We start from the raw sequence: 70,509 nt of genomic DNA, 5'->3' as shown, positions 1-70,509 counted from the left end.
TAGAGTTTTAAGATGGAGCTCTGTCTTAAACCAGCTGCCTGCCCACACAGGCTTAGTATCCTCATCTCCAGAATAATCCATATTGTCATCCACGCCCTGAATTGCTCTCAGGTGTGTGGTGAGGTCCTCTATTGCCTTTCCTGTCTGGCCAGCCTCCCCGTACTGGGCACACTGCATGGGACTCCTGGCTGTGCAGCAAGTCCCCAGAGGCCCTCCCAGGACAGACATACTGAGCCCAGAGCTGAATTCTTCGAGGGAGAGGCGTCCCTTCTGCTCCACATCCACCCAGTCAAAGATCATCTCCAGCTCATCCTCGCCACTCAGGAAGCTGAACTTGGCCTCCTGCAAGGAAGAGGTAAATTGGGCGCTGTTCCCACTGGGGAAGACTCTGGGCCACCCTCAAGAAGAAGAGGTGTTTGGGGACGTCTGTTCGGCTCAGTCGGTTGAGCATCCAACCGACTTCGTCTCAGGTCATGATCTCACGGTCGGTGGGTTCGAGCCCCGAACTGGGCTCTGTGCTGACTGCTCAGAGTCTGGAGCCTGCTTCGGAGTCTGTGTCTCCCTCTCTCTCGGCCCCTCCCCACTCAGGCGTGCTCTCTCTCTCTCTCAAAAATGAATAAACATTAAAAAAAGTTTTTTTAATTAAAAAAAGAGGTGTTTGCCTTCAGCCACTCCTATCTCCCCTCTCCCCAACTTTGGAGTCCCAGCCCCAACCTGTCCCATGGCCTACCCTTGAGGCTCCAGGACCCCACCCAAGACAGCACCCCCCTCAGCACGGCCTTGACCTTCCTCCACACTTTTTCCCTTTCTCCATCCAACATCAAAACTTATCTGTTCTGAGTCTCACCCTTTAGGATCCTAATAAAGGAGAGTAGCTAATCCTCCCCAGAATGTGTTTATCAGTATCCAAAAGAATTATCTGGAATTTGAAAATAAGTCCGAAAGGTTGACGGCACGTTCTTTCAGCATTCCACAGGGGCAAAGGCCACCCAAGCATCTTCTAGACTATAGGAATGTACTTCATTTCCTCCCCCGGCACAGACTGGAGGTCCCAGACTAAATGAAGTCACACATTAACCTGTAGATTTTGTCCAGGAGAGATGTAAACAATTTTCATCTGCTGGAACAGATAACCTCAAAGATTCATGGCCTGTTGTACATTAACCAGCTTTTTAAAAATCGAACTCAGCCATCTCATTGTAACACTTCTTTGTTATTCAGCTTTTTAAATGCTCTTTCAACCATTCATAATATCTCTCATTAATTAATGAGCTAAATAGAGTCTTTGAGATGGCTTTATTTTATTTTTGCCCAAGGGTAATAATTTTATCTTTTTGAAAATTATATTTTAAGAGTTTGGGAGGTTTCATGGAGATGCCCCAGTAAACTCAGATGTCAGAACCAAGCAACCTACGGTACTGGAGAGGTGCCTTTCATGGTCTCTGTGAACCCAAGCACTTTCTCTCTTGGCTCTTGGAGGGAATCCCATGTGTGACAGAACTTTAGGTTTGCTGACTCTGTTTCTAAAAAAATTTTTAATGTTTATTTATTTATTTATTTATTTATTTATTTTGAGAGAGAGAGCACGAGAGGGGGATGAGCAGACAGGGAGGGAGACACAGAATCTGAAGCAGGCTCCAGGCTCCGAGCCATCAGCACGGAGCCTGATGCAGGGCTCAAACCCATGAACCGTGAGATTATGACCTGAGCCGAAGTCAGATGTTTAACCAACTGAGCCACCCAGGCGCCCCATTGCTGTTTCTTATGTTGTTGTTGTCTTTTTTTTTTTTTTCCTCGCTGATTTTGTGTTTTCATTTTTGGTGGCCGCCATGATGGGGAATTCAATTTTATGGACCGGCCATTGCTGATCTCTGTGGGACGCATGATACAGACCTAGTGTCTAGTGTCTATTGATTGAGAGGCAACAGAAAACCTGATTTGCTGATCTTTGGTGGTGGTGGTGATGGTGGTTTTTCTACGTGTGCTCCAAAGTGGCGAAGCATTTTGTACCCACTGGGAAGGAGAACAACTCTTTGAGATCTGGACAGGTGAGTTTCGTGTGCCTGTGTTTACTTTTGACCTGTGGCCTGTGAGTTGTGGATATGAAGCCACTGTGTCTGTGTATCTATGTGTCTACATGTCTGTAATTCAGAAATACCTTTAACTCTTCTGTGAGTATGAAATATTTTTCTGCATCTGGAGGGTATTAATGACTTAGAGTACTATGTCTCTTACAGGGGTTCTGTGTTGATTGGTTTATAGAGACAAATAAGTGTTTATATAAATCTAATTTCCCCCCAAATCACAGAAAATAAAGAAACTGAGCTTCTAATGCTTTAAATGTGCTAGATTAAAAAAAAATTTTTTTAATGTTTATTTTTGAGAGAGAGACAGAGCATGAGTGGGGGAGGGGCAGAGAGAGAGGGAGACACAGAATGTGAAGCAGGTTCCAGGCTCTGAGCTGTCACCACAGAGCCCGACACGGGGCTTGAAATCACCAACCTGAGATTATGACCTGAGTCAAAGTCGGATGCTCAACCAACTGAGCCAGTCAGGTGCCCCGTGCTAGATTTTTTTTTTTTTTAATCCGTCTTAAAAGAAATTGCTAGCTCAGAAAGCTTTTAAGGAACCAAGTTAATGTAATTAATGTGGATCTTTGGCTAAATTAAATTGGTTTAAAAATTTTGCTTATAAAATATAAATAATATCTGTGTTTTCTCTGCTTTATATTAAGTATCATACAATTATACTTTCTACTTTTTATAAGATCTGGATTTCTTTTTTGTTTTTGTTTTTTTTTTATTTATTTTTTTAACGTTTATTTATTTTTGAGACAGAGAGAGACAGAGCATGAATGGGGGAGGGTCAGAGAGAGGGAGACACAGAATCTGAAACAGGCTCCAGGCTCTGAGCTGTCAGCACAGAACCTGACGCGGGACTTGAACTCACGGACCTCAAGATCATGACCTGAGCCGAAGTCGGCCGCTTAACCGAATGAGCCACCCAGGCGCCCCTGGATTTCTTTTTTGTGAAGAAACTAGTTAATCTGAATTTTCCACACTTCTGATTTTGTCTCACTAATCAAATAATCCAACATAATCCTCACATAATGTTTAAGATTATAAAAATGTGGGGCGCCTGGGTGGCGCAGTCGGTTAAGCGTCCGACTTCAGCCAGGTCACGATCTCGCGGTCCGTGAGTTCGAGCCCCGCATCAGGCTCTGGGCTGATGGCTCAGAGCCTGGAGCCTGTTTCCGATTCTGTGTCTCCCTCTCTCTCTGCCCCTCCCCCGTTCATGCTCTGTCTCTCTCTGTCCCAAAAATAAATAAACGTTGGAAAAAAAAATTAAAAAAAAAAAAAAAAAAAAAAAAGATTATAAAAATGTAAATTTGGGTTCAACTAAATTGATTCATTACACAATTCCAAGATCCTTAGGTAACTTTAAAAACATGAATTAATATTAATTAATAAAGAATTTTAGGGGGTGCCTGAGTGGCTCAGTCTGTTAAGCATCCAACTCTTGATTTCAGCTCATGTCATGATCTCACAGATGGTGAGTTCGGGCTCAGTTCATTATTTCAAGCACTGCTTTGGGCTCTGCACTGACAATGCAGAGACTGCTTGGGATTCTCTCTCTTTCTTCCTCTCTCTCTGCCCCTCCCCCATCTCTTTCTCTCTCAAAGTAAATAAATAAACTTAAAAGAAAAGAAAAGAAAAGAAAAGAAAAGAAAAGAAAAGAAGGAATTTTTGGCTACCTGGACAGTTTCTGAGAAAAACTGAAACATTGGGGCACCTGGGTGACTCAGTCGGCTAAATGTCTTACTTTTGATTTTGGCTCAGGTCCTGATGCCACGGTCATGGGACTGAGCCCTATGTTGGGCTCTGTGCTGGGCGTGCAGCCTATTTAAGATTCTCTCCCCTCTCCCTCTTGCCCCTCCCCCCCCACTCTCTCTCTTTCTTTTTCTCTCAAAAAAAAAAAAAAGAGAGAGAAAGAAAAAGAAAAGATAAAACATTGCTAAGCATGATTTTAAGTTTATATCCTTTTACTTCTTATTTTTATGTGCAAGAGAGCAGCTAGACCTTTGAGTCATGTTAATGAGTCAATTCATTCCTGCCACTTTAAATAGTTGTGCAAGGCAAAGCAGAGATTCAAGTAGATATTTGTACACCCAAGTTCACAGTGGCACTATTCACAATAGCCCAAAGATGGAAACAACACAAGTGTCCATTGAGGGATGAACAGAAAGACAAAGTGTGGTCTATACATACAGTGGAATATTACTCAGCCTTAAAAAGGAAGGAAATTGTGACACATGCTATAGATAACATGAATGAACGTTAAAGACATCATGCTAAGTGAAAGAAGCCAGTCCCAAAAGGCAAATATTGTATTTTTCCAGTTATACAAGGGACCCAGAGTGGTCCAATTCATGGAGACAGAAAGTAGAATGGAGGCTTCTAGAGGATGGGGAGAAAGGAGAATGGGATTTAGTGTTTAATTGGGGCAGAGTTTCAGGGCGCCTAGGTGGCTCAGTCAGTTAAACGTGCAACTTTGACTTGGGTCATGATCTCACAGTTCATGGGTTCGAGCCCCACATCGGGCTCTGTGCTGACAGCTCAGACCCTGAAGCCTGCTTCGGAGTCTGTGTCTCCCTCTCTATCTGCCTCTTCCCCTTGCGCTCTGTCTGTCTGTCTCTCTCTCTCTCAAAAATAAATAAATATTAAAAAAAAAAAAAAGAAATCTTGCAATATTTGTTGCATGTAGATGAAAATCAAAACTGAGGGTATAAACTGTAACAAAATCTGACATCAAATATGGCTTGGGTTAGGAGGGTGAAGGTTAAATTTAAAAACAATATTTATTTATGTATTTATTTATTTATGGTTTGGGTTAAAAAAAGAGCATCATCAGAAGAACTACCAAATTAGAAGAGATGTTCAAGCTTTATGTAGGTAAAATGTCATTAATACACTATTTCAGAAATTTCATGCTTTATGGGAAGGCCCTGGAGATTTCTCAATGCCTTTGCAAGTGCTTATTTTCAGGGGGAGCACTGATCAAACCCTTATGAAATCATTATGTGCAGTATCCCAACAAAGAACTTTACTCTCTTCTACTCTGATAATATTAGTTACTGTAATAAATAATTACAGCTTTTCAGTCTCGTTACCAAATAAGTTTCTGCTTTCCTATTGTGTCCTGAAGTCTCCGGTAGAATCTGCAGGCCACAAAGGACTGACCCAAAGACTTGTGGGAAAGAACTGCACCAGGTTCTATGCTTCTGATACCTCTGTTTCTGTTGTTTCACTTGGGTACAAGGATTCTGAGCTGACATTAGCCGACCCTCAGACTGAACTGGTGGACTGACAATTTCTAGGACACTTGAGTCCAGAAGCAGCCAGCTCACCCAAGATCCAGCAGGACAAGAATTAATTACATAGAACGGAGTGAATTGTTCAACTGAGGTTAGACATTTTAATGTTTGTTTATTTTTGGGACAGAGAGAAACGGAGTGTAAGCAGGGGAGGGGCAGAGAGAGAGACATACACACAGAATCCAAAGCAGGCTCCAGGCTTTAAGCTGTCACCACAGAGCCCAACGTGGGGCTGGAACTCACGGGCCATGAGACCATGACCTGAGCCAAAGTTGGATGCTTAACTGACTGAGCCACCCAGGCTCCCCTGAAGTTAAACATTTTAAATGCTGTCTGAATCTCACTGACTGACCCCCTCCTGTATCAGAAACCAACAATTTTACTGAACCTCCTTAGTTTCCATGTTAACATAGTTATTTACACAGGTTCAATAAGAATCTATCCTCCTTTCTGTTGGGATATAGCTGGATGAATCAATTGTGTAACTGATGAGTCATGTAGGAGAATGATTCTCACTTAATCAGACATGACGAGTCCATTGTAAAGAACAGCCATGGAACCAATGTCTGCAAAACCCTTCCAGAAACCTGGCCTGGAGCCAGTTGATAAAGAAAACCACTTTCGGGCAGGAGAGGGACCTTAGTAAAATTGGGAACCCCAAGGAGAAAGGAAACCCTTTGCATTTATAGGGGCTGCAGGTAAAAGGTGGTGGAGAGAGAGTCTTGGGTTTAGTTTCCTGGCCTGAGGATAGAAAATAGGGTGGCCAGCTTGACCCAGTCTGCCCTAGACTTTCCCAGTGTTAACCCTGGAAGTCTCTCATCCCGGGTACCCCTCCAGTCCCAGGCAAACTGGGACAAACATTCACTCTACATAGAAGAGCCAATAACAGAAGTTTTAAATCTAAGGTCCTGCATGAAAATGTTTAGACAGAAGCTAAAATGGCTTAATGCCTTCGAAGTCTGGATTTGCAGAGCAAACTCAAGGATGCACATGTTTCACTTATGGAAACCTAATGAGAATTGGCTTTTTTATATCGAGAATAAGCTTGGGAGAGTATTTATCATCACAGAAAATCACCTGAATACTTGGAAACTTGGAAACAGGGCCGAAAGGTAGAGAGCATGTCGCTTCAAGCATTGTCTAGACTAGAGGAATGCACTCAGTCCATCTCATTGTTTATCTTTAATTAAAAGTCCCAGACGTGCTGAAGTTACTGGTTAACTTGTGGAGTTTTGCCCAGGAGAGATGAAAATAATTTTTGTCTAGTAGAACAGATAACCCCAAAGATTTACAGCCTGTGGGATATCAGCCATGTTAAAAATTGAACTCAGCAATCTTATCCTAACACTGTCCTGTCAGATTGCCTTTAAATACTGTATCCTAGCTTCTTACATACTTTTTGAGCCAGTCGTAACATCTTCCTGGCTCCTTCATTAATCAACAACAATAATTCATTAGATAAGAACTTTGATAAGTGTTGATTTTATATTTACTTGAAAGTCTATTTTTTACCTTTTTGAAAATTATATATACATATATATAATTTATGTATAGATTATATATATACGTATATATAATTTATGTATAGATTATATATACGTATATATATAATTTATGTATAGATTATATATACGTATATATATAATTTATGCATAGATTATATATATACGTATATATATAATTTATGTATAGATTATATACATGTATATATAATTTATGTATAAATTATATACATGTATATATAATTTATGTATAAATTATATATATATGTATATATATAATTTATGTATAAATTATATATATACATATATATAATTTGTGTATAAATTATATATGTGTGTATATATAATTTATGTATAAATTATATATGTGTGTATATATAATTTATGTATAAATTATATATGTGTGTATATATAATTTATGTATAAATTATATATATATTTTTTTTAACTGAATTATTCTAGGGAGTTGGCAGAGGCTCCCCTGAAAAAGTCTTATTAATTAATTAATAAGTCATCTCTGCACCCAACATGGGGCTTGAACTCACAACCCTCGAGATCCAGAATCACATGCTCTACCGACTGAGCCAGCCAGGCTCCCCTGAAAATTATATTTTAACGTCAGCCATTTGTACCTTGTGGCCCTGAGGCTAGAACACAAGAAAGGTCAGTTTTGATGGGGGAAGGACAGAGTCTGGAGCATGGAACAGTGTCCGGAGGAGACGGGCAGGCCCAGTGTGACTCCAGCAACCCACATGGGCCCCTTTGCAGAGAATGAGGAAAAACCAAAGAAGAATTGGTCAATGTTGGTCTAGGCCAGAGCCTCAGACTTGTTATTCGAACACACAACCATGGCCGATCTTATGTTTCATTGATGTTTACGGTCATCGACATGGTTTGACTTCCAGGACTCTGACTGCTCCCCCAGGATAAACTTCCCTGCTCAATGGGCCCGAAATTCTATCACTTGCAAGTTCCTTCTTTGGCTTGAAGTCCTTTCCTTTGTTAAAATGCAAATATTTCTGGAAGAGTGGCACACATAACGTCTTGTCAGTCATTTAGTTACACATTAATATAAACAAATTCCTCACTTTTTCTGAGAGCAATTTTTATTTATTTATTTACTTGCCTCAGAAAACATGTGTATTTGTCAATTAACCCAGAGAACATTTTGGGAGGCAAACCATAAAAGACTCTTAAATACAGGGGCACCTGGGTGGCTCAGTCGGTTAGGCGTCCAACTTCGGCTCGGGTCATGATCTTGCAGTCCATGAGTTCGAGCCCCACATCGGGCTCTGTGCTGACAGTTCAGAGCCTGGAGCCTGCTTCAGATTCTGTGTCTCCCTCTCTCTCTACCCCTCCCCTGCTCACACTCTGTCTCTCTCTCTCAAAAATAAATTAACATTAAAAAAAGAGAGAGAGAGATTCTCTTAAATACAGAGAAGGAACTGAGGGTTGCTGGAGGGGTGTTGGGTGGGGGAATGGGCTACATGGGTGATGGGCCTTAAGGACGGCACTTGTTGGGATGAGCACTGGGTGCTGTGTAAGTGACGAATCGCTAAATTCTACTCCTGAAACCAATACTACACTGTATGTTAACTAACTCGAATCTAAAAAAAAAAAAGGTAATAATTTGTGCCAGACACAAAAACATTAATGTTATCGTGTAACAAATGTGTTTTGCAGGCAACCAGCTCAAATGAAACCAACAAAACGGAGAACATTTCTTTGCATACAAACATAAATACCTGATATGTACATTGTGCTTTTTGCCCACTGGTCTTTATATTTTAATTAATTAATTAATTTTTAATGGAAGCATCGTTGACACACAATGTTATATTACTTTCAGGTGCAGAAAGAGAAGGAGAGAGAGAATCCCAAGCAGGCTCTGCACTGTCAGTGCAGAGCCCGATGTAGGGCTCGAACCCACAAACTGGGAGATCATCAGAACCTGAGCTGAAAGCAAGAGTTGGACGCTCAACCAACTGAGCCACCCAGATGCGCCTATGATACTCTTAACTGTATTCCCAATGCCGTATCTTTCATCCCCATGGCCTCCATAACTGGAAGCCTCTGTTCCCCACTTCCCATCAGTCTGTCCTTTTTTTTTTCAATGTTTGTTTATTTTGGGGAGACAGAGAGACAGACAGTGCCAGCTGGGGAGGGGCAGAGAGAGAGGGAGGCACAGAATCCGAAGCAGGCTCCAGGCTCTGAGCTGTCAGCACAGAGCCTGACACAGGTCTGGAACCCACAAACCGTGAGATCATGACCTGAGCCAAAGTCGGACACTTAACCAACTGAGCCACCCAGGTGTCCCTCGCCGGTCTTCTACTCACCTCCCCTCTGGCAACCAGTTTGTTCTATTTATGAGGCTATTTCTGCTTTTTGGTTGTTTGTTCGTTTCTTTTGATTTTAATTCTACATACAAGTGAAATCATAGATTATTTGTCCTTCTCTGACTTATTTCACTTACTACAAAACCTTCTAGGTCCATCCATGTGGTCACAAATGAGAAGATCATTTTGTATGACTGAGTAATATTCCTTTATATGTATATGCCACATCTTCCTTATCCATTCATCTGTCAATGGACACTTAGGTTGCTTCTATATCTTGGCTAATAATGCAGCAATGAACACAAGGGTGCATATATCTTTCTGAACTGGTGTTTCTGTTTTCTTTGGGCAAATACCCAGTGGTTGAATTATTGGATTGTAGGGGTTTTTCTATTTCAAAATACTTGAGGAACCCCCATCCTGTTTGCCACAGTGGCTGCACCAATTTACATTCCCACCAACAGTGCACGAGAGTTCCTCTTTGAAAGCAAATTTTGGATGAGAGAAAGGACAAAGAACAGGCATGCCCTGTCTTCCTGGGATGGAAAGTCTCAGACGGCTACAGAAAAGGGATTCAGGGGGCACCTGGGTGGCTTAGTCAGTTAAGCGTCTGACTTCGGCTTGGGTCATGATATTGTGGTTCATGGGTTCAAGCCCTGCATCGGGCTCTGTGCTGTCAGTGAGGAGCCCGCTTTGGATCCTCTCCACCCCCCTCAGAAATAAATAAACATTCTTTTTTTTTTTTTTTAATTAAAAAAAAAATTTTTTTTTTCAACGTTTATTTTTGGGACAGAGAGAGACAGAGCATGAACGGGGGAGGGGCAGAGAGAGAGGGAGACACAGAATCGGAAACAGGCTCCAGGCTCTGAGCCATCAGCCCAGAGCCCGACGCGGGGCTCGAACTCACGGACCGCGAGATCGTGACCTGGCTGAAGCCGGACGCTTAACCGACTGCGCCACCCAGGCGCCCCTAAATAAACATTCTTTAAAAGGAAAGAAAGAAAGGGGATTCAGAGGATGAGCTAGGGACTTGGACTCACCGCCAGGTCCTCGCGGGTGACAAAGCCCCTCTCCTTGGCACCACAGTCCTGGAAGAAGGCTTGCACTTCGGCAGCCGCCTGGGAGGACCAGGACTCTGGCTCTGGGGCCGCAGCAGCATCCAGGCTATCGGCTGCTTCTCTCATCTGCCGCCGGCGGCTGGAGCCCAGCTTGCGGCCTTTTCGGGAAACTCTCTGTTCACTCTCCATACTGCTTCGGCCTGGGGACAGAAGAATGGTGAGGGGGTACCGGGCTGCCGAACACAGTCACTCTGCTGAAAACCCTCTGGTGGCCTTTTCCTGGAGAAAAGACACCATGGCTGATGAAGCTGATTGGACCCCAGCTGGCCTCCCCAGCTTCATGCCCCATCCCCAACCTCGTGGCCTCCAGCATGAGGCCTTTGCCCTTTCTGTTCCTTCTGCCTGGAATGTTCTCCCCCCAGGCTATCTCCCCCAAACATCTTTCAGATGTTTGCTCCTGGAAAGTCTTCTCTAAGGCACCTGGGTGGCTCAGTCGGTTGGAAGTCTGACTCTTGATCTCAGCTCAGGTCTTGGTCTCAGAGTCATGGGTTCAAGCCTCACATTGGGTTCCTTGCTAGGCATGAAGCCTACTTTTAAAAAGAAAGAGGGGCGCCTGGGTGGCTCAGTCGGTTAAGCATCCGACTTCAGCTCAGGTCATGATCTCACAGTCCGTGAGTTCGAGCCCCGCGTCAGGCTCTGTGCTGACAGCTCAGAGCCTGGAGCCTGCTTCAGATTCTGTATCTCCCTCTCTGTCTGCCCCTCCCCTGCTCGCTCATGTGCTCTCTCTCTCTCTCTCTGTCAAAAATAAACATAAAAAAAAATAAAAGCGTTGTCCAATTCATTAATTGGGGACCTCCCCACTGTCGCTGAAGGTCTGAGGTCAGTCAGTGGATGAGGATTTTGTCTAGGTGAGACCCCAAGGACAGAAGAGAGGGAGGCTGGAGTCTGAAAGGGGTGTAGTCTGAGCCTGCCCTGGGCGGGGAATAAGTCTGGGGCACATGAAACTGTATGAGGTGGGAGGAGCTTGATGTGCAGAGGCACGCTGCTTTCTGCCGGGCATGGGACTTGGGCTAAGCTCTAAAGGAGGCAGGTGGGATTTAGAAGCCGTTAACAGCAATGTGCAAAGGAACTGAACAGCAGGAACAAGAAGGCCCCTCTGGGCTTTCTCTGCTGGGGTAAAAGGTCACAGGCTGAGTGGAGGGGTCAGGGGACTCTGTTTCAGGGATGGGGGGCTTATTCCAGGGGTCCGGAGCCACTGGTCCAGCCTCCCTTTGGGCGTGTTCCCTCGCACGGGTTGCATAGGACTTGAATGAAGCAATTCCCCAGGCTGTGGAGCACCCCCAGACTTTAAAGGAAGTAGAGTCTGTCCCTCAATCTCTCTCCACCCACCCACCCCAGTCTTTCTCTTTCTTCCTGTGTGTTTTGTGTCTCCATCTGTTTCTCTCCAGCATACTATCTTTGCCTCTCTCGGGGCCTTCCAAATCTGTTTCAGATGCAGTTTTAAGATCATAGATGAAAATCGCAGAGTCAGATCTGAGGCCCTTGCAAAAGCCAATTGTGCACGTCTCTTTCTAGCACAGTGGCCTGGGCTCAGCCACGGGGGGAGTACTTAAGCCATGTGAACCAGCAAATGCTACAAGTCAGGGCTCCCCACCCCACAGGACAGTTAGCAGTCTTCTCTGCCAAGACCACTTCCTTCTGCCCAGACCCTTCCCAAGATCTAGCATGCGCTTGAGTGACAAGCATTTACTGAGCACCGACTGAATGCCAGCGCAAGGTAGCAGTCTTGCCACGATGCAGTGTTCCATTCGGTGAATTAGGAAGAGGTGCCCCTCCTCCTGGCAGTCCATCCCACCCTCTTGAATCATAGACATGGAAAAGGAGGCCCAAGAGAGGAAGTGACTTCCAGTCACAGTGCTTTGGAGTCAGACAGACCTCTGCGTCTCCCAGTCCTGCCGCTTGCTAGCAGTGTGACCTAGGGCAAATCGCTTAACATTCCCATGTCTGTTTCCTTCTTTTTTTTCCCTCCCCCGCCGTGTCTGTTTCCTTATTGGAACAGGGGACTGCTGTCTACCCCACAGGGTTGCAGTGAGGATTAGATATGATAATGCAAGTTGAAACACCACCTCCCATTCCCTGGCACAGCCCTCCTCCCTTTCTGGCTTTTTTTTCCTCTTAGCACTTGTCACCTTCTCAGAATAGTCTTTTATTCACTTACTCTGTAAATTCTCCATCTCCTCTTACTGAAATGCAAGCCTCCCATGAGTTGAAAGCATGCTCTTTTGCTTACTGCTGTAACCTAATTACCCAGGGCCTCAAACAGTGCCTTGCATACAGTTGGCGCTCAGCAAATACTTGTTGACTACATAGCCCACAATGAAGCACTCACAGCTGTGCCCAGCACACAGTGACTGCTGGGTGAAGGCGGCATTGACAATAGTGGTGATGATGCAGATGGGGGCAGAATTCCATTTGAGCCTCATAAAAGCCGAGTACCGTACAGATACGATTTATTCCCACTTGACATGCGAGGAAACCGAGGGAGGGGCGCTCCGAGAAGCAAGAGACCTGCCCAAGCCGTGACGCCAGTAGTGGAACTGGCACAGGATCTACTGTGCTGGTTTGTGTGGGATGGGCTTCCCCCAAGGCCACTTCCTAGAAAGGTCCCTCCTTGGTGGGCCGAAGGGCCCCCTGGGGACCACGGATGCCTGACGCACATGCGTGAGACAAGGGCTTTGGAGCAGGGCCGAGTGGGCAGGCTTTGCCTGTAGGTGTGACACTTGGAAACTCAAGCTGCACGTGGACTTCCGTTGATGGAGATAACACACAGGAGGCAGCAAGATAAGACTCTCAGCGGGGAAGCTTCTAGAACCAAAGCCCTGGGGGAAGAGTTTATAACGATACGGGTGCCACATCACTGAGTCTGTCAGGCTCCCGCAAGTAAAGGAAACGAGAATCCTAAAACAAATTCCCTGTGGCCATATCCCAGGATATGGGATGCTCTTGACATCCCTTTCTGGGAGTTCCTGGTCAAACTGCGTCACCGCAGCCCATTTCCAACAGTTCCCTGGCATTTGGTAAGAAGGCAGCACCTTCTGGACACCTCACCGGCTGCCACTTGGCCACAGCCCCAGCACTCAGTCCTTTCCCCCCCCTGCCTGTCAGGAGGTCTCGGGATAGAAGCACAGCAGGTGCCCGACCACCAGCACCGCCTCAAAGTACGAACACCATCAGTCGCAGATGGCCAACTCTCCCTTCATGGTCTTGTAGCAACCCTAAATACAGTCCGCTCCCCCTTCGCGGCCAGGAACGACCCCTCAGAGATAGTGGGGTCACACGCACACACACTCCCTCCTCAGCCAGCTCCCACTCAGCCACCGCCGACCCCTCCCTCACGGGTCTCACAGGACATTCCTCACAGGTCTTTGGCGAGGACGAAGGTCCCTGGCCACTCGGAGTCACTCGGGTCAACACCCCTCAGAGTCAGCCAGCGGAGACACCCCTCCATCCTCTGCCACATCCCCACCGCCATTATCGCTACCTCACACCCGTGACAGTCAGAAGCCCCTCGCGACCAGGTACATGCACACACACCCTCAGCCCTACTCCCTTTCCCCACATTCCTCGCCCAAGCAATCATACAAACGTGAAAGCCAAACTTGAGAGCAAACGGGTCTCGCTCCCAGGCATCTATAGGAACCAGCTCTCCCCACTGGGGGACTGGGTTAGGGGAGCAGGCACCACGAGCTTTGGATCAGGGAGCAGAGAGCCACATAAGAAAAATGGGGCGGGGGCAGGCACCTGAGTGGCTCAGTCAGTTGGTTAAGTGTCCGGCTTCGGCTCAGGTCATGATCTCAGGGTCCATGGGTTCAAGCCCCGCATCGGGCTCTGTGCTGATAGCTCAGAGCCTGGAGCCTGCTTCCGATTCTGTGTCTCCCTCTCTCTCTGCCCCTCCCCTGCTCATGCTCCGTCTCTCTCTCAAAAATAAAGAAACATTAAAAAAAAAAAAAAAGTAAAAAGAGAAATGGGATAAGCGACAGCTATCCTAGGGCTTCCCCAATTCCATCATTCTCTCACCAAAAGGGCAAGGAACTGGTTCTGCTCTTCACCCCACTTCAATAACTGAAAATAATAGTGATAGTCACAGAACCCAAATGTCCAGGTTGGTGCGTCTGAGAGACCACTGAACGCCTTACTCTGGTCTACTCCCCCTCTCTCTTCCCCTCACTGACTTGTAGAGAAACCGAGGCTCTGAGAAGCCAGGTAACTTGCCCAAGGTCACACAGCCATCTAAGGTAGGCAATCTATCCCAGTCCCCTGCTCAAGGGCCCTCATTAGACCATGCAGAGAGTTCCCAACTCTCGAGAAAAGAGGGTTCAGATCTCTGCACCCTCGTCATAGGAGCCAGATGGGGACCACTGCTCCCTCTCCCCCCCACCACCCCTCCAAAAGAAAAGAAGCATTGCAATTCCAGTGGCTCCCACCTCTTAAAGGCTCCCAGTCGGGCACCCAGTGCTGGCCTCCTGGACCTGGTGACGAGGCAACCGCTGCCCCCCAGGAGCCCACGAGCTCTGGAACTGTTAACAGTCTTGTCTCTTGCTTAATCATCCTTTCCGTTCCCCAGCAAGCCAATCTCCTGTGTTATCTACAGGACTTCCTGTAGAAGCGAGTACTGGCTGTCCTTTCATAATCTGGCTTGATACTCCCCAAGCCCCTCTCTCTAGAAGCTTAGAACTGTAGACCGCTGGAACTAGAGGGGAGGTCCTTGTAAGCAGAGGCTCTGAAGGGTAAGGTGGGCTGTTCAGGGTCACCCAGCTCTCAGTGGCAAAGCCAGGACTCGGACCCAAGTCTCTGGTTGCCAGGGTGATGCTATGCCTTAGAGTGTTGACGGGGCACATTATGGCTAAAGCTGGTATACAGACTGCCCCGGGGTACCTGTACACCATGACTCAGTGTCTGCAAATACCGGGGGAGGCTTACATTCAAATCATCTTTTAGAGAATAGTCTAACTTAGCACCGAAATGTATTGTAGAACTACAACCATCAGAAGAGAGGGGTACTGGAGCATGAATATACAGGGATGGATCGATGGAACAGAATAGACAGGAATAGACTCAAATGCATATGGGAATTTCATGTATGTTACAAGTGGCATTTCAAATCAGTGGATAAAATCAGAGGTGCCGGGGCGGCTCAGCCAGTTGAGCGTCTGATTTTGGCTCAGGTGGTGATCTCACAGTTCCTGAGTTTGAGCCCTACATTGAGCTCACTGCTGTCAGCACAGAGCCTGCTTCAGATCGTCTGTCCCTGTCTCTCTCTCTCTGTCCCTCCCCCACTCACACACTGTCTCTCAAAAATAAATAAATATTTTTTTAAAAAGATTTTTAAAAAGATGGTTTACTCAAAAAACCATTCAGAGAATGGACTGGCTATCTTCAAAAAGCAAAGTTGGGGCTCTAAGATAATTCCAGATGGGGACACCTGGCTGGTTCAGTCGGTAGAGCATGCAACTCCTGATCTTGGGGTTCAGTTCAAGCCCCAAGTTGGGTGTAGAGATTGCTTAAAATTAAATAAAATCTAGGAGCGCCTGGGTGGCTAAGTTAAGCGTCTGACTCTTGATATCGACTCAAGTCATGATCTCACAGTTTGTGAGTTTGAGCCCTGCATTGGGCTTTGCATTGTCAGTCTTTCCCTCTCTCTGCCCCTCCCCTGCTTGTGCTCTCTCTCTCAAAATAAATAAATAAACGTTTAAAAATAAAGAAATAAATCCTTTAAAAAGAATAAAATAAAATAGTTCCAGATGGTATAAGTTCAAGCATTAAAAACCCATAAAATGATATGTTTGGGATAGGTTTCAAAGTAATGGAGGGGTGGAAGGATGGGTGGGGCACAGATGAACTAAGGCCCTGGCCCTGTTCTGATTACTGTTGAAGTTGTCGAGGGCACCACTGATTCATTCTATTCTCTCTACTCTTGTGTATGTTTCAACAGATGCTGTGAGAAATCATGGGATGGGTTTTTAAATAATCCTGGAGCAAGTAAGGCCATTCCAGGTTTATCACAAAGTGTTTGAAGCCATAAAAGATTGACACATATGATGAAATAGAAATTTTAGAATAAAAAATAAACGTCTGAATGGCGAAAAAAAAATTTAACCACTGACAAGTCAAAAAGCAAACAGACTGTGAAGAAATAGTCACATGTCACAGAAAATAAGCTCATTTCTTTCTTAGATCATGAGTTCCTATAGAGAAATTGGGACCATCAATAAATAGACAGTTCATGGGGGATAAAAAAATACCAATGGCTTTTCAACATGTGAAAAATATTTATTTTCACTTGTAACAAAAGAAATACAGGGGCGCCTGTGTGGCTGTCGGTTAAGCATCCGACTTCGGGTCGGGTCATGATCTCACAGTTCATGAGTTTAAGCTCCTAGTCAGGCTCTGTGCTGACAGCTCAGAGCCTGTAGCCTGCTTCGGATTTTGTGTCTCCCTCTCTGCACTTCCTCTCTCTCTCTCTCTCTCAAAAATAAGTAAACATTTTTAAAAATTAAAAAGTAAAATAAAATAAGCACAAAATAAAACTGCAACATAATATTAAGTTCTCCAATTGGCAAAGCAAAAAAAAAAAAAATTTGAGGGGCGCCTGGGTGGCTCAGTCTGTTGGGCATCCAACTTCACCACAGGTCATGATCTCAGTTCATGGGTTCGAGCCCCATGTCAGTTTGTACTGACGGCTCAGAGCGTGGAGCCTGCTTCGGATTCTTCTCCCTCTCTCTCTGCCCCTCCCCTGCTCATACTCTGTCTGTCTCCCTCAAAAATGAGTAAATATTTAAAAAAAAATTTTTTTTAATTGATAGCGTGCTGTGTTATAAAGGACGCAGGAAAACATTTTCACACGTTGTAAGGAAGAACTGAATGAATAAACTGACACAGCTTTCCTGAAAAGCCATGTGGTGATATCTGTCAACATTAAAAAGGAAAGAGCTTTTTACTCAGCAATTTCACTTCTAGTCATTTGTCCTATAGGTGATGCGCAAAATGACGATATAGAAAGATTTCACTACCACATCGTCTATAGCAGCAAAGGACTGGAAACAACCTAAATTTCCATCAACAGGGAACTGATTAAAGCTCAAATATGTCCATATAGGGCTTCTAGGCAGCTGTGAAGAAAGGATACAGGTGGTGTGAAGACCTTCAAAATATATTGTTGAATAAAACCAGCAAGGTGCAGAGTGGTGAGTCTAGTACGCTTTGCCTGAAGAACAAGTGTGTGGATGAAATGTGTGCCCTGTAAATACACATGCATTCCTATACGGTTGTAAATATGCCAAATATTTCTGATAGAATATACAAGAAACTGGTAGCAGTTGGGCTGGAGAAAAGTGTTGGGATGGAGAAGGAGGGAAATTTATGTTTCACTGGTTATTTTGTACCATCTTGATATGTTGCCCACTCAAAAATAAATTTAAGGGGTGCCCGGGTGGCTCAGTTGGTTAAGTGTCCTACTCTTGATTTTGGCTCAGGTCACGATCTCATAGTTGGTGGAATCGAGCCCCGTGTTGGGCTCTGCACTGATAACACGGAGCCTACTTGAGATTCTCTCTCTCCCTCTCTCTCAAAATAAGTAAATAAACATTAAAAAAAGAAAAGAAAAGAAAAAGAATAATTTGTACATCTTCAGAGAGAGAGTGATGTGGGAAATGTGGAAAAACGTTAAAATTTAGGAACTGTTGGGGCGCCTGGGTGGCGCAGTCGGTTAAGCGTCCGACTTCAGCCAGGTCACGATCTCGCAGTCCGTGAGTTCGAGCCCCGCGTTGGGCTCTGGGCTGATGGCTCAGAGCCTGGAGCCTGTTTCCGATTCTGTGTCTCCCTCTCTCTCTGTCCCTCCCCTGTTCATGCTCTGTCTCTCTCTGTCCCAAAAATAAATAAACGTTGAAAAAAAAAATTTAGGAACTGTGGGTGAAAAGTATTACTTTACTATTTTTGCAATTTTTCTGTGTCTGAAATTATTTCAAAACAAAAAGTTTTGAAATTTAATAAATGTAATTTCTAAATAAACTGATATTCTCACAATGAGCCATCCTTTTTACCCCATTTTTACAGCTGAGGAAATTGGTACCCAGAGAGTTTCTATAGCTTTATTGAACTAAATAAGGCATTCATTTTTTTAATTCAAAAATATTTATTGAGCATCTAATATGTGCCAGACACTGTCCTAGGCACTGAGGACACAAAACTGAAAGGAAAAAAAAAAAACATATGTAATAAGTGCTTACAAAGAAAAGTAAAGCAAAGTGAATGGTGGGAAGTGAATTTTAGATGGGGTGGCTGGGGGAGGCCTGGATGAAGAGGTGATGTTGTAATAGAGCTTACAAATAAGAAGATATGGAAAAAGAGTGTTCAGGAGAGGGAACAGTGAGTGCAAAGGCCCTGAGGCAGGAACATGCTTTGTGTACATGAGGAACAGTGATAGAGAGAAGGTAATAGAGGGAAGAATGGAGAAGACGAGGTCAGAAGGAACAGACAAGAGGACCTATAGGCCACATAAAGACCTGGGTTCTAACCGTAAGTGAGGTGGAAGCCATTTGGAGGTTTTAAAATGATCCCTCTGGCTGCCTTCATTGTGGATAATAGACTGTGCTACTTAAGGGCAGAAGCAGGGAGACCAGTGAGGAGGCTGTTAGGATAATTCACACAAGAAGTAACGATTTGGACCAGGAGGGCAGCCGTGGAGGTGATGGCAAGAGGATTCGGGATGTATTTTTTAAAATATTCTCTTAAGTTTATTTATTTATTTGAGAGAGAGAGAGAGCAAGCGGGGGAGGGGCAGAGAGAGAGAGAGAGACAGGGAGAATCCCAAGCAGGCTCTGCACTGTCAGTGTGGAGCCCCATGCACGGCTGAAACTCACAAACCGTGAGATCATGACCTGAGCTGAAACCAAGGGTTGGACGCTTAACAGACTGAAACACCCAGGCGCCCCTGATGTATTATTTTGAAAGTAGGGTTAACATCGTTTGCTGCTGGTAGTGCAACTGTAACAAATCCAAGACTTTTCAGCAGTGAGGGCTCTCTCCACTTCCCTGGGAACAGAGTGAGGTTCGATTTTTAAGACCCAGCCCCCAGGATGTCAAAGCATCCTCAGTTCATTTGCCCCCCATCCCCACGACCCACCTCCCAACCATGGAAATTAAAGGGGCACGGAGGAGGCAGGGGTGGTCCCAGTCCTCCCCGATGGAGCCGGAGTGGTCAGAGCTCAGCCTGGCTGCCCTCTGCTGCAGCCCCAGGGGAGAATCTGCCGTGAGCCAGCTGGCAGGAGGCCGGAGCCAAGTGCTCAGAAAAAAAAGTTAGATCCAGGCCTTTTTGGAAGCAGCGGAGTTAATTTTAAAATATGGTGTCGCTGGACTTAAAAACACTGAGCTCAGAAACTGAATTTTACAGAAACTGAATGAATGAACAAAGATCCCAGACAGTGAGACCGTTTTATCAATGGGAAAGTTTCACACTCACTCTTTTTCAATTCCCCGGAGATGCTTGCATTCACTTGACAGTTTAGGAAACCCTGAGGCAAAAGACTCTCTGTCCTGAGGTACAGTGTCCAACCTGGCTGCAGCTGCTGGCTCCAAGCTGTCTCTACATGGAGCTCAGGCCGGCTGGTGGGAAACCAGGGCCAGGGAGCTTGGTTCAAATTTGCATTTACATAGCACGCCTTGTGTATGACTGAGAAACCTGAGTTACTTCAGAGACAGAGTCGGGACCCGGGGGAGACAGGTGCCCGCAAGCCTCCTCAGCGTCTTCATGATGGTAGTGGCCCTGGGCGAGGCGCTTCCCCTTGCTCATTTATGGAACAAGCAAGCAATGTGACCTGGGTCATCAGCATGAATATCCTGGCTCCCCACCTCTTCCTAGAGGGGTGGCCTCAGGCAAGTGGCTTAAGGGCTTATTGCCTCAGTTTCTCATCTGTAAAACAGAGGTAATAATAGCACCCCGTTCATAGGTTTGTTGCAAGGATTAAATGCTATAAACCGCATAAAGCATTTAGAACCACGGCAGGCAGATGATCATCAATGCTGGCCGTTGTTATATTTGTGACTTAAAAGGAGACTGGGACACCAGGGTGGCTCAGTCGGTTGGGCGTCCGACTTTGGCTCAGGTCGTGATCTCACTGCCCCTGAGTTCCAGCCCCATGCTGGGCTCTGTGCTGACAGCTCGGATCCTGAAGCCTGCTTCTGATTCTGTCTGTCTCTCTCTCTCTCTGCTCCTCCCCTGCTCATGCTGTCTCTCTCTCTCTCTCTCTCTCAAATATAAAAAAAAAAAAAAAAAAAAAAAAAAAAAAAGGAGACTGAGTTAGAGAATCTCCGACTTCTCTATCCTGTCAATTAGCAGATGGCCATGTTCAAATGCCAGACTGATTGCCAAGTGATGAGGGCAGCCACCTGGGAGTGGGGTAGGCAGAGAACTGGGTGTGAGAGATGAACGCTGGGGTCAGGAAGGAAATTCAAGCCACAGTGAATAATTCATTCATTCAACGAATATTTATTGAGCACCTACTGTGTGCTGGGCACTCCTTCGGTGCTGACACATGGCAGCAAATGAAACAGGCAAAGACCTGCCCTCACGGAGCTCACATTTCTGTGGGCTGGTGGGAGAGGGTAAAGCCGCAGTGACTTTTGCCAGCATGTTTATCTGGGCACTAGGCTGGCTGAAGGGAAGTTACGGAAGCCAAAGCTGATGCCCCCCCCCCCCCCCCACCCCTGTCCCACAGGCCCACACCTCTGTTCGCCTGAAACATGGGTTCCTGGTGGTGATGCAGCTTCTCACTTCAAATGTTCCCATCCTTCCGGTTTCCTCCGGCATCATGGCAAGTTGTTCCACCCATGAGAGGAGGAACCCAAACTTGCCCCCCAGAAGGAAGCCCTCAATCAGCGACAGGCGTGGATACATTTAGCAGTTGGCAGAACGTGCACTGATTAGTTTCCTTATCTATGGAATAAGAGCCATTAATGGAAAGAAGGACTGAATGGAAGTCTCTTAAGTTATCCCCCTAGTCAAGACAGTGAATCGGAAGCAACGCCGCTTGCCAGGTGGCAGTGCAGAGATCGGTGCTCCTTTCAAAGGCCTGCAGGAAGCAAGGTGGTTCCCATCATATCCCCATTCCATCCACCCCATACTGCTCCTCTAATAACCAAACGAAGCATGGCAGTTGATGGTTATCCACGTCGTTGCCCTAATTGCAAGCATCATATCAGATAGGGTATCTTTGCTAGAATAGTCTACATAGCCTCTGACTGTAAGAAGCTAACAATATGGCCAGCGCATTCTCTCTGATCCGTTTCAGGAAAAGGGATAAGAAATGGGGTATATTCACGTTCTTTACAAGAATTCAGAGACCTGTCATGTTCTAAGTGGTCAAATGAACTGGGAAGTGCTGGGACGTTCCCTCTATAGGAAAAGGCAAGTATTGAGGACATGCTCCCCCTCAAAAGAGGCATAGCTTTAGCGAGCCAAGGTGGACTTCGGAGGCCATATACTAATGCTCTGGCCCTTGGGGCGCCTGGGTGGCTCAGTCGGTTAAGCGGCCAACTTCGGCTCAGGTCATGATCTCGCGGTCTGTGAGTTCGAGCCCCGCGTCGGGCTCTGTGCGGACAGCTCAGAGCCTGGAGCTTGTTTCAGATTCTGTCACCCTCTCTGACCCTCCCCTGTTCATGCTCTGTCTCTCCCTGTCTCAAAAATAAATAAAACGTTAAAAAAATTAAAAAAAAAAAACAAACTAATGCTCTGGCCCATTTACCAGATGGCATGGGGAGCTGCCACGTTTGAGTGGAGTCCAGAACCAAAGAGGGCTCTGTGACAGGTCCATGCTATAGGACAAGCACTTGGGACATACGACCTTGTGTGTCCCATGGTACTAGAAATATCAGTGGCAGATAAGTAGACAGTGTGAAGTCTCTGAAAAGTCCCAGTGGGAGAGCCCTACCTCAGACCCCTAGGGTTCTAGAGCAAAGCCATGTCCCATACAGCAGAGAATTATCCCGTATCTGAAAAGTGGTTTTTGGCTAAATTGCAGAATCAGGAGCAAATAAAGGTCATCGTTTTAAGCCACTAAGTCTTGGAGTGGTTAGCTATGAATAGATCATCAGAAACGTGCACATAAAGTACTTTGTTCTTTTTAACGTTGCATAATACTCCACTCTAGAAAGATACCACAATTTACACACCCATTCTTGTTGTGGACATTTGGGTTGTTCCCAGCTTGGGTCTGTCAAGAATAACCCTGCCATCGGGGCGCCTGGGTGGCGCAGTCGGTTAAGCGTCCGACTTCAGCCAGGTCACGATCTCGTGGTCCGTGAGTTCGAGCCCCGTGTCGGGCTCTGGGCTGATGGCTCAGAGCCTGGAGCCTGTTTCTGATACTGTGTCTCCCTCTCTCTCTGCCCCTCCCCCGTTCATGCTCTGTCTCTCTCTGTCCCAAAAATAAATAAACGTTGAAAAAAAAAATTAAAAAAAAAAAAAAAAAGAATAACGCTGCCAGGAACGTGCCTTCTGGTGGAAATACGTACTGATTTCTCGTGAGAACAAACAGGAAGGGGAGTCTCGAGTCATGGGGTGGGCCCGAGGGGAGCCATTTTTAGAAGGGATTGCCTGTTTTCTAAAGTAGTTGAAATATTTCATACTTCTGCCAGCCAGGTTTGCCTTCCGGTTGTTCCCGATCCTTGCCCTCGCTTGGCATTGTCTTTTTCACGTTAGTCATTCTGGTCGATGTACAGTGTTATCTCATTGTGGTTTTAATGTGCATTTCCACCATGAGTAATGAGGGGCAGTTCTCTGGTGGGTAACGTATCCCTTACTAAAAAAGACCACACAAGGAACCAAAATATTGACCGTGACGATCTTTGCAGAGGTGTGATGTTTACTGTGGTTGTTCTGTTGTCGTCTTTTTTTGGCTCATGGTCTGTTTGTTAAGCCTCTGCGTTTTTGTAACTTTAAATGCTTAATTGTTAAAATTGTGGAAACAACCGAAAGAACTTCTGCCTACTCATTCTTACAAATGACAAGGCGTATGGGCCACAATGGTAATATCACAAGTAAAATCACCAAGAAACATTTATTGAGCACCTGCTGTATACCCAGCACTGAGGAAGGGGCTATGAAGGGCACAGAGCAGTATAGGACTTGTTCCCTGCCCTTCAGAGGCTTACAGTCTAGGTGGAGACAGGAGGAGCCAGGAGAAAACAGTCCAGGCCAGCATGTTACAGGAACGTAAGATGTTTGGGGTCAGACCCACTAAGTGCTTCGATGCCTCCAGGGGCTCAATGCTCAGTGCTGGGAAAGACAATAACTCCCAACGCCCAGGGCCGCATTAGCCCACTTAGCATACCCTATCCACAGCCTCTACCTTACCATCTTAAAACATCTGACTCCTTGTTCAGCTGCTATCAAAGTGCAATGAAGTGGGGGAGGGTGGGGCAGTGGGGAAGGTCCTTGGAGGGGTTCCAGGGGCTGGTGTCACGCTCTTCCTCCTCGAAAACTCTGCTCCCCGAGACATACCCCTGACAGAGGGATCCCCGCTCGAGAAGGCCTGTCCAACCACCAGAACCTCTGCCCCAGAAGGTAAGAGGAGGAGGCGGCCACTGCTTGAGCTGCCTGAGGTAGAACTGGGGACCCCTACTTCTAGCATACCCCTTCCCTCCCAGGCCACTAAGCTGGGGGGACAGGCACCCCAGAGCTGCCACCTAGGGCCGAGAGGGTACTAGAGGGAAAGGGTATGGGGGAGGGGAGCGGAGCAGGGAGGGACTTGAAAGCCCAGCTGGAAAAGAGGGGCGTCTGGGGCTCCTAGGAAAGTGCAGGGGAGGCCAAACATTGAGACTGGCTTCCCTGTGGGTGGCAGAGGGGGTGAGAGGAGGTGGGGTGGTTTGCTACAGGACCCTACCTTCTCCCGGGCCTCACAGAGCAGGGCGGGGCATCAGGGGCCAGGAAAGTGCCACGTTCCCAGCCGTGTTCCAGGCTGTGCCCACTTCAAGGTCACACTGCCGGACCTCAGAGAAAGGGAGGGGCCTCCTCCAAAGTGTTGATGATGCCCCCACCCTGCTGGGCCCCCCCTTCAAAGTGCTATCTGTGTACTTCTCAAATGATAAAGAATCCGGGTTTGAGAATGCAGGAAAGGGGCAGAAATTTCATAACCCCCATGAGGTGGTGAGCTGAAGGAGCCAGGCCCCTCCAGGGAGCACCACCCAGAAGGTGAGGGTCACGCCAGCCCCACCTTACCTCTGGGAGAGCAGAAATGGGGAGCACAGGATGAAGACGTCTTAAATAATAGTTCGCATAATAAAAATACCTAGCGCTCTAATAAACCTATCATTCTGCTGTCTAATGGTTTTTTAAATAATTGGAAATGCCAAAGGCCGGGGGGGGGGGAGCGGGGGGAAGGGTGGTGGCAAGCAGGATATGTACATGAGGAGGAGTTTAAATTAAAACACAAATAATAATTAAGACGCACAAACTGAAGGACTAAAGGCAAAGGTGTAGAAGAGGCCTGTGGGGGCAGTGGGGGGGGGGGCGGGGGCGGGGCGGTGGGCCTCATTTGTAGGAGCTTGAGGCTTCCAGGGGGCAGATTAGGGCTTCCTCTTGGAGAAGATCAGCCGGCGTTTGGAGTGATAGAAATCTGGGAAGAGAGAACAGAAGTCAGCCAGGCCAGGAGGAAGAGGGCCCAACAGAGCCATCCATCCAAAACCCACAGCAAAGGGGGCAGGCCCTCCTCCCTAGGGCCAAAGGGACACATTGCCAAGTACAGGGTAAAACTCTGGCAACTCCCACTCCGTCTCCCACGGCACCGTTATACCAGGCATCCCACCACGCTTCCCAGACACGACTGATTATAACCAGACCAACATCCGTGGGCCTGCTCCAAGCCAAGCTGCCCACCACTACTGTGGTGGCCCTGTGTAGTTAAACGAACTAGAATCAAATAAAATGCAAAATTCGGTTCCTCAGTCACACCAGCCACATGTCAAATGCTCAATGGCTACATTGCGCCTAGTGGCACTGGACATTTGCATCACTGCACAGTTCTATTGAACCACACTGCTATAGGAATGCAATTAGAGAACCCATGAGAAGTGTTCTGCCCACGATGGGGCCATATACATGTGAGCCACTATCTTCAGTATTGTTAGTTCTGCACCAGCTGTAAATTTCCCGTGGGATTCTTGACTGCATCGCCCTGAACCTCGGTTTCCTCACATATAAAATGAAGTTGACCATTTGTGTAGTGCTCTGAGGACTCAATGGAAGTGTGTGTGTGTGTGTGTGTGTGTGTGTGTGATGGGGAAGGTGAGTTAGATCTGGATAGGGCAGCCGGGAAATTACTGTCATTAGTTTTCTCTCCACTGCAAATTCACTGTGGGACCATAGGCAAACCACCCTACCTCTCTGAGCCTTATTTCCACTCCTATAAAAGAGTGGCAACAATGTTATATGGAACAGGACTGCTTTAAGGACTAAATGAAACCTACCTTAGAAATTCACCTTAGCAAAGGGCCTGACATACAATAAATGTTCCCAGTAGATGTTAGTGAGTTGGTCATGGCTGTATACCTGCCATGGGACCTCAGGAAAGTTGCTCTGTCTCTCTGGGCTTGCTTTCCCTACGGCCTAATGAGCAAACTGGACCAGACAGGTCCCTTGCAGGACCAGACACGGTCCCTCCCACCACAGATTCTGAGAGTCTTGATTCCTTCTAGTGTCCTTCCCTGCGTCTATCCTCACCTGTCATGCTGGTCTGCCGCCGTTTTCGGCCCTGAGAGGTGCCAGGTGCACCCGGAGACGCCTCGGGCCGCTCAGGGGAGTGAGGCATGAGAGTGCAGGACAGGGACAGGTCCAGGTGGTCCTCCCGAGCTGTCCCCGGCAGCAGGGTAGACGAGGTGCTGGGCCGCTTGCCCCCTCCCAGGTCATCCCGGCCCCCCCGGGGCCCTGCAGGCAGGTAGAGCTTGGGCAGGCTCAGGCCCCACACACGCTCCCAGGCAAAGTCGCCCTCCAGCGGTGTCTCGGTGACAAAGTCGAAGTTCCATCGCTCCCGGGCCTCCTGCACGCAGCCTGCCATTAACGCGTCACAGTCTCGGCGCAGCTGCTCGCTGTCCACTGGGCCAAAGAGGCGGCGGCAGGCCTTGCTGCCATGTGGGATCTGGTGGGCATCCCTGGACGGCTCCGACATGGCACCTGCAGCCGAGACACAAGTAAGGCCCTGGTCACTCGGGAAATTGGTCGCTACCTTACCAGGCTGTGCTTGGCTCAGATGAAGTCTTCCTCCTAGAACATGGGGTCTCTCTGGCTCCTTCCAGCTGGTTTGCCACCATCGCCTTCCCACAGGCCGTCCCCAGTCCCCAACCAACAGCCACCGGGTGGGGGCAGAGCTGGGTTAACCTGGTACCCCAAGGTCACTGGAGGAGGGAGCAGCTGAAGGACAAACTTGTGTTGACAAAGACAAGTTTATTGCAATAGCAGGGATCAGAGTCCTGTTTACCGCCAGGCTTTATCAACTAAAATCAATTTGTTGTCCCCCCAAGGTGTCCCTCATGGGTGCGAATGCCCCAAGTACGTGTGAATTGCCAGAGTCCAGTAGTTTCCCAACCCCAGCCCTGGCCAAGAGGTCAGGTAGCAAATGAAAGGGCTGTGATCGTATAGCGGTTAGAACTCTGCATTGTGAAAGGACAGGCTGACAGCTTCTCCGGCCTCCTGAACCCCTTTACCCAGATGCCCATGTGGGATAACCCTGTTCTGAAACAAAAGTACCCTGGCCCCTGGGATAAAAAACACCTAGGATCCAGTCCTAGCTTTGTTGCCTGCTACCTAAGTTTTAAAGTCACTTAAAGGGGTGCCCGGGTGGCTCGGTCGGTTAGGTGTCTGACTCTCGGTTTCGGTTCAGGTCATGATCTTGCGGTTTTGTGAGTTTGAGCCCCACATCGGGCTCTGTGCTGGCAGTGAGGAGCCTGCTTTGGATGCTCTCTCTCCCTCTCTCTGCCCCTCCCCCACTCATGCTGTCTCTGTCTCTCTCAAAAATAAACTTTAAGTAAATAAATAAATAGTCACTGAAAAAAAAATTTTTTTAATTTAAAAATCGTAAAAAGGGGCACCTCGGTAGCTCAGTCTGTTAAGCATCCGACTTTAGCTCAGGTCATGACCTCGCAATTTGTGAACTCGAGCCTCGAGTCAGGCTCTGTGCTGACAGCTCAGAGCCTGGAACCTGCTTCGGATTCTGTATCTCCCTCTCTCTCTCTGCCCCTCCCCTGCACATGTTCTCTCTCTCTCTCTCTCTCTCTCTCTCTCTCTCTCTCTCAAAAATAAACAAACATTAACAAAAATTTTTTAATTAAACATTTTTTTTAATTGTAAAAATAAAATGTCACTTAATATCTCTGGGCCTCAGTTTTCTCATCTATAAAATGGAACTGTGGAAGCATCCTCAAGCAATAATAGGTCAGGGAGTCCCTTCAGGCAAGGCAGATGGAACAGAGTTGAGAGGCTGGCTCTTGTGGTTAAGAGTGTGGGCTCTGGAGCCAGACTGCCTGGGTTGGAATCTAGGCTCTGCTGGGTGACCCTAGACAAATGGCTTAACTTCTCTGGGCTCTATTTTTTTCTCATCTGTAAAATGGAGACAGTATTAGTGAATGTCTCAGAGGATAGATGTGAGGATTAACTGAGTTAATGTAGGTAACATGCTGGGAAAAGCACCTGGTAGACAGAAGTGCTTGGAAAACAGAAGTGTTATTATTTTGCTCTCTGTGTTCAGTTCTGGCTGAGCCTTCTCCACATCACTCCCGGGGCCACCACCTCCTTCAGACAGCAGCTGACAGGTGCTGTGTGCTGAGGGCCTTTCCCAAGGATGTCATCAAGCTGGAGGCCTGGGGGTGAGGAGGGGCTGGGCAGGGCAGGGCAGGACAATGATTGCTCCCAGGCTGAGCCACATCCTGCCAGGCACATCAGGTGATCTGGAGTCTAGACAGCCTGGAAGCCCCTGCCCCATGTTAGCTACATCCAAAGAACTCGTTTTGCAGGCAAGAAAAATTAGAGGTGGCCGGTCTACCCGGTTCCTCTCCTCCCACTTCAGAAGAGGGAAAACCAAGGTTGAGTTTGCTCATGACGAAGAGCTGGCACCCACCTGCCCTGCTCTGGCCTGACTCCAGGGCTGAGTGGCTGTGCAACCTTGGCAGGGACTGGGTTTTCCCGAGGACAAGTCCTGCTTTGCAGGCTCTGAGTGACCTCCTGGGGCAGGAAGACCTGGACCCCTGCCACACCTACCCCTCCCCACCCCACCTCTCAGAGCTGATGGGGAAGGAGAGGCACCAGGTGACCTCAGACCAAATTTAAAGACCAAGAGTTTGAAGAGATATGAGGCTTGCCCCCAAACCAGAAAACTGAAAAGGCCAAGAGCCACTGCCCCATAGAGGGGTTACCCAGTGCAGTACGTTTGCTCTCTCTCTCTCTCTCTCTCTCTCTCTTTTTAACAGAATAAGTAACAAAGGCTCAGAGAAATTAAGTAACTTGCCCAAGACCACACAACTCACAAGTGGCAGAGCCAGGATTTGAACCCAAGCCTGTTTGCCCTGCGTTCTGCGCTCTGGTGTTCATCCTTACTCTTCTAGTTTTGTATTATTAACTACAGTCCCAGCAGAATCATTTGGGGAACTTAAAAAAAAATTTTTTTTTTTAGGTTTGAGAAAGAAAGAGAGAGCACAAGTGAGGGAAGGGCAAAGAGAGAGGGAGACGCAGAATCCAGACACAGAATCCGAAGCAGGCTCCAGGCTTTGAGCTGTCAGCACAGACCGACGCGGGGCTGGAGCCCATCGACTGTGAGATCGTGACCTGACCCGAAGTTGGGCGCTTAACTGAGCCAACCAGGCACCCCACTTGGGGAGCTTTTTACAAATACAGATCCAGGGGCACCTGGGTGGCTCAGCCAGCTGAGCACTGCACTCTTGATTTTTGGCTCAGGTCATGATCTCACAGTCATGAGATGGATCCCCACTGGGGCCTCTGCGATGGGTATGGACCCTGCTTGAGATTCTCTCCCTCTGGCCCTCCCCCACTCACACTCTCTCTCAAGGAAAAAAAAAAAGAATAAAAAAAATACAGGGTTGTTTGGGTGGCTCGGTCAAAACAGCCACTGACTCTTGATTTTGGCTCAGGTCGTGATCCCAGGGTGGGGATAGAGCCCCTGCTTCAGGCTCTGCCCTTAGTGTGGAGCCTGCTTGGTTAGGATTCCCTCTTTACTCTGCCCCTCCCTTGCTTGCGCGCGCCCGCGCGCGCGCGCGCGCGCGCTCTCTCTCTCTCTCTCTCTAAAAAAACAAAACAACAACAAAAACAAAAAAAACCATATTGATAGGTCCCTCTCTTCCCAGATTAATTAACTCAAATTAAGGGGGATTTAAGCAGGTGTTTGGCAGTTCCCCAGATGGGCACTTTTGGGGTGCCATTCAAGAGGGGATACACAGGATGGACGAAATGGACATTCTGGGTCTCAGTGCCTCATTGGCACAAGGAGGAGGCGCCTGCCTAGGATTTCATCAGGACGCTGGGTATTCCCTGGCTTCCAGGAGCTGGGACCAGAATCCTTTCTCCTAACACCCCAGCCCATATGGCTCTCATAGGCTCCGCATCAAAATCTGATCTCACTACTATTATCGTAACTCCCAGCTCAGGGAAAGCTGAGAAACACAAACCCTTGTTTTACCAACAAGTAACTGAGAAGAGCTTCCTTTGTTGGCCTTCGTGCCTTAGATATCAACCAATTTTCATTCCGAAGTAAACAGTAAGGACTCATGACACACTGTTGAACCAATGGGGTACTGTTTTTAAGGGGCGTTGGCAGAAGCGGCGAGCGATCTCTGCGCAGGCGAAGCGAGCGGGAAGGAAAGGCGGGTGAAACCGCATTCCGCGGGAAGGCGTGTTTGCTATTCGCGCCGGGGCCGGAAGGGGGCGCTGGTCGCCAGGAAATCAGGCGCAGGGTCGGAGGTGCGTGGGCAGAGCCTTGGACAGCAGCAGGGAGTTGTGATGAGTCAGTTTCCTGCAAAGCTCTCCCCACCCGCCAAAACTTCGCTTCCACTCGGGCTGCGCGTCACCCTCTGGAGGTGGCGGGGGGTGGGGACTAGGAGGAGAACCAGGGGCCGCAAACACGTCACGCTGAGCCAGCCAGGCTTCCGAAAGCCCCGCCACTGTTGGGAAACCGCGCGCTCCTCTGTGACACACACACACACACACACACACACACACACACACAGCACGCACAGGCGCGCAGAGGTTTGGGCCCTCCACCTTATCTCCACGCCCAAAGCACGGGATGAGTCAGATCCCTGGAAAATAAAAATAGACGAAAGCAAGGAAAACAAAACCGCTCGAAAGTCCTCCTCGAAACGCGACGTGGAGGGAGGGGAGGGGGGAGCTGCCTTGGCGCCCTAAAGTGCCAAACCCTAGTAAATCCAAGATTCTTGTCCGAACTAGAAGGGCACCAGGGTCCCCAGAGGGCCCCCGACAGGACGGATGCACTGTGGCCCGCGCAGGGTGGCGGCGTTCGAAGGACGACTCGTCGTCCCCCGGCTCCGCTCAGACCTGTCGCCCTTGGAGAGGGCAGTTTGGTGGGGGGGCGCCGGGAGCCCCTGGATGTTGCTGACAGAGTGCCGGAGCAGCGTCGCGCCCCCCCCCCCGAAGTCCCACCCTCCGATTGTGACCCCTCCCCGTCTCCCCCTTCCCGGACGAGGGCTGCACGCCCCGCCGCCCCGCTGCGCAGGGCTGCGCTCCCTCCGCGAAGTCCGGCACCCCGAGTCGCGGGCAAGCTGGGCCGGGGTTCGGCGGGCGCGATGGAACAGAGGTGTGTCCGACTCCTGCTCTTCTCAAACCGACTGGCTGGCGTGGGCCCACCCCGCGCGGGGCCACCGCTCCGCGTCCTCGAGGGCGCGCTGCGAGGCGGGGACCGCACAACCAGTCCTGGACATCCTGGCGTTCCCGGCTTCCCTGAGAACACTTCGTGCCAGCCAAATAGGTCACTGTGCTGATGGAGGGGGAGTGGGGGGTCAGAGACCGCCGAGGGCCGGGAAGCTGACTTCTGGGGCGCCACTGTCCCCCACCAGCCCGGGCGGGGCTCTGACCTCACCCGGTTCGTTTCCCGGGGTCTCCTTGTCACCATGAGTCACCTCCTCGATTGCCCTGAAGGGACGTGTACCAACACGTTCCCAAGGACCAGGGACACAGCCCGCGCTGACCTCAGCGCCCAGCGGTGGCGGACACGGAGGCGTCGGGAACCTAGACCTCGGGGCGGGGAGACGGCACCTAGTGGATCCGGGAGCTGCCCCGGAGCGGATCGCTGATGAACCTGCTCGGCTCCGCGTTCCCCGCCCCTCCCGGAGCTTGGCGCTCAGGGGCTCCAGCCGCTCGCCGCTAGCGCTAACGGCGCCAGGGGTCCGCGGCGCCCGGGTGCCCGCCTCTCCTCCACCCTGCTTTGTTTCAAGGGGACGGGAGCGCGGCAGGGATCGATCCCTCCAACTCCTGCCCTCCCTCCGCCCGGAGTCTCCGCCAAACTCGGCCTCCGTCACACGGGCACTTACGGAGACACCCGTGGGAGCAAACCCCAGACCCGCGCACCGACCCACTCACGCCATTCACCTGTGAAGACAGCACACACACACACACACCCGCGAGGACACACTCGCGGACGCGAACGGACGCACCGGCAGACACTTCTCGGCTCAGAGCTGCCGCTCCAGGGTCGGCTCCTGCCTGCCACGACTCCCTCACCTCTTCTGAGGGTCTCGGTGGCTCCGTGAATCCGCGCCCGGCTCCGGGTCTCCAGGTCACAGACTGGAGCAGTGGCTCACACCTCTGCTGGCACCGCCCGGCGCTGCTCTTATAAAGGATGGCTTCGGAGGCGGGACCCGCTGCTCCGCCCGCTGAAGGCCTGGGACCGCCCTTCCAGGGCCGCGGGACGCTCGTAGCTCCCAGCCGCGCTCTAGAACCTCAGAACTCAGATGCCAATGTTATCAGCTGCTGGAGGGCGTTTCCCTCCCCCCCCCCATCCCCCGCGCCTGGGCGTGTGTGCTCTACCCAGTTGGTGGGGAAACTGAGCTACAAATCTGGGCGGTTTTCATTGGGGTGTGAGTTGGCACTCCCCAGGAAGGGATGGCATTCCTAGCCTAAGCCCTCTTTCTGGCCCCGAAAAGAGCATGAGGGGTGACCATTAATAAATAAAACTCCATAAATAATAAAAAAGATGTCCCTCACTTTGGAATTCCCAGAAAAGCCCACTATAGCATCACTATTCCTAGGCTCTCTCCCTAGACCACCTCTCCCAAGGCACCGCCTGAAACACCCAGACCCCTCAGCAAAACATCTGGGAGGCCAGAAAGGGATCCAGTCCCTTTTATTGCACCGATGAGGAAATCAAGGCCCATAGAACTAAAGGTAACTGAGGTTCAGAGGAGTTCAGTGATCTGACTCAGGTCACACAGCAAGCACATAAACAGCTGCGGTTGGAGCACGAGCCCGTTTTCTTCTTAGTGTTTATTTATTTCGGAGAGAGAGCACGCACAAGCAGGGGAAGGGCAGAGAGAAAGGGGGACAGAGGATATGAAGTGGGCTCTGCGCGGACAGCAGCAGGCCAGATGTGGGACTCAAACCTGAGATCATGACCTGAGATGAAGTCAGATGCTTCAGCAACCGAACTACCCAGGCATCCCTAGGGCATAGGCCTATTGCCTCCCACCCAGAGCCCTCTGCCCCTTGCCCTCTCTTACACAGTGGCTCTAGAAAGAGGGAAACACCCAGCACCCTTCATTTTCAGGTGACATTGATGAAAGACAATTCTGGAAATAGCCACTAGTGCTTCTCCCAGATACAGAAGCAAGTGAGGTGCCCACTTCCTCCCACCCGGTTCCCACCCCCAGCCCCTCTTGCACTCCATTGTTGCCTCCTTTAACCTAAAACATTTGCAGTTTTAGCTTTTAAAAAATTGCGGAGAACAGGGGCGCCTGAGTGGCCCAGTCAGTTAAGGGCCCTACTTGGGCTCAGGTCATGATCTCACAGCTGGTGAGTTCGAGCCCTGCGTGGGACTCTGTGCTGACAGCGCAGAGCCTGGAGCCTGCTTTGGATTCTGTGTCTCCCTCTCTCTCTGACCCTCTCCCACTCATACTCTGTCTCTCCGTCAAGAATAAATAAACACTGGGGCGCCTGGGTGGCTCAGTCGGTTGGGCGACCGACTTCGGCTCAGGTCATGATCTCACAGTCCGTGAGTTCGAGCTCCGCATCGGGCTCTGTGCTGACAGCTCGGAGCCGGGAGCCTGTTTCAGATTCTGTGTCTCCCTCTCTCTCTGACCCTCCCCCGTTCATGCTCTGTCTCTCTCTGTCTCAAAAATAAATAAACGTCAAATAAAAAAAAATTAAAAAAAAAAAAAGAATAAACATTTTAAAAAATTGTTTTTAATTGCAGAGAACAGAGGTACCTGGCTGGCTCAGTTAGTAGAGCATGTGACTCTTGATTTGGGAGTCTGAGTTCTAGTCCTATGTTGGGCATAGAGCTTACTTCAAAAAAATAAACTGAAATAGTAAAATAAAATAAATGTTTAAATCTTTAAAAAAAAATTGCAGAGAACAGAATGTTAATTTGGACAGAAATCCCACTAAAAATTAGAACTCAGGCTTAGAACAGCTACAATTACTGACATCTAGGACTCCTCAGTGTCTAGAAATCTCTGTCCAGACATGCCCAGTTTTCTTCCTCTAATGCAGCTGACCTCAGGGAGGACAGGTCTTCTCTACTGCTGGCATAGGAGCCCAGTTAGGAGTGGGAGGGCACAGAACAGACTCTCTTGCCTACCTGATCTTGGATTTGGGCCAGGACTGCAGATGGACCTCAGGAGGGCCTCGAAAAGGCCAAGACCCCAGGACCAGTCCCCTCCTCCCTTTCTCCATGCAGCCCCCACCCCCAACATATACATACCAAAGACTGCTTGTCAAATGTCCAGAAGAGGACAGGCATATCCTCCTACTGCCTTGACTCCCCTTGGCTTTCAGGCATTTCAAATAGACTTGACATTGTCTGTCTGTTTACTTTGGGGAAAAAAAAGTTAATGAAGGCCTGTATTGAATTATTTAAAGTTTTGTGATACTGAACTTCACAAGATGATTCTTTTTGTTGTTGTTGTTGGGAAGTGAGTTCTGTTTTTTTTTTTTTTCTATAACTTTTAGCTCACCACCACCACAACAGAATTCAACAAGTATTAAGCACCTACTAAGTGTCTAATACTGTTCAGTACTCAAAAAAAAAAAAAAAAAAGAATCTCCAACCATACACTTGAGTGTGTAGCCAGGTGTGCCCTTAAAGGACTTCTGCCCTGAAGAGGCAGGTTGTTGGAAGTCACATGCAAGATCTGATGCAAAAAATGCACACACACACACACACACACACACACACACCCCAGATCCCAGGCCAATCCCAAGAGATCTGCTGCAAAGCACATATTGCTGTTCAGAGAAATTCAGACCAAGGTCTCCTTGAGGTCTTGGGGGGTCTCCTGTATCCTACCACCCCCCTCTCTTTGCCCCAAAGCAGGCAGCTCAAAGGATAAACAGCCGCGAGTCAGTGCTCAACATGTTGGGACATGTTCCTGAGGGCCGGAAGGCCAGTCAGGGCTACAGCCTGCTGCCTGGGCATGCTCCCCAGGAAGGAGGCAGCTTAGGGATGGAGAGAGGATCAGCCTGGGAGACAAGAAATTTCAGATAGGCTCCCACCAGGAAGGAGGTGATGACAGAAAGGAAAGGTGGAAAGCCCAAGCCTGAAGAAGGAGGATATAAGTAGCTACAGGAGCTGCTCAGGAAGGGAGAGGAAGTACGAGGAACTATGTCACCATTTCTCAGAAAATGTCTGGGGAGTCCCAAACAGGGGCACTTGGCTTTCAGAGGAATTCACCTCCACACAGGCTCCCAAGAAGCGAGACCCCCCCCCCAAAAAAAAGACAGAACAGAAATATTATTGCACCACTGAGAAGAGCAGAAGTCCTTCTTCTTTGCTTCTTCTTCTTCTTTTTTTTTTTAAGGAAGAATGAGTTTGGGAGTCTTGTCCCTGACTTGCTGGGGGCTTTACCCAGCCAATACGAAAGATTAGGACTACTAAACAGCAAGACAGAGAAAAAAGTCTGTGACAGAATATGTGCCACACAAACACTTCCAGACTCCTTAAGCTGACAATCGCACCTTCCCAGAGTCTGAAATTTCACCGTTAGAAATTCATTTCTTTGGCATTAGCTCATTCCGTTCTTTATTAAATAAATTCACATAGGCAAAGTGCTTAGCATAGTGCCTAGCTCAGAAATCACTCTGTGAATATTAGTTAATATTGTTGCTATAGAAGCGCCTCTAGGAAGGGGGTTTTCATCCCTGATTAAGCAATCACTTACTTAATCACTTACTTAGTGGGTACCTTAGATAGGTTTCCTAGAAAACACACCTGAAGTGGAGATACTCTTTTCTAAGTTTATGTATTTAAAGCGAGCTCAAGTGGGGGAGGGGCAGAGAGAGAGAGACAGAGAGACAGAGAGAATCTCAAGCAGGCTCTGCACTGTCAGCACAGAGCCCAAGACAGGGCTTGAACTCATGAACCGTGAGACCATAACCCAAGCCAGTCAGACACTTAACCCACTGAGCCACCCAGGTGCCCTGAAGTGGAGATACTCTTGAACGAGGTTTCTTGGGGAGTGCATTCACAATCAACACCTGTGGGGGTGGAGGGGGGGTTCAAAAGGAACAGGATCTAGCAGAGAGATGAGTTGGACTATAACGGAGACTGGAGACTCCAGACAGGCCCTAGCTGATCCCACAGGGAGCTCTGGAGCTGGGATGCCCTGCTGAGCTCCCTGAATTAAAGTAAGGGAGCTAGACCTTTATATTCCTGCTTTGACCAGTCATTTGAATGTGTCTGCCCCTGGAGTAGGGAGGGGGTGCATGACCTTGGACAAGAGAGCTCCCTTATATGGGGCCGATTCCTGAAGAAAGACTCATCAGCAACCCATGCTCCCAACAGCCAGTAGGGAGAATGTGTGCCTGGGTCCTGCAGAGGGTTCTGGGGGGTACAGCACAGGTGAAAGGGCTGATGAGATCATTCAGGGACTAGAAGGTGGCGAGGAAACCCTGCGAACACAGGCAGCTGAGGAATGAAGGGCTCTCTGTACCTTGCACGTATTGTTCGCTGTTCCTAGAATGAGTTTTCCTGACCAACCTACCCCACCCACCTCCACTTCTTTCGCTACCTGTTGAACTCCTACTGATCCTGCATGACCCAACCCTCATGACCCTTCTGAAGGAGGCCTTCACAGGGCTTCCTCTGGCTCCCAGAACTGGTGAGCAATCCATTTCCCTGTGCCTTGCTGGCTTGCTTGGTTTGTGGGCCTAGTGCATTGCCTGAGCTGGCAACCTGGAGGGGATGAGCCCATATTTTATTCATCTTTGTACTTTGAGGTCTAGCGGCCTCAGCCAGGGCTCATGGAATATTTATGAAAGGGCCATTTTTGGCCTGCCCTCTGAGATTAGGCTTCAGTGTCACTGCTTCTGAGTCCCTTCTTCTATTTATTCATTCATCTATTCACTCATCCATTCATTTATAGATATATAAAATTAACACTCATTGCTCAACCCGAGAACCAGAACATTACAAATCACTGACACCTTCCTGTGAGTTCCTCCCTTATCCTGCAGTAAACACGATCTTGAATTTTATGTTGAGCTTTCCTTTGTTTTCAGTAGTTTCATCCCATGTGGCCAAGACCTTAACGCTCACCCACTTTTCTACGCGTTCCCAGCCCCTCCTTGTACTTACACAGGGTCACGTGACTAGTGCTGGCCAATGACATGTGAGCAGAAATGGCATTTGCCTCTTCAGGGCTGAAGCCAAGTGAAACTCTCCAGGCTTTTCTGCCTCCCATGGCTGTGGCAAACGTGGGGGTTCGTGTCCCAGATGCTGCCCCCTCAACATGGTGGAGCTTCCATCAGCCTGGGTTCCTGGCAGATTGTGTGGAACAGAGAGTACCCCACCGCTTTGTGTGGGATCTGTGAGAAAGCAGTAACCCTTTATTGTGTAAAGTCACTGAGATGTGGGGATTATTTGTTCCTGCACCATAACCTACCTAAGATTTATCTGCGGGGCCGTGGGTGGTTGCCATCGGTGGAAGGCCGTGGCACCCAATGAACTACACCTCTGGTTGTTCACACTCTCTCGTAGTTTCTTCCCCTTAAATCTGTCTAGGTTGTAACTCTTTGGGCTGATAGAATGGGACAGAAATAAGCTGGTACCCGCTCCAGGTTTAAGCCTTAAGAAGGTCTAGCATCTTTCTGGGGCAGCTGGGTGCCTCAGTCGGTTAAGCATTCAACTCTCGATTTCAGCTCGGGTCATGATCTAGAAGTTCGTGAGTTCAAGTCCCGTGTAGGGCTCTGTGCTGACAGCTCAGAGCCCGAAGCCTGCCTCGGATTCTGTGTCTCCCTCTCTCTCTGCCCCTCCCCCACTCACGCTTTGTCTCTCTCTCTCAAAAATAAATAAACATTAAAAAGAAAAGGAAAGAAAGAAAGTCTAGCAACTTTCTGCTTTGGCATTCTTGGGGGCCTTGAAACATGTGTGAGACTTTGGTTACTCTGAGACCACCATGCTGTGAGAAATCATGTGGAGAGGCCACATGCAAGATAACTGAACCCTTCCCCGACACACACCAAATGGCCCCAGCTGACCTCCTAGCTCATGGCCAGCATTAATGTGCCAGCCATGTGAGCAGCACCATCTTGAAAGTTGATTTCCCAGGCGAGCCTTCCCAGTCGAAGCCACATGGAGTAGAGACAAGCCATCCCCAATGTGCACCTGCCTGAATTACGGAATTGTGAGCAAATGAAGATTGTGCTTGTCACCATGTTCTAACATGGTTTCTTGTTAATTTAAACAGGGCTCAATCATTGTCACTGTTATTTAACATCCAGTGGTCCCCATCTCCTGTCAGGGAGCACTTGGGTTATTTCCAATATTGTGTTATTCTATTCCGACTATTCTTATCCAATTCTCTAGGGCACACATGCCAGAATGTGTCTTGGATATACACCTGGGAGTAGAACTGCCCACCGTCTTCCTGTCAGGAAAAGTGATTGAGAAACACCACACCCAGTGTCTGGGCCCATCTATCTCTTTCAGGATTATTGGAGCAAGCGTAAAGCACTGAACGAATATTAGGGATCATCATTGTTTGCATTTTTGTGGAGGAACAAACAGGAATCCAAAACAATGAAGCAGTAATGTTGGAATTACAGATATCAGACACCTGAGAGCAGACATTTGGTGGCAAAGGAAACTACCCACAGACACTGGGTTCACTGGCCTTCAAAGCTCCAAGACACCCTTCTCCCAGCCCCATTAGCTTAGAACAGCCTTCTGGATGATCCCCCAAAGAGTAGGAATTATGTGATCTTTCACTGTTTTCTTCTCTCATATTATCTTTAAGTACCTCCCAAAGAATAGCCCCAGCCTACACATCAAAGTCCTGAGGGTGTTGGGTTTGGATCTTTTGATTGCACAGAAGTGTGGAGTCTTAGGAAGTGAATTTCAGATTTATTATCTCACCCCTCATGATCTTTTCCTCCCTGCCTCCCCATCCATGACAGGTGCTGTGTGTGTGTGCACGTGTGTGTGTGTGTGTGTTTTAAGTAGACTCTACACCCAACATGGAGCCTGAACTCCCGACCCAGAGATCAAGAGTCACCTGCTCTACCGGCTGAGCCAGCCAGGCACCCCCACGACAAGTGTTTTAGACTCATATTACAGATGGGGAAATGGAGGCCCCAGGAGGCACTGACTTTGGCTGAGGTGACACAGGCAGAGAGTCTGGGCAGACCCAGGCCTCTGGCTGTGGCCCCACCCTCCCATCAGCTGCTTGTCCTTGTCTTTGCTTCCCTAGGATGGCTCTGAGCGTCACCCATGGTCATAATACCGCCAGGGCCATTGCCGAATGCCAACAGCTGCAACCACCAAGCCCCAAATGCTGGTGGCCCCAATCTCAGAGCGAGCGGGGGAGACAATATCTCCCGTTCCGCACATTCAGTTTGCTGTAAGGAATAATTGAACGGTTGTCCACGTCTCCTTTTGGGTACATGTAAGCAGCTCAAGGCAGGACTTAGGAAGAAAAGTGGGGGGTGCGTGTGCGGATGCTACTACCCCCTGTAACAAATAAACTCTCCAACTGAGTTTCAAGACAACCCAAAGAAGTGTATTTCTCACACACGTATGAATACAACTAAGGTGTTATGGCTGGCGAGTAGCTGACCTCCACGTGGTGATTCAGGGATGCAGGTTCTTTCCACCCTGTAGTTCCCCATCCCCTAGGACATCAGGGTCTCTGCTTCCAGCAGGCCTATGCCTTTCTTCACATCTGGCTCAGAAGTCACGTGTATCATTTTCCACCCCCATTTCATTGATAAGAACTTGTCATGCGTCCCCACCTAAATGCAAGGGTCAATGTAGTCCCTGGATAGGGGCACAGATTTGTGATGAGCTGCTAGTCATCTGTGCCACAGCAGGAGAGAGAGGCAAATGAAAGCCTCTCCCTGCCTTCTACCCCCGCCCCCCACCTTCCTATAAGAGAGTCTTTTCCTTTTTTTTTTTTTATGAGAGTCTTTTTTTTTTTTTAATGTTTATTCATTTCTGAGAGAGAGAGAGAGAGAGAGAGAGAGAGAGAGAGAGAGCACAAACGGGGGAGGAGCAGAGACAGAGACAGACACACACACAGAATCCGAAGCAGGCTCCAGGCTCTGAGCTGTCAGCACAGAGCCCCACATGGGGCTCGAACTCACAAACCGTGAGATCATGACCTGAGCCGAAGTCAGAAGCTTAACCGACTGAGCCACCCAGGCGCCCCAAGAGAGTCTTTTCCTGCTGAGTTTCTGGACCTTGCCACAAGAAGAACAGTGCCACCTCTGAGCCGCGTGAACTTAGACCTCAATATCTTCATCTATAAGATGGGTACTTTCATATCCACGGTCTTGCAACCTCCCTGAGAGGATGGAAAAACATGAAATAGGCCTGATACCCCTCAGTTCCCAAAGGAGGAAACCAGCACACAAAGAGACAGTGTGACTTGTCTAAAGTCACACAGCGGGATCCAATTTCCTCTCTCTGGTACACAGGTTTGTTTTGTTTTGTTTTGTTTTTACTAGTCAACATCAAAGTCTGCTGAGAACACTGAAATGCATGGAAAACCCCTTACTCAGCAAATCCATCTGAAAACTGCCTGGGGGCCTTGGAGGATTGTTAAGAAAGGGCCTTTTATTGCCTGAAATGCAGGTACAGAGACCCTGACAGGTTCTTGATGGGGTTTGTGGGAGCCAGCCTGGCTGGTGGGGTGGGGGGTGAGGCTTCAGGGAGGGCCCCATCCTCTATCACCATGTAGAGGCCTGAACTCTCTCCATCAGACCTCGCTCCCTCTAGTTCACTGCCTCTCCACAGAGTGGGAGGAAAGGAAAACCCCTTTGGAAAAATGTTCAGATCCTGCAAACATATGGGCTCTCTCTGGAAGAAGACACAAGAAATAATGACTGCGTCACCCACGTCCGGGGCACCGAGCACCATCCAACTGCGTGGACAGTGCCCCCTGGAGTTGTGCTGTGTACAGCCTGCTTGGCCCGGGGTACGAGGTAGGCTTATTCCTCATAATGTATCTTTGTAATCATTAATATCATTTTGTTTATTTTTTTTAACGTTTATTTATTTTTGGGACAGAGAAAGACAGAGCATGAACAGGGGAGGGGCAGAGAGAGAGGGAGACACAGAATCGGAAACAGGCTTCAGGCTCTGAGCCATCGGCCCAGAGCCCGACGCGGGGCTCGAACTCACGGACCGCGAGATCGTGACCTGGCTGAAGTCGGACGCTTAACCGACTGCGCCACCCAGGCACCCCTCATTTTGTTTTTTTTAATGTTTAGTTATTTATTTTGAGAGAGAGAGAGAGAGAGAGAGAGAATCCCAAGTGGGCTCCACACTCAATGCAGAACCCAACGTGGGAATCAATGTCACGAATCATGAGATCATGATCTGAGCCAAAATCAAGAGTTGGACACTTAATCGACTGAGCCACCCAGGCACCCCTCATTTTATTTTTTTATGTTTATTTACTTAGTTTTGAGAGAGAGAGAGAGAATGTGGGAGCTAGGTGGGGGCAGAGAGAGGGAGAGAGAGAATTCCAAGCAGGCTCTGTGCTGTCAGCACGATTTCTGGCCCTCTCCAAACCTACTGAATGAAAATTGGGTGAGGGTCAGCCAGCTACACAAGTTCACGGGTCATTTGAAAAATCTCCCGGGTGCCTGAGACATCCACATCCTCCACCTTCACAGCTTTGGGGACCCTGAAGCAGTTAGTCTATCCAGGCTCAGGACCCCTTCCTCAGCTCAAGAAGTTCTCAGCAGATCCTTCTACCCTGGTGAGAACGAGAGAAGTAGGGATGGGGGTGCAGGAGGGGTGCTCGAGGCTGAGTGAGCAGAAGGCTGGCTTTTCCTCCTGGGCAGTCGGCACCCCCCACCCTGCAGCCCTGAAGCCCCCCCTCCCCCCCCCCTTCCCCCCCCCCCCCGCCCGCCCCCCCGCGGAACGCCAAGTCAGCCTCTCTGGAGGCACAGCTCAGGCTTGGCCTTGCCCGGGCTAGTCTTTGTTACATCATCCTCTGGCCTTGCGGGTGCTAGGGGAGCCAGCCGCCCACTCACCGCTGGATACAACCAGCTAATTATATCACCCAGAGACCCAGGGCGGGAGCGTGTGGGCATTTTTCAGCTGACCCAGCCTGTTTCCACTTGCTCTGCATGATCGTTCTTGATTTTTCAAAATAATAATAACCACTACCAGCCAGGAAAAAAAAAAAAAATCGCCCGGGGCTGTGGAGCAGGCCGCTGGAGCAGGAGCCCCGGGCCACCTGCTGCTCCAGAGAGACCTACTCAGCATTCTTGGTTTACAAAATGAAAAGCAAGTCTCCGGACTCCCAAATCAGGGCTCCGTAGGCGAAGTGGCTCTCAGGACAGGATACGCTGGAATCAGCAGAATCAAAAAGACAAATATTGTTTCGAGGGCATCAACAACAGTAGCACAGTAATGTAGTTTTTCCAAATCTTTCAAGTTCCATTTATAGTTTAGTCAAAAGTGCAGGGAGTTCTGCTTCTCCATAATTTCCTGTATTTATTTATTTATTTTTTTTTTGAGGAGACAATGCACTCACGTGTTTCGTAGTCAAAAGATGCAAAAGAAAATGCAGTGAAAATGTTCTATCCTATCCCTGCCCTCCAGCCACCCATTTCCTTCCCAGAGGCTGTGGCTGGTTGCTGCGTCTCCTGCCAGAGGTAGACCCGTGAACATCCAGGTCCCCAGTCCTTCCTCCAAACCCCAGGGGACAGACTGGTTTCAGAATCTAGAACTTTTCAGATTTCAGACATGTAATAAGGTGCAAATGCACGTACTCAGTAACACCCCCCACCCGATTAGGTTGTGTATTAGGATGACTCACCTTTGGGGTTTCCGTACCGTCAGCTCCGTGCCCAGGGAACCCTGTCGGTCCCAGCCAAACAGGATGATTGGTCACCCGAGGTCTGGGGTATAAGATATTCACACTAATAGGGGTAAGTAACACTGCAAAATGTCTTCACATCCTTTTAGCTCTGGTATTGCTACCGTACAAATTTGACACAAACCAAAGATTGTGTATATATATGAATATATAGATATTCATATATTCCCATCACCTGGCCCCATGGAAGCACAGTGTAGGGCACGTTGCTTTTTTCCACTCAATTTGTCCGACAGCTGTTCCACGTCGGTACAAGGAGCCCCATTCCCTTTGCCATTGCATGGCACTCCATCATGTGGACAAACATTTTGGCCGCCCCTAGTCTTTCATTATTACAAACACACATGGTTTTAGATGTAGCTGCCTGCATGGCAGGTAGCAAAGGAAGAATTGATCTTCATTTCTAATGCTTATTTGTGACTGAAAGTTTAAGTCCAAGCCTGATCAAGAGCCCGGCAAGGGGCGCTTGGGTGCCTCACAGTCAGTTAAGCAACCAACTCTTGATTTCAGCTCAGGTCATGATCTCACGATTTGTGAGTTCGAGCCCCACGATGGGCTCTGTACTGACAGCGGAGAGCCTTCTTGGGATTCTCTCTCTGTCCCTCTGTGTCTGCCCCTCCCCTGCATGCTCTCTCTCTCTCTGTCTCTCAAAATAAATAAGTAAACTTAAAAAAAAAAAAAAGAGGCAAGATACAAGAAGTCCTGCTGACCTCTCCCAGACCTCCTGCACCTGTCCAAGCATTTAACATCATGAAAAGGCATCAAGAATGATTTTTTTTTCCAAGTAAGAAAGCCACATGCTGTACTAGGGTTCTCTAGAGAGACAGAACCAAATTTTATATACACACTAAATATATATACAGGTATCCCTCGCTTTGCAAAAGTTTGCATTACCACACTCTGTTTTTATGCAAGACTACGTTTGTACCTGGTTTTGCTAACCAAAAGAAATCTGAAGAGGACTGTCACTTTTACAAAAAAAAAGGGGGGGTTGCTGAGAGTGAAAATAGCATTCAGTGTTTGTTCTGCACCCAGCTGTCGTAGACACAGCGCACTGGGGCAGGGAGAGTGGCGCCACCAACTGTAGCTCCCGCCCCCGGGACTGCCTTCAGCATCTCAGCACCAAGCGGCCACAGCTTTGAACTGTGTCTGTGAACATCCGTGCTTTATCTCAATTTATTTCATGCATCCATTAGCAAGATGTGTCCTAACAGATCTGAAAAGCCTAAGAGAAGTTTATTTCGGGTCTGAGAACACTCAAAAAAATTCCATGGAAGTTGACAGCAATTGCTTCTTCGCTTTCACCGTATGGGCTCACGAAAGTTTTTGTAGAACACTCTACTTTCTGTGTATGTATCCAGAGACAGACAGACAAATAGGTTTACTGTGAGGTACTGGGGTTTGTGCTTTTGGGGGAGGGCTGTTATGTCCCTCATGTAGGGGCAGGGTGGCAATTTCAGCAAGACTTGATGTTGCGATCTTGGGAGACCCTCCAGAGGCAGAATTCCTTTGTTTCTTAGAGTGCGGGTGGGAGCCTTGGTGGTCTTTTCTTGTAGGCCTTCAGCTGACTGGATGAGGCCCAACCACATTAAGGAGGGTAATTACCTCAATAGACTCAAAGTCTATTGATTTAAATGTTAATCACATCTAAAAGATACCCTCTCAGCGGAGCCCCTGGATGGCTCAGTGGGTTAAAGCGATTGAGTTCGGCTCAGGTCATGATCACTCAGTTTGTGAGTTTGAGCCCTGCACTGGGCTCTGTGATGACAGACAGCTCAGAGCCTGGAGCCTGCTTCCTATTCTTTGTCTCCCCTCTCTCTGCCCCTCCCCTGCTCTCTCTCTCAAAAATAAATAAACGGGGGCGCCTGGGTGGCGCAGTCGGTTAAGCGTCCGACTTCAGCCAGGTCACGATCTCGCGGTCCGGGAGTTCGAGCCCCGCGTCGGGCTCTGGGCTGATGGCTCAGAGCCTGGAGCCTGTTTCCGATTCTGTGTCTCCCTCTCTCTCTGCCCCTCCCCCGTTCATGCTCTGTCTCTCTGTCCCAAAAATAAATAAACATTGAAAAAAAAAAAAACAGAAAAAACTTCCAGTACTTTCCTTATAAAAAATAAATAAATAAATAAATAAATAAATAAATAAATAAATAAACGTTAAAACAAAAAAAAGATACCTTCTCAGCAACAGCTAGACTGGTGTTTGACCAAACAACTGGGTACTAAGTTAATACAAAATTAATCATCATACCTATTTAATGCTGGGGTATTTAATACTTCAGCTTTGAGCGTTTGTCAGGGACGGGATGTGAAAGTCCCCACCTTTCCAGAATTAACAGTCACAGAGGAGATAAAGCTGGGACACATAAAATAATCACAAAGAGTATGAAGCAGCTACTATGGGATAAACGGCAAGGTTCTGAGCATGGCCTGAAAAAGTCCCCTCAAGTATAGTCCAGAAATCCAGAGATACACTGGAGTTCATGCCTAACACTGGGACGAGCCAGCTTCCCCTCTTGATTTTGCCCATTTTTAAATAAAAACATAAATCTTTAATAAAGAACAGCAGAGGGGCTCCTGGGTGGCTCAGTCGTTAAGCATATGACTTCAGATCAGGTCATAATCTCATGGTTTGTGAGCCGGGACCCAGTGTGGGGCTCTGCGCTGACAGTGCGGAGCCTGCTTCAGATTCTCTGTCTCTTTCTCTCTCTGCCCTTTCCCCCTCTCTCAAAAACAAATAAATAAACATTAAAAAAAAAAAAAAAAGAACACCAGAGCAGCCTTAAGAAAGCTAGAGAACACCAGCTGTCAATAAAGAACACAGGTATGACAGGGATCCTCCCTCCCTGACCTGTGACTGTTCATCAATTTCAGCTTCTGGCTGAGTTTCCAGACTTAACATATTTTCCCAAGTAGACCTGTAGTCAAGTTCCTAAGCTGCCAAACACTCCAAGATTTCAGAGGCTTCTTGTTCCACATAGATTCAAAAGGCCTTCCAGCTTCTCCTGTCTGCCAAGAGCTTTGCTCCAAGAACTAAGCCATTTTTCTGCTGGTTTACCTTGAGAACAAAACAGACCCAGAGTGTATTCATTCATTCATTCATTCATTCATTCATTCAGGTAGAGGCTATGGCTGCAAGAAGAGACATAAAGTACTATGCACCAGTAACAAAGGAAAACAGATTCACATGTGCAAAAATCCCACCCGGGTAGGTCTCAGTGACCAGGCCCAGTTAAAGAAAGAAGCTGTTTTGGGGCGCCTGGGTGGCTCAGTCGGTAGGCGTCCGACTTCAGCTCGGGTCATGATCTTGCGGTTCATGAGTTCGAGCCCCTCATCGGGCTCTGTGCTGACCGCTCAGAGCCTGGAGACTGCTTCGGATTCTGTGTCTCCCCCTCTCTCTGCTTCTCCCTCACTCACACTCTGTCTCTCTCTCAAAAGTAAACAAACACTAAAAAATAATTTAAAAATAATTTTAAAAATTAAAAAGAAAAAAGGAGCTGGATTTCATCAGAAGTCTGAATTAGGAGTCCCCTTCCCCAAATTAAAAAAAAAAATTTTTTTTCAACGTTTATTTATTTTTGGGACAGAGAGAGACAGAGCATGAGCGGGGGAGGGGCAGAGAGAGAGGGAGACACAGAATCGGAAACAGGCTCCAGGCTCTGAGCCATCAGCCCAGAGCCCGACGCGGGGCTCGAACTCACGGACTGCGAGATCGTGACCTGGCTGAAGTCGGACGCTTAACCGACTGCGCCACCCAGGCGCCCCTCCCTTCCCCAAATTAAAGGAGGATCCAGGTGGGGCTGAAATGTATGTAATGATGGAAAGAAGAAGAACACAATTATAAATGTAATATTGCCAGGCACTCCCCATGCAAATAAGTCCTGGAAGCCTCCCTTCATCAGCTTTACCATAAATCTACCCTGTTTATGGCTAAATAAAGATCAGGGAGGCGGTGGTGTACATGCAAGGAGTGGCACCTTAGGGGCCACAGTTTTAAAACTTAAAGGCCTAGACTAACCTGGGCTGGAGGAGAATACGAGAGAGACGAGACGGGATGGGGCCATCTTGCAGGGCCCAGCTTAGCCCCATCTCGTGCATCCTGTACCCCCGGCTGCCTCTACGTGGGGTGCTCTGCTGGGTGGTGTCCAATCCCTGCCTCCCCCAATAGCAATGATAACAGCAGCAACAACAATTAGTATTATAGCAGCTGACATTTAATGAGCACTTTCTATGTGCCAGGCACTGTTCTAAGTACTTTCTCCATAGCTATTCAGTGAATATTCATAACAACTCTATGAAGCACCATTATTGTCATCCCCATTTTAAAGATTAGGAAACTGAGGTAGAAACAGATATTAAACTATTTGCCCAAGCCAGACAGAGACAGAACAAGGATTTGAACCCAGACAGGCTGGCTCCAGAGGCAAAGCTCTTACCCACTAATAACAATAACAGCTAACACTTAGGTGGGGATTACAACCAAAGCACAGAAAGGTCCAGGCACTCGCCCGAGTCGCACAGCTAGGAAGCTACAGAAGAGGGACTTGAACCAGGCAGTCTGGTTCCTGAGGCCACATTTTTGCGCACGGACCTGAACCCCTGTGCCATGACTGGATTTAAGGGTAATCTGAGAGCAGTGGTCACGGCTTCCATTTCTCTTCATTATGTGTGGTGCCTACACCGTAGAATTTAATAAGCACCCGATAAATACTCAGTGAATCTTCATCTAAAAGAACTCTTTCCGATATATACAGAATGTTCCAAGTTCATTGTAGAAAATCTGGAAAATACAGAAAGCGTCCAAGATGAAATGCAAACCATCCTCCCTACAGCAGGGATAACCACAGCTAACATTTTGGTGTCTTTCCAGCCAGTGTTACAAAATAGGGATCCCATTCTATGTCCTGTTTTGAAACCTTTTTTCTCACTTATCAATACATCGCAAACATTTCCCATGACCTTACATTTTCTTCTGCAACTTTTACAGAGGAATAATCTGTGATTGCTCAAGTGTCCTGACCAGGGTGCTGCCAGCAAGGAGCCACAGTGTCCCCCACAAACAGCTCTCTCCCACCCACCTCTCCATCCCCCCCTTACGCTCATCATATACATTTGACCCTCTTCTACTTCCTGGTCTCTCTGGAAAGCTCATGGCATTCCCTCTGCCTTTCTCCTAGACTCAGGGTCTCCTCTACTCCTACCGAGGGCATGTCCCCATCTTTCTCAATCCTGTCCCCATACCTGTACAATCCTGTTTTCCCATCTCCCAGCCACACTGCACCCTTCTCACACCTTCCCTCGGCCACGATCAAACTTTCCCAGCCTGTGCCCCATTCCCGCAGGACTTGCTAGAAACGATCCAATTCCATCAGCAGGCTGGCATTAGGCAATGTGTGTTGCAATGCACGGAGCGGCAGGGAAGACAACACCAGCTTCGAGGTGCTGGAGGCTGCCGTGGGGGAGGCTGTCCCAGGGACACAGGTGCATTTCGAGCAGGGGCCTTCGAAGCACAATGTCTTTTACCGAAAAGAGATCTCTTGTGGTGTGATTTCAAGCTACCAGACAGGGCCTGTGAGAGCTATTTTGGTGCAGGGAGCTCTTTTGATGTACCTTAAACCCCAACAGGGAGGCGAGGCCTAATCCACCCTAAGGGTGGGGCGGCCTGGGCGCCTTGCCCCATTAGGACGGAATGAAAGGCTTTTGAAGGTGGTGGCTCAAGACAGGTGGCTTCTTGATTGCAGCCACACTGTCTCAGCCAGGCTGGAGGAAAGAGGGGGGCTGTGCAGACAGCTGGCAGGAGGAGGAAGCCTGGGTGGGGTGATCCAGGAGATGGATGGGACTTCTTCCAGACTTGCTCCGCCTGACCTGTGCTCTGTGACTTCAGGCAGGTGCCTACGCCTCTCCAGCATCATTGTCATGATAGCACCTATACTACCTACCTCACAGATTTTTCTAAGATGAGATAACTTCAGTCAAAGTGTTTTGCCAGGGGTAAAACCTCAAAGTCAGGTGTGGTTAGACTTCTTTGACTCTTTCTTCTCTTTTTTCTTTTTTTCCTTTTTTTTTTTTTTTTTTTGGAAGGTGCAGTGAGCAACTTTATTTTTAAGGCATTTTTTTCCCTAACTGCATTTCCCCCTACAACAGACAAGTCGGAGGATGGAACTTACTGCTCAGAGAGCCACACCTGAGTCCCCTTAGCTCTGGCCTTCTGCAGCCCCCTATCTCTCTGCTCCCAGAGCAGCTCAGATTTTATCACTGGTACTTATTGGGGGACCAGCCTAATTCATTGGAACAGTGTGGGGGGGGGGGGCATCTTCCCAGATTGCCCAGGATTGAGGGCTTTCTCAGGATGTAGGATTTTCGGTGCTAAAACCAGGCCGGTTCTGGGTACATAAAGGATGGCTGGTCACCATAAGGGTACCTAGAAGTTATGTGGTTCAGTTGCTGAGTGTGTGAAGATGTGCTATGTGCATTTGTTTGTAAGATGCATGCGTACGTGTAGGGCTTGTGTAATGTGTTGTATTTAGTGTGGTGTGGGTCATGTATGCACGTCGTTTGTGTGCAAGGTGATGGGTTTTTTTAAATCAGAGGTTTAAGTATATATTTTGTGTTCGGTGTAGTGTGGAATGTATGCCTGTCATCGGCATGAGGAGGGAGCGGTGCGTTGTGGTGTGTGGATGTGAGTGACTCACGTATTCTGCAAAATACATGGTGTTTATAGTGCGTGCTTGTATAGGTGGTGCGCTAGTGTGTGTTGTGTGTGAGGTATTGAGGGACTTCTGCCTTTGGTGAGCAGAGTGAACCCTGTGATCGATGTCGGAACTGACAAGTACCCGTGGCGGGCAGGTACGCGGCGTTGCGGTTTGCGCATGCTCCGAGTGCCGTTGGTGCGTGGATTTTGTGTGGCGTGGGGGAGACGTGGATCATTTGTGAGCCAAAAGCAGAGTGTAGCCGTGTGTGGAGGTGTGTGCTAGTGTTATCTGTGCAGGGAGTGTTATCTGTGCAGGTGTCAGCGCGTTTGTGCTGCTCTTGGGGGCTGCCTGGTAGGAGGCGCGGATCTCCGCGGTGGGGAGGGGGCCGGAGGACGAGAAGGGGCGGGGCGGGGCGGAGGGGGCGGGGCTGGGAGCGGGGGCGGGGGCCCTCGGGCCAGACTCGCTCATGCTGCGGGCCTGGGGGCCCACTTGCGGGGCATTCTGGGAAGCGGGGCCGCGCCCACCGCAGGAGCCTCCGGGAAGCGGCGGAGGTGGGAGCGCTGAATTTGCACGTGGTGCCCGGCATGTGTCTGCTCACCTGGTGCGGGCTGGGCTTTGTGACAGCCCCTCGGTGTCTACATTGTCTAACTTAAGGGCTCTTGGCAGCCGAGCGCCTTGCCTCCTACCTGTATTTCCCCCGTTAGTAGTCCGGGCCAGCTCTTGAGGGGAGTTCTTATCCCCACCAGACAGGTGAATGACCTCAACCTCGGAGAGGTGAAGGAACCCGCTGCCCTCTGCCCTCGGCTCCCTGACGCGCCAACTTGCTGCAAGTGAGTTTACGGAGGAGAAAAACGCCATAGGGGAAATGGAACTCTGGGTAGCGTGACCCTGAGTGTTCTCAAACACCTGTCGCAAGGTGCTTGCCAAAATCTCTCCTAAGACCTTTCTGAATTTCTAGCCCATGATGGAACTAGGTTTAGTGCCATAAAAGCAAAGTTGGAAGAATGAAGTTGTTGGATATGCTTATAGGGTAAAATATGATACTTCCCAGAGGGTATATAGTTGAATAATAAAGAAGCTAATTGTCCATAATTATGTTTAATACCCACTGTGGAGTAAAGGATTAACATCTTTTTAAACTCCACGTGGTCATAGTCCAGATTTGCTTCTGGTGGGATCGACGTCCTCCTCCACTTTCTCCTCCTCCTCCTTCCTTCCATCTGTCCTCATTCCTTACTCTTTCTGCTACCGTTTTTCCTGTGCATTTGATCTGTTAAGTTGGATCATATGAAAGCGACCCTTTCTTTATGTAGATCAAAACGAGTTAAATGTTGGCAATTCTGTATGTTCAACCTAACACGTTTAGGAAAGCTCCTTTATGTTTTACAACATGCAGGGAAACTGTGTTGGATTAGAGTTGCAGAAATTCTGAGATTCTCACAGATGAGAGCAGCTTGGGATTTATGCATTATAGCTAGAGGAGTGGCATGTGAGGTGTTGGAACTGGCGAGTACTGGCTCCCCGGGTGATTATTAAATATTCAAGAATTTTGGAAGCCAATTGTTAAAAACCACTGATAGCTCGAAATTGGCTAAGTAGGGAGTATTTACATCGTGGAAATTGCCTTCCCTCCCCACCCTCCTTGGATCCAGTTTACCAACACACTACTAGCTATTAGGTTCATGTTGGGCCAAGTGAAGTCAGAGTAAAATAGCTTTCTCAGAACCAGATAGATCCTCAAATAGAAATCAGTACTGTGGGAAGAGTGGAATGGATGCTGGGGAGGAAACATTGAAAACTTGGGGATGAGCTAGCTATTATAGTTCTCTTCAGTTAATATTTATCAAGCATTTACCATGTGCCAAACACTGTTTGAAGTACTCTATATATGTTAACTCATTTGGTCCGCACAGTGGCCTTATGAAGTGGATATGATTAATATTCCTATTTTACAAATGGAGAAACTGAGGCTCAGAGAGGCTAAGCACCTTGGTCAAGGTTATACAGATAGCCGTAGAGCTTGGCTGTTTAGCTCCAGGATGTATGCTCTTAACTGCTATGTCACACTCACTGCCTGTATTAATATCTGTTGAGTTCTGCAGTGAAAACCCCAAATCTCATGGTCTTCCAATAAAGGTTTATTCTTGCTCATGTTACATGCTGGCTTTGTGTCAGCTGTAGCTCTTCACATGTCTTGTTCTGGGACCCAGGCTGAGGGAGCAGCCCCTGTGTTGGCCTTTCCCCCAGAGAAAAAAGCAATTCTAGTAACAATGTGATGATTCTTAAGATTCAAGTAATGTGTAGCGTACAATGCCTGTTCCCTCCCCCCTCCCCAGGCATTGCAAGTCACATGGCAACCTGCTTGGCAATGAATAATTAGGAGCTATTTTAGGTTAGGTTCCCCAGAAGTAGACTCTGAGTCAAGGATTTGTGGGTAAGTGATTTACTAAGGAAGTGTTCCTAGGAGAATCCAGAAAAGGAGTAAGGGGAACAGAACAGGGAAGGGGACAAAGCTAAGAATTATCAGGCAAAGTCCTGGGATGAACCTCACCCTGCAGGGCATTCTGGAGTGTAAATTACACCTCAGAGTCTGTCCCACCTGCAGGCAGGGGAGTTAGGCCCTCGTATTTCCACAGCTGTCCGTCATTGGCTAAGGACTGCTCCATGGGAACATAGGCAACTGCGCAGTTTGGGCTTTCGGAATGCGGGTGAAGCAGCTCCAGTAGCCCCGGAACAGCCCTTTAAAAAGAGTCACAGGTGCATGGCTCTTAGAAACAAAGGCACACAGAAATCGGGAGAAGGATCAGAACCTGAAAAGAGATCTGAAAAGATCTGAGCAGAGAACCAGTAATGTCTGCTAAAGAAACATTAATGCCATCTTCCACACGGCCTTTACTTTACACTCTTATTGCTACATCAAAGGCATGACAGTGTTTCTCCTGTGGTTAATGGTGTGTCTTTGATGCCAGGCGGAGGAGCCACAGTTTACTATGATTGGAACAATAGGCAATGGGAAGTCGTTACTGGTTGTTCATAATCTGGTGTAGTATTTGATGACCACAGATTTCTAACGTTCAAATCTCTCCAGAGTGAATAAAGATGTGTGCAATACTGCGGAGCTATTCTGACAGTAATAGCCCAGAGTTAGCACAGCCTCCGCAGGTTAAGAGCACAGTGTCCAAATAAGATGTCTCTACTCAGACCCCAGCTGCCAGTTCAAGGGGTCCCAGGCCATCCTCACTTCTAACCAATGGGCTACAAATTCAGAGGCTCCCATGACCCCTTCAAGTTCCATAATTTGCTGGGATGATTTATAGAATTCAGGAAAGGGCTATACTTAATAACAGTTTTAGAGGATGTAAATCAGAACTAGCCAAATGAAGAGACACATAGGTGAGGTCTGGGAGGGTCCCAAACATAGACTTTCCCTGCCCCCTTCCCTGTGGAATCAGGATGTGCCACCTTCCCAGCACATTGATGGATTTACTAGCCAGGAGGCTCCCCCAAGCTTTGGGTGTCCACAGTTTTTGTTGGGATTTCATTATATACACGATTGATTGAACTGACTCTCCAGCCCCCTCCTTTCCCAAGAGGAAGTTAGGCTGATACCATGTGGCTCAAATCCCCAACCCTCTAATCACATGGTTAGTCTTTCTGGTGTGACCAGCCCCATCCTGAGTTACTCATTAACATAAACTCAGATGTGGTCTAAGGGTCCCATCGTAATTAACAACGATAGTCTATTTGGCAAATTAGGAAGGGTTTAGAATCTTCCCTACAGGAACCCGGGACAAAGACCAAATTTTTTATATATAACATGTATCATCAGATTAAAGAATCATTGAGGGACGCCTGGGTGGCTCAGTCAGTTGAGCATTTGACTCTTGATTTCAGTTCAGGTCCTAATCTCACAGTTCATGGGATCAAGCCCTCCATAGGGGTCTGTGCTGAGAGCAGGGGTCTGCTTGGGGTTCTCTTGCTCTTTCTCAAAATAAATAAACTTGGAAAAAAAAAGAATCATATTGAACCCTAGCAGAATTTTCTTTTTAGGTTTATTTATTCCTTTTTAATAATCGCTACACCCAATGTGGGGCTCAAACATGCAACTCGGAGATCAAGAGTCACATGTTCTTGGGGCGCCTGGCTGGCGCAGTCGGTTAAGCGTCTGACTTCAGCCAGGTCACGATCTCGCGGTCCGTGAGTTCGAGCCCCGCGTCAGGCTCTGGGCTGATGGCTCGGAGCCTGGAGCCTGTTTCCGATTCTGTGTCTCCCTCTCTCTCTGCCCCTCCCCCGTTCATGCTCTGTCTCTCTCTGTCCCAAAAATAAATAAAAACGTTGAAAAAAAAAATTTTACAAAAAAAAAAAGAGTCACATGTTCTTGACTGAGCCCACCAGGTGCCCCGAGCAGAATTTTTAAAAATTCCCCCGGTCGACATATATGTAAGAGCAAATGCAGTACACCAAAGACAAAGAAAAAAAAATCTTAAATGCATCCAGGGAAATAAGACAGTTTATAAAGAAACTAAGATTAACAGCGGACTACCTTCAGCAGCAATAGAGGCTGGAAGATAACGGAATGATATCTCCAAGAGAATTCTAAGGTAGGTTGCTCCAATTGAACGGTAGAACATAAAATAAGTGTAAGATACCATAGTAAGATTTTTATATCATCATGAGGGAAAGCTAATGTGTTACTGAAGTCATCATCCATTTAAAAACCAAAACTGGGGCACCTGGGTGTCTGTCGTTAAGCATCTGAGCCTTGACCTCAGCCCAGGTCTTCATCTCAGCGTCATGAGTTTAAGTACATACATATATATACATACACTACTTATTTTTTTTTTTTAACTTTATTTATTTTTGAGAGACAGAGAGAGAGCATGAGCAGGGAAGGGGCAGAGAGAGAGGGAGACACAGAATCTGAAGCAGGTTCCAGGCTCTGAGCTGTCAGCACAGAGCCCAGCGCGGGGCTCGAACTCACAAACTGTGAGATCATGACCTGAGCCGAAGTCGGATGCTCAACCGACAGCCACCCAGGCACCCCTACATACATTCAATCTTAAATAAAACCCAAACCATTGTTTTAATGATTTCCGATGTAACTCATTCCAGAGTATATCACCCCATCCTTTGCTTCTTAACAGAAGGTTCAAATTCAACATTGGTGTGCTCTTAGATAGTGAGACTCCCGGAAATTACTGAGGTCTGCTAGGCTGTTTGCACCTGCATTAAATAGTCCCACACTGCTGTGCTTTCTATTTCTTTCTGCTTTCATAATTTGGTCTCAGTGTAGTGGTTTTACTGAGCCTTTTAATCTGTTGCTGCATCTAATATGCAATTGTTTGAATATGGGCCAGGGGCTTTCACTGTCTTCCTAATGTCTATAGCTCACTATATGGCACTATGTGGCAGATTATTCCAAAAATGGGCACCACAACATATCATATTCAACATGTTCTTACAATGTAATGTTGACATTCCACCCACCACGTATGCTTTCTCCCCTTGAATCTGAGTGGGTTCATGATGCTATGTGACTTATAAGGTCATAAAAGATGATACCGGTTCCGCTCAGTCCTCTAGAAATGCTGGTTCTTGGAACCTAATCACCATGCCACAGGAAAGGGGCAAACCCACGTGGAGAGGCCACATATGGGTGTGTGTGGCAGACAGCTGAGGCCCCACTCACCAGCCTCTACCCATCTGAATGGGTGAGTCTTCAGGTGATTCTAGTCCCAGCCTTCGAGCCACCCTAACTGATGCCAAGTGGAGCAGAAACAAGTCGTCCCCGAGGAGCCGTGCCCAAATTACGGGTTTATGAGCAAAATCAATAACGGTTGTTTTCAGCCTCGAAGTTCGGGGTGGTATTCACGGCAATAGATAACTGGAAAACCATGTGACTCCTTTTTCTTCACGGCTTAAAAGCTGCTCCAAGTGTTGGTGGGAGCTCTTTGGGAGCCTTAACCCAAAGGTGTCCCTTGCCAATCGGAAGGAAGTTCAAACGTAAGCTATTTCGTTTCCTCCTGCTGTAGACAAAGCTTCTTTGGTTTCAAGAAAAAGAAGCGCATTCAGTTTACCTCAGGAAAAGTTATCCTGAAGGATCCAGCAGGCTCGTGGGAATCCAAGCACAGGAACTGCGGCCGCCATGCATGGGTATGTGTGGTCTTTCTGCCCCTCTGCACACATACCCTACTCTTTTCTCATTACATATGTCTGGTTTATGTCCTCATCAATCCAGAAGTGGCTCATCATACCTTTTCCCACTTCTGTCTATATCACAACCTTTGTAATTCAAGTGCCATGACTGATTCGACGGCCATTCTTGGATTTCCCAATTCCCAGTTCTTGAAAAGGCATCTGACTGAAACAGCTCCTCTTTTCTAAGCCAAGTCCCACAAAGCACGAGCAGTGGGGCTCTCACAGCCCAACTGACCTTGCTCGGTCGTCTGCCTTGGAACAATCAGCTGGGACCCTGAGGGCAGGTTTTCAGGTTACGGTCCTCCAGGAGGAATGTGGGTGGGGCACGCAGTGACTGCGTCTCTAGGACACCGCCTCAGTAAGGCTGTGAACTGGTCAGAAAAATGAAAGCTAAGACTGAGCATAAGCATGAGCTCCCGATGAGAGCAGCACATCATCAGGAACTGCCAGTCCAGTGGAGGATCAGGAACAGGGGAGGAGGAAGAGGAGCCATGGCTGGGAGCAGATGGTGGGATCTGCAAGCCTCGGTAAAGCTTGCAGGTGGCATCTCCCCCTTGAAAGCTCGTGGCATCCACAGAGTCTCTGGAGTCTAGCAGACTTCGTTCAAACTCCAGGTCAGCTAATTTAAAACCTGTGAGACTTCGGGCCAATTACCCTCACCCTCTCTAACCCTTGATTTCTTCATCTATAAAATGGGGATAACAGTACCAGCCCTGCAGGGTGAGGGTGGGAATGAAACAACTCTGTTAAGTATTTAACACACAGTCTGGCTCATCGGCAGCTGCTCACTAACCGTGGGCTCCCTTTCTTCCTACCCTTTGGAGTTGGGAGTTCGCCCTTCCAGATTGTGAAATGTGCTGGGACAAAGATCCTATGACTGGAGCTCAGAAGGCTTCTCACCCATTACTCACCACCTCAAAGGAGTTCTCTGCCTCAGGGCTTTGCACCTTGCAAAGGTGAAACTAGCGTTGAGTGGGTCCAGAAACCCCCCTGATGGACCCTGGAGCTACCACCCTCACCCTTTTGGCTCCCCCAAATCTGCAAAACAATTAGGCTGCAATTAGGTTTGGAGTCATAACCAAAAAAACACACATATTAAAAATCAGTGACTAGGGGCACCTACTTGGCTCAGTCTGCTCAGCCCGTTGAGTTTCTGACTTCAGCTCAGGTCCTGATCTCACAGTTCTTGAGTTCGAGCCATGCATCGGGCTCAGTGCAGAGCCAGCCTCAGATCCTCTGTGCCCATCTCTCTCTCAAAAATAAAAATTAAAAACATTAAAAAAAAAAGAAATCAACGAATAGAGGGCCTCCTGGCTGACTCAGTCGGTGGAACGGTGGAGTGTGTGACTCTTGATCAGGGGGTCATAAGTTTGAGCCCCATGTTGGGTAAAGACTTTACTTTGAAAAAACAATATTAAGAGAAGATGTCAATGAATAGAAATTTATGGTGCAACAACACTGAAGCAGTGCTTTTGGATGGGTCCTCTCATTTTAAGAACTCAGTGAAATTCTGAAACCATGGGGTAGATCTCACTCCTCTGAAGACTCTCTGTCCTTAGGCAGTTCAACAGCAGTTACCCAGTGGCAAACATCACACATCAAATGCCAGCGCTGAGGCTGAGCACTGGATCAGGCTTGGGGTCCATTCCCAGCCCTGCTGTTGACTAGTTGTGTGTCCTGGGCAAGTCACTCATTCTCCAAGTCTGGGTCTCCACACCTGTAACAGAGAGGTCGGGGGCACCTGGTGGCTCAGTAATTGAGCATCCAACTCTTGATTTTGGCTCAGGTCATGATCCCAGGGTCATGGGATGGAGCCCTGCATCAGGACCCACGCAGAGCCTGGAGCCTGCTTGAGGTTTTCTCTCTCTCTTTCTCTCTCTCTCTCTCTCTCTCTCTCTCTCTCTCTCTCAATCTCTCTCTCTCTCTCTCTCTCAATCTCTCTCTTCCCCTCTCCCTGTCTCTCTCTGGTTATGTGCACTCTTTCTCTAAAAAAAAAAAAAAAAAGTTGGACTAGATGATTTCCAAGAGGCCTCAAACTCAGGGAAGGGGTATCTTAGCAGTTAAAAGAACCCTTAGTTGGTGTGCCTGTGTGGCTCAGTCAATTAAGCATCTGACTTTGGTTCAGGTCATGATCTCACGGTTCATGTGTTCGAGCCCTACGTCAGGCTCTGTGCTGACAGATCAGAGCTGGAGCCTGCTTCGGATTCTGTGTCTCCCTCTTTCTTTGCCCCTCCCCTGCTCGCTCTCTCTCACTCTCTCTCTCTCTCTCTCTCAAAGATAAACATTAAAATTTTTTTTTCTTAAAGTTTATTTTTGAGAGAGAGCTCTAGTGAGGGAGGGGCAGAGAGAAAGGGAGACAGAAAATCCCAAGCTGGCTCCATGTTGCGAGCACAGAGCTCAACACAGGGCTTGAACTCATGAAACCACGAGATCATGACCTGAGCCAAAACCAAGAATTAGAACCTTAACTGACTGAACCAGCCAGGCACCCCAGAATGGGCATTTTATTTATTTATTTATTTATTTATTTATTTATTTAGAGGGAAAGAATCAGAAAGGGCATTTTTTTTTTAATTTTTTTTTTCAACGTTTATTTATTTTTGGGACAGAGAGAGACAGAGCATGAACGGGGGAGGGGCAGAGAGAGAGGGAGACACAGAATCAGAAACAGGCTCCAGGCTCCGAACCATCAGCCCAGAGCCCGACGCGGGGCTCGAACTCACGGACCGCGAGATCGTGACCTGGCTGAAGTCGGACGCTTAACCGACTGCGCCACCCAGGCGCCCCACAGAAAGGGCATTTTAAACCAGTGCCCAAGTTACTGGTTCTTGTCAGGGAAGCTTAGGAACCCCTGGCAGAGAGGGTGTGTCGGCCCTTCATGGCCTGGTGCATTGTGGGGAGGAGAGGGAAAGATGCGGGGGAAGCATGAGGTTCCCTGTGTGCCAACGGACCCTTCCCCAAGGTGGCATGGGGGCAGGGAGTGGCAGGGAAGGGAGAAGTGCCTCTATGAAGTGACTGAATATTTGTTAGATGCAGTTTATTTTTATTTTATTTTATTTTATTTATTTAAGTAGGCTTCATGCCCAGCCCGGAGCTCAGTTGCGGGGCTTGAACTCCCAACCCTGAGATCAAGATCTGAGCTGAGATCAAAAGTTGGACGGTCAACCATCTGAGCCACCCAGGAGCCCCTAGTGAATGGAGTTTAATGGGAACAGACCAAGATGCCTAACTGGTAAGTTGTCCCCTCCCTTGCTGGCTCCTACTCCCTGAGGTGGGGCTCAAGAGACAGATTGTATCAGTAAACGGAGAAAAAGAAACTATCTTCTTTACACATCTGAGTGTCCTGCAAGTGAATTGTTTCTCTTGTTACATCACATCAGCATCAAAGTGTCACATCATTGTCATCAAGAACTCTTCATAGGACAGTCTTTCAGGCTTTAAAGGCTGTGGGCCCAGGGTCACTCAGGAACAAAGCCAGGTTTGGGCCCTTTTATGTCCTGGAAGCTGCCCTTCGTTCTCAGGGCTGGAGCCAGGAAGGACTCTTCCAGTCTGGCTGGGAAACAATTTGGGGGGCAGGAGGCTGGGGATTAAATCTTCCCCAAGGGATTTCACAGCCACCAAATTAAAGGGTAAGCCCACGCAGATGGATTTTGAAATTCCCAGATCATTGCTTCCCTGGCCTTGGCATTCTGGGTTTCCCCTCTGGTCATACTGCTTCTGGGCTGAATGGTTCGAATCCCTAGGGCTCTGCACACTTTGAGGGGGATTTCCTTTCTCTCTTTTTGCTTTTTCTAGGCACTTCTCACTCTGCCCTGGTACAGATGCAAAATTCGGAAATTCTGAACGTCAAATCTGTTTGATTATTAATCATGGAAATATTAATTACAATAAACTCAGATTTGAATCATCATGTATACTGTTTATAAGTTTTAAAAAATTGGGGTAAAATAAATATAACCTAAAATGTACCGGTTTAAGCACTTGAGTGTACAATTCATGGCATTTAGTACATTCATGGTGTTGTGCAACCGTCACCTCTGTCTAGTACCGGAACATTTCCATCACCTTAAAAGGAAACCCCATACCCATTAATCAGCTACTTTCCGTCTCTCCTCCCCCAGCCGCTGGCAACCACTAATCTCTCTTTCTTTGTATATTTGCCTGTTGTGGATATTTTACATACATGAAATTATGTGTCTGGCTTCTTTTGCTAAGCATCATGTTTTCAGGGTTCATCCATGTTGTCATGTATCAATACTTTGTTCCTTTTTAAGATCGAATAGTATTCCATTGTATTGGTATGCCACATTTTGTGTATCCGTTTGTCAGCAGACGTCCTTTATACTTTTTTTTTTTTTAGTGTTTGTTTATTTTTGAGAGAGCTCGAGCGCGCGCGTGTGTGCACGCAAGTGGGGGAGGGGCAAAGGGAGAGGGAGACCAAGGATCTGAAGCAGCTCTGAGCTGATAGTAGAGATCCTGATGCAGGGTTCAAATCCAGGAATCATAAGATCATGACCTGAGCCAAAGTCGGGCGCTTAACCGACTGAGCCACCCAGGTACTCCCATCCTTTATGCTTTTAAAATGCTTTTACATACATTATGTCAGCTGATCCTCACAGAAAGTCTGGGAGATAGGGAGGGACTATTCATTATTATAATGATTTTCCCCATTGTGTAGATAAGGAGACTGAGGCTCATAAAGGTGAAATTACTTGTCCAAGATCTCATAGCTGGTTAATGGTAAAGCCAGATTCAGAGTCCAGGTCTCTCCAGTTTGGATGACCCAAATCTCTGCTGGGCAGTTTGGTTTATAATCACTAGTTAGTGTCCTTCCACTGAGGACATTCTGAGGGGACATGTGCTCCCTATGGCAAGGCAGTTTAGGACCAGTGAGAGCCCAACCCTTGAACAGGCCTAACTTTAGGCCCGATTTTGTCCACTGTCAGAGTCCGTCACTGCCTACAAGGCCTGATCTTGCCAGGCCTCTGCTCAGACCTTCTTGAGGACCCCTGTTCTCTCTCTGCATGAAACCTCTTGGCCTTGGGATGCCATAGGAGCCTAGAGCCCAGCAAGGGCAGGGACTGGATTTTGGTACCCTGTAGTCCCAGCACCAGGCCTGGCAGTCAGGATTCCCTAAATGTTTGCCGACTTTGAAGGGCCCAAAGGTGCTCTGATTTGGGCTATTTTTCTCCCCAGCAACATGTCACCGGTAGAAATCTCCCCCCACCATCCAGGGCAACTCCTTGGGCTTCGTGACTTGGAATGAATAACAGTCAGGGAGCTCAGGTCCTTAGCACAAATCAGCAGCACTTCAGGGATCCCACTCTACAGCAGTGAGGGTTCCATTCCTGCTAAAATAACAATGAAACCACATAATGAAAAGTTTGGAAAACTGAACAAAACAACAAAAATGACTCATTATCTTACTTCCCTAACACAACTGTTGTTTTGAAGAACTCCCTTCCACTAGATTCCCTCCCTCCCTTCCTTCCTTCCAGGTGTCATGAAAATAATACAAAATATTGTCATGTTTTAAAAATTATCAGGGCATCTGGGTGGCTCAGTCGGTTAAGTGCCCGACTTCAACTCAGGTCATTATCTCGCGGTCCATGAATTCGAGCCCCACGTTCAGCTCTATGCTGACAGCTCAGAACCTGGAGTCTGCTTTGCATTCTGTGTCTCCCTCTCTCTCTCTCTCAATCTCTGCCCCTCCCCCACTCATATTCTGTCTCTCTCTCTCTCTCTCTCTCTCAAAAAAATAAACACTAAAAAAATAAAAATTATCTAATATCTCATGACAACCACTGTGAACATTTTGCATATTTCCTTCTAGTCTTTTTCAACCTTGTTTCCATAATTCAAATTATACAGAATATACAATTTTCTTAGTATATATGTATTTTCTTATGCCACAGGTTTGTTTCTAATAATAAAATTGGGTGCCTGGGCATGCTGACAGCACAAAGCCTGCTTGGGATTCTCTCCCTCTCTCTCTCTGCCCATCCTCCACTCATTCTCTCTTTCAAAAATAAATAAACATTAAAAAAGAAGTAGTATGTGTTTATTATAGAAATTGGGGGGGGGGAATTACAAAAAAGAAAGGAAATAAAAATTACCCAGACTATCCCTTCCACAAGATAGAAATTTTTAACATGCATTTATTTTACATGTTTATAATTCTGAATACAGATTTTTAAAAATCTTTTTTCTCACCTATCTTATAAACATTTTTCCATGCTGCCTCATTATCTTTATAGTTAACTTTATTTTATTTTTATTTTTATTTATTTTTATTTTTTTTTATTTATTATTTTTTTTAAATTGCAAATGGCTTTTATTTTTTTTTTCAACGTTTATTTATTTTTTGGGGGGACAGAGAGAGACAGAGCATGAACGGGGGAGGGGCAGAGAGAGAGGGAGACACAGAATCGGAAACAGGCTCCAGGCTCTGAGCCATCAGCCCAGAGCCCGACGCGGGACTCGAACTCACGGACCGCGAGATCGTGACCTGGCTGAAGTCGGACGCTCAACCGACTGCGCCACCCAGGCGCCCATTTATTTTTATTTTTAACAGGTTACATATTTACATGATACAATATTCAAAAGATTCGCAGGCTCTTCAGTGGAAAGATCTCTTCCTACCTTGTTCCCCATTTGCCCATTTTCCCTCCCATGATGCTCGCTGTTACCCATTTCCTGAGACTCTCCCTAAGGACTCTTCTACACATACGGAAACAAATACGTATATATTTAAATACATTCCTTCCCCATTACTCCAGCTTTTACACTACATGAACTACTACACTCTTTGTCAACTTCTGTTTTAATGCAACAATATGTCTTAGAGGTTTTCCTATTTATATCCAAAGAGAGCTTCTGCCGGCGCCTGGCTGGCTCAGTAGGTAGAGCATGTGACTCTTGATCTCAGGGTCATGAGTTCAGACCCCACCCTGGGCACAGAGTTTACTTAAAAATAAAAACAAAACAACAAAGACAACTTTTTTTTCATACTGCATAGGATTCTGCTCCATATAGGTGTAGCATAATGTATTAAATAGACCCCATAGGCGCCTGGGTGGCTCAGTCAGTTGAGTGTCCAACTTCGGTTCAGGTCATGATCTCACCGTTTGTGGGTTCATGCCCCACATCAGGCTCTGTGCTGACCTCGGAGCCTGGAGCCTGCTTCGGATTCTGTGTCTCCTTCTCTCTCTGTCCTTCCCCGTTCATGCTCTTTCTCTCAAAGATAAATAAACATTAAAAAAAACTTTTTAGGGGCACCTGGGTGGCTCAGTCAGTGGAGCGTCCGACTTCAGCTCAGGTCATGATCTCACCGTTCGTGAGTTTGAGCCCCGTGTCGGGCTCTGTGCTGACAGCTCAGAGCCTGGAGCCTGCTTCGGATTCTGTGTCTCCCTTTCTCTCTGCTCCTACCCTGCTTATACTCTGTCTCTCTCTCTCTCTCTCTCTCTCTCTCTCTCTCTCAATAAATAAACATTAAAAAAAATTTTTTAAGTAAAAAAATAGTCCCCATAGATGAACATTTAAGTCGTTGCCAATCTGTTGCAAACAATTCTGCAGTGACACCATACCTGTATCATTTCACATGTGTGAGCATCCATGTGTCCAATAAACTCAGAGAAGTGAAACTACTGGGTCCAAAAGTGAATGCATTTATAATGTTGAGAGCTGTGGCCAAACTGCACCCTGCAGGCAGCAGTAACATATGATTTAACCCAATGTCTAGCCTTAATTACTCTCCCTATCATCTGTTATCCCTAAATAACAGAGTTAGGACCAACTTCAGGCATAAACCAATTTCCCTTCTTGGGCACACAAATGTAGTCTGCAATATACTGGAGCCCCGTTAGATGACAGGCACTTGCTGGGTGCTGAGCTACAAAGATGTGTATGACAGGGTGCTGTCCTGGGGAGCTGGTCTAGGAGGGAGTGGGGGCCGGAAAGGTGGGGGCAAGGAGGAAGGGATATGTAAGAAGAACCCCTGTCCAGCGGGCCCTAAACTCTCATAGAGGCAGAGCTGGGTCTGTTTGTCACTCTCATCCCAGCACCCAGCGGAGCACAGGGTAGGTAGCCAGCACTCAATATATGCTGATTAAATAATTGAATGTCTGGTGTGGAGGAAGTGGGGACAGGCACCGGAACTGGGACAGTGGTCAGGTCAGGTTTCACAAAGGAGGAAGAACATTCGAGGGCTACCTTTTTTGAGGGTTAATTTCACCAAGTGAAATTCCAAGCCAGACGGATGAATATCTGTTGGTCTCCTGACTCACAAAGCACAACTGGGCAGGTGCGATGAGAGGGCGTTGCGGGGTGGGAATGGGGTGATGGGTGATAGCAATGACCTGGGGGCAGACCTGAATGGGTATAGTTTGGGGGTCCTTCTGACCAGCCCTGGACAAGGGGCATTCCCAAAATAAGGCTGAGGGTCTCTGCGCTGAGATACAGGAAGGGACGGGAGAACAGCATGTGAGGACTGGCAGAGAGAAGTTCCCCATTTCCACTCTGGTGCAGAATGCAGCTGTGTGGGGAACAACCATTCTCCCTGCCCCGCCCAGACTTAAGTGCACCCTGTGCAGTCCAGAGGCCACACCCTGCCGGTGTGGGCTGCAGAAAGGATGCCCAGCCCCTGTCCCACCAAAGATTCCAAACCCTGGAGGCTGGCCTGATAGCTCACAAGCTCTGGCTCTATCCCCAGGAACGCAGGTGCCCGTTTTTCTCCTTAGGGAGGAAACCAGCATGATGTCAACTCCTCTAGTCCATTTCCTAGAATTTTAGAAAGAACAGTTAAAGATCTGACTCTTACAGAAAATCCAGCCCTAACCCTTGTCCTATCAGCCTGCCCATTTTACAGGTGAGGAAGCTGAGGTCTGGAGACGTGAGGTGGCCTGCCTGAGGTCACGGAGAGAGTTAGAAGCAGAGCTGGAGCTAGAAACCGAGCTCCTGGCTCTGCATCCAGGACTGTCTGCTCTGGACCAGGGGACGGAGGCCAGGACGGTGACCTAGATGTGGGGCCAGGGAAGGGAGACCAGCGGAGAGCTGGAGGCAGGGTCAGAGCTGGGGTAGGGTTGGGGTCAGCTACCCACACCTGTCCCAGTTGCTGGGTTATAAATCCTCCAGGAATTCCAGATATTCCACTCATGTCCAAGTTTTCTGCTTGGAAACAGATTTGCCAACGTGGGTTTCAGAGAGGTGTCGGCCCAGAGAAGACAGGTGTGCTGAGAAGCAGCCTGGCTGAGGCAGGGGGTTGCCAGGCCATTGGATTCATGGGACCACCGTGGCGGGGAGCTGTCCCAGCTCTGCACTCCCGGGAGCCCAGAATGGCCTCTAGCAATGACAAGACTTGCAGGCAATGTTCTGGGAACCCAGCCAGAGGGGGAAGGGGTGGCAGCAGGCCCGGACCCCTCTGTTTCCTGGACAAAGGGTGGGAAGCTACCCCTTCTCCTGGCCTCTGGGGACATTGACTCACCTTTGGAAACTGCTTGAGAGTTTCCCAGAATTGACGTTATCTGCATAAAATCCTTAAGAAGAGAGTCTCCCCTGGGGATTTAGACTCTGAAATACCTTTCTGGATATCCCTGTGTCCCTGGCCCACCCCCAGCCAGGGATCCCCGAGGGGTGAGGGGTATGTGCATTCCTTTGTCCTGAGATGGTAGAGAAACAATTCACGTACTAGAGTAGACAGACCTGAATGAAATGATGAAATAAAAAACCATCTCTTACCGCATTGAGTGTGTGCCTTCAGGTTCTTTGGTTTCTAGTAATCTTCATAGCACATCTGCGAGTGGGTTTGGGAGATAGGGAAACTGAGGCCCAGGCCAGTCATGTCACTTGTTCCAGGACACAGAGAGGAAAGAACCCAAAGTCAGGGCTCCATGGCTATGGCCTGGACAAAGTGACTCTGCCCATTCAGGTCCTCCCCTGAGGGTCCTTTCCCCACCCCCCATCCCCACCCCCACCCCACCGCACCACCCACCCCAAGCCTCCTCTGGATGGTTGACTGGCTTTTCAACCATCAACTTACTCAGAGGAAAATTGAAAATCACTGGTAGATCAGTGTTTTTATTTTTTTTTTTCCAGACTTTGGATTGTAAGTCACAGTAAGAAATGCATTTAATACCACAATGCAGTAACCAGACACACAAACATAATTCATAGCATTTAGAATAATTTGTAGTTACTTCATTTGTTTATTTACAAATATGTAAAACCAAATTCAAGTTTCAAGAAATAATGTTTCCCTTCCTGCCTGAGATGCACTCTGGCATTCTCTAATCTCTGCTATTCAGTGTCATTATTTCTGAAAAGTGCTCATGTGACTCACTGCATTGATTCCATGGCCTGGCATTTGGGTTTTGAAGATTTCTTTTCCTTTTCAAATTTTTCTTTAAATTCTGGTCAGTTAACATACAATATTGCAATATTGGTTTCAGGCGGTAGAATTTGGTGATTCATCGCTTACATACAGCACCCAGTGCTCATCCCAACAAGTGCCCTACTTAGTACCCATCACCCATCTAGCCCATTTCCCACTCACCTCCCTCTTCAACCCTCAGTTTGTTCTCTATTAAGAGTCTCTTATGGTTTCTTTCACTCTCTCCACCCCCCCCAACTTGTTCATCTGTTTTGTTTCTTAAATTCCACCTATGAGTGAAATCATATGGTGTTTGTCCTTCTCCGACTGACTTATTTTGCTTAGGATAATGCACTCTAGTTCCATCCACGTCATGGCAAATGGCAAGATTTCATTATTTTTGATGGCTGAGTAATTCCATTCCATCGTATATGTATATACCACATCTTCTTTATCCATTAATCAGTTGGTGGACATTTGGGCTCTTTCCATAACTTGGCTGTTGTTGATAGTGCTGCTATAAACATCGGGGTACATGTGTCCCTTTGAATTAGTATTTTTGTACCCTTTGGGTAAGTAGTAATGCAATTGCTGGGTTATAGGATAGTTCTATTTTTAACTTTTAAAAAATTGTCTTAATGTTTGTTTATTTTGGGGAGATAGGCAGAGCACAAGCAGGGGAGGGGCAGAGAGAGAGGGAGACAGAATGTGAAGCAGGCTCCAGGCTCTGAGCTGTCAGCACAGAGCCCGACACGGGGTTCGAACTTACAGACCGTGAGGTCATGACCTGAGCCGAAATCGGACACTTAACCGACTGAGCCACCAGGAGTCCCTATTTTTAACTTTTTGAGGAAACTCCGTACTGTTCCCCAGAGTGGCTGCACCAGTTTGCATTCCCACCAACAGTGCAAAAGAGTTCGTCTTTCTCTGCATCCTCTTCAACACCTGTTGTTTCTTGTGTTGCTAAGTTTAGCTACTCTGACAGCTGTGAGGTGGTATCTCATCGTGGTTTTGATTTATGTTTCCCTGACGATGAGTGATGTTGAACATCTTTTCATGGGTCAGTTGGCCATCAGAATGTCTTCTTTGGAAAAATGTCCGTTCATGTCTTCTGCCCATTTCTTAACTGGATTATTTGTTTGTCGGGTGCTGAGTTTGATAAGTTCTTTATAGATTTTGGATATTAACCCTTTATCAGATATGTCATTTGCAAATACCTTCTCCCATTCCGTAGGCTGCCTTTTAGTTTTGTTGTTTCCTTCGCTGTGCAGAGGCTTCTTATCTTGATGAAGTCCCAATAGTTCATTTTTGCTTTTATTTCCCTTGCCTGCGGCAACACGTCTAGTAAGAAATTGCTCTAGCTGAGGTCATAGATGTTGCTGCCTGTGTTCCCCTCTAGGATTTTGATGGTTTCCTGTCTCACATTTAGATCTTTCATCCATTTGGAGTTTATTTTTGTGTATGGTGTAAGAAAGTGGTCCAGGTTCATGCTTCTGCACGTCGCTGTCCAGTTTTCCCAACACCGTTTGTTGAAGAGACTGCCTTTTTTCCATTGGATATTCTTTCCTGCTTTGTCCGTGACCTGAAGTTTGAACAGTATCGTGGTGGTTGGCAACTGGTTCCCCCTTCCCTTGCCTGCAGGTGGGCAAGGCAGGCAGTGAGGACAGAGGCCCAAGCGTATGTATTTTGTGTGTGGCATTGAAGACCCTGAAGACACAGGAAAGATACATCTGCCTGGATCTCACCTCCAGTTATTTATAAGCAGAGAAACAACGTCCTCACACATAACACAAGGCTGACACAAATTAATGTCAGAAAGAATCAGTACCTCTTAAAGACTGCATTAAAGTATTCTACAGCTGCCATAACAAAATACCACAGGCCATGATTTAAACAAGTGTACTTGCTCATAGTTCTGGAGGCTGGAAGGCCAAGATCAGGGTTGCCAGAAGGCTTGATTTCTCTGGAAGCCTCTCCTTGGCCTGCAGACAGTTGCCCTGTTGCTGCCTCCTAACATGGTCGTCCCTCTGAGCATTCATGCCCCGAGAGTCTCTCTGTGCCTCCTAATCTCTTTTTATGAGGACACCAGTTAGACTGGATTAGGGCCCACCCTAACGGCCCCATTTTAACTTAATTACCTGTGTAAGAGCCCTCTCTCCAAATACAGCCACATTTAAGGAACTGGGGTTTAAGGCTCTTCAACATATGAATGGGGAACGGGGTGGGCACAATTCTGGCCTAACAAGGAGCAACACTGCGTTCAGCACATCAGCTCATGTAATTTCACCCCAGCCTGGGCCCTGCAGGCCTCGTTCCTGTGTGAAAGATGGGGGAGCTGGTGCTGGGACAGGGGTCCACCAGCTGACAAGTAATGGCAGAACGTTTGAGTTCGCACCCCGCCGTCTCACGTGTGTGGCCTTTTGTGGGAGAAGCAGAGGGAGCCAGGCTAAGCTCTCCTGAACCCTCCTGCAGGCGGAGGGGGGGTGAGCGAGGCCCCAGGAGTGGCAGGAGGCCGTGCCTGGACAGGATGGACCTGGCAGGTTTGTCCACATGGAGGAAGAGGAGCTGGCTTTCCAGGCAAGGACGCTGAGAGCTGGAAGGCCCTCCTGAGAACTCGAGCTCTTCTCCCATCTGATGGTGAGGAGACCGGCAAGGGAACTTTCCACAGCGTGGTCTGCCTGTGAGCATCCCGTGTCCTCCCTCTCCTCAGACCCGGCCTCGCTAGGTGTTTCTCGGTGCTCCCTGTGGAACCGAGATTCAGGTATTTACAGAACACTCTAGACATGGACACTGGGAGGAAATGGGACAGTGCAGAGGTCTCAGCCTCTAAGGGTGGCTGAAAATGTGCACAACACCTGAGGGGAAAGCAAGCAGTTGCTAATCACAAACATTCCTAGAGCATGAGGGTGTGGATTACACACACACACACACACACACACACACACTCACTCACTCACATATACACACTTTTTCCCCCTTTTTAAACTTTTCACACAGAGGCACTCTGTAGCTGACTATGGAGTCAGCATCAGAGGGTCGTTTCTGTCTCCTGGCTTCTCTCCCTCTTCTGCCCGCATTCACTGGAATTTTCCAGGTCCTCCCATGCTTCTTCAAGTGAGGCTTTTGCTAGACAAACTGATCTTTCTGTGACAACAATCAGTCACCTCTCAAAGTATTTGTTCTTTTGCTAAAAGACCTGACCAATGGTGTGCTGGTAAATGTTGAATCATCAGCTCTCCAGGGGGCAAAAAAAAAAAAAAAAAAAAAAAAAAAAAAAAAAATATATATATATATATATATATATATATATATATCAATAATTTTGAAAGAACCAATGATAAAAAAATTAGGGGTGCCTGGGTGACTCAGTCGGTTGAGCGCCCAACTCGTGATTTCAGCTCAGGTCACCATCTTATGGTTTGTGAGTTCAAGTCCCATATCAAACTCTGCATGGAGCTTGCTTGGGATTCCCTCCCTCTCCCTCTCCCTCTGCCCTACCCCCCTCAAAATAAATAAACTTTTAAAAATATATAGTAAAATAACTAGAAAGTGATGTGTTCTCAGTATACATTACTTTTATTTTTAATATAATATATTTGTGAGTGTATAGCCTCCGTTTTCAACAGGGGTGAAAATGCGTTCTTGTTGGGGACAAAAACAATCTTATTCTTTTTATGTATAAAGATAGGCTTTCGGTACATAAACAGACATATAGCATGTCTTGTGACATTAAATTTTCATGGGGAGGGTGGTAGGAAATTAGGGGGAAAAATGTCTGAAAAGGCTGTTTAGTAGGCAATAGTGAGCAAAAGGATGAGAAACACTGGTTTGTATAATTTAATTTTTTTAATTTTTTAACATTTATTTGTTTTTGAGAGACAGAGAGAAACAGAGCGTGAACAGGGGAGGGGCAGAGAGAGAGGGAGACACAGAATTCTAAGCAGGCTGCAGGCTCTGAGCTGTCAGCACAGAGCCCGAGGCGGGGCTGGAACCCACAAACTGTGAGATCGTGACCTGAGCTGAAGTCGGACTGTTAACTGAGCCACCCAAGCGCCCCTAATTTTTTTTTGGTTTTTTAAAATGTTTATTTATTTTTTATAAAGATTTTTTAATGTTTACTTATTTATTTTGAGAGAGAGAGTAGGGGCATAGAAGGAGAGAGACAGAATCCCAAGCAGGGTCCACAATCACCATGGAGCCCGACGTGGGGCTTGATCCCACGACTGCGGGCGAGATCATGACCTGAGCTGGAATCAAGAGTCAGACGCTTAACCGACTAAACCACTCAGGCACCCCAATGTTTATTTAGTTTTGAGAGAGAAATAGAGAGAGAGAGAGAGAGAGAGAGAGAGATAGAATGAGCAGGTGAGGGGCAGAGAGAA

General features: G+C 47.8%; 2 protein-coding genes and 1 long non-coding RNA gene across 8 annotated transcripts in view; 1 reads left to right on the top strand and 2 right to left on the bottom strand.

Moving 5' to 3' along the window:
• Positions 1-14,867, bottom strand: part of RAB44 (RAB44, member RAS oncogene family) — a 33,722-nt gene extending 18,855 nt beyond the window's left edge. For all 3 annotated transcript variants that reach the window (XM_047859620.1, XM_047859621.1, XM_047859619.1), the window contains exons 1-3: positions 14,755-14,867; positions 10,253-10,470; positions 231-342 (exon numbers count right to left, since the gene is read on the bottom strand). In XM_047859620.1, coding sequence (XP_047715576.1) covers positions 231-342; positions 10,253-10,459 — 319 coding nt within the window. In that variant the 5' untranslated portion in view covers positions 10,460-10,470; positions 14,755-14,867. The remainder of the gene's footprint in view (positions 1-230; positions 343-10,252; positions 10,471-14,754) is intronic.
• Positions 14,868-23,360: 8,493 nt separating this feature from the next.
• On the bottom strand, positions 23,361-32,146 carry CDKN1A (cyclin dependent kinase inhibitor 1A). 3 transcript variants are annotated; one of them, XM_047859622.1, is made up of 3 exons: positions 32,058-32,146; positions 26,040-26,489; positions 23,361-24,936 (listed from the first exon to the last, which is right to left on the bottom strand). In XM_047859622.1, the coding sequence occupies exons 2-3, from the start codon at positions 26,482-26,484 to the stop codon at positions 24,887-24,889; spliced, it is 495 nt and encodes a 164-aa protein (XP_047715578.1). In that variant the 5' UTR covers positions 26,485-26,489; positions 32,058-32,146; the 3' UTR covers positions 23,361-24,886. The 3 variants fall into 3 exon arrangements, with proteins under 3 accessions (XP_047715578.1, XP_047715580.1, XP_047715579.1); XM_047859624.1 differs by having other exon boundaries at positions 31,991-32,143; XM_047859623.1 differs by lacking the exon at positions 32,058-32,146 and adding an exon at positions 31,926-32,026.
• A 17,642-nt stretch (positions 32,147-49,788) lies between these two features.
• Positions 49,789-59,635, top strand: LOC125166839 (uncharacterized). Of its 2 annotated transcripts, none has more exons than XR_007152553.1 (3): positions 49,789-49,834; positions 50,310-50,393; positions 58,833-58,854. It is a non-coding gene; the product is annotated as an uncharacterized LOC125166839 (long non-coding RNA). The 2 variants fall into 2 exon arrangements; XR_007152552.1 differs by lacking the exon at positions 49,789-49,834 and adding an exon at positions 59,557-59,635 and having other exon boundaries at positions 50,053-50,393; positions 58,833-58,993.
• Positions 59,636-70,509: the final 10,874 nt, after the last annotated feature.

The sequence above is a fragment of the Prionailurus viverrinus genome, chromosome B2 (genome assembly GCF_022837055.1).
Source record: "Prionailurus viverrinus isolate Anna chromosome B2, UM_Priviv_1.0, whole genome shotgun sequence".
NCBI lineage: Eukaryota > Metazoa > Chordata > Mammalia > Carnivora > Felidae > Prionailurus > Prionailurus viverrinus.
Note: the sequence above shows the minus strand (reverse complement) of the source record. Positions and strands in the feature narration are given on the sequence as shown.

What these genes read in the sequence shown, in the direction of transcription:
- CDKN1A (XM_047859622.1), bottom strand. Translation starts at nt 26,484, where the DNA reads ATGTCGGAGCCGTCCAGGGATGCCCACCAGATCCCACATGGCAGCAAG. An exon ending in GCGGCAGACCAGCATGACAG is followed by an intron (nt 24,937 to 26,039) that starts GTGAGGATAGAC and finishes CTCTCTTCCCAG; the next exon opens with ATTTCTATCACTCCAAACGC.